We start from the raw sequence: 68376 nt of genomic DNA on the forward strand, positions 1-68376 counted from the left end.
TGGCCTTTGATGCATGAGAAGCATTACCTTAAAAAGACTTATGTGAATGCTCCTAGTTGTGAGCTGTTGCTGTTGTCACAGTCATCTTCAGAAAAACAGTACTGAAGTGAAGATATCTTTTCCATCTTGCAGCTCACCCTCTGTTCAAATGTTAATATTAACAGTGCATGTTGTTTTCAGTTTGAAAGACAAGGTGTTTGAAATGCCTGGTTAACAAAGGACTTAGCTTGAAATTGAAAGTTTCTGTAATTAAGATGTTGCTAACTTACAGCTTTTCTCTCTTCAGAATCTTTCAGGCTTTAGGTTTTGTTGGTCTGTGACTGTGGAAGACCTGAAGGAAGAGCAGAAGCCAAATGGTCAGCTCTGTTCTGCTTAGCCAAAGCAATCCTCACGTTGCTTTGACTCCAGTCCTGCGTGAAGGTAAAAGAGCAGCCTTGTGGAGGTGCATATCGACTGCGTTTGGTTGTTTGAAATGGCTGCATTTATTGCTACAGAATCCAATGGATCTGTTTAATAGACTGCTGTGAAGTGTCTGACAAGTTGGGAATTTCTTTCCAGTCATAATTAATGTTGAATTCAGCTTTCTGACTGACAAATTTGCATTGTGCTAGTTTAGGTGCACACTCTGCTGGCACAAGTATCTTGTGTTGTTGGATTTGTTGAGACTTCGGATTTTTCCCATTTCCTGAATGGTCACAACTTCTCCTTCAGGAGTTGAATACAACCTGCGGAAATTAGTTGCTCCAACAGCTCAGTGTAGGCAAAATCTGCTCTAAAGCTTGAAATGTTCATTTGCTTTTTCACAGTAGTTAGCAAATGTGAGTGAAGTTTTGTTATCTAGAGGGATGCATTTTGCTGTTTCACTTTACATTTCCAGAGTGGAGTCGTCTTGAAACCTGACTGCCTGCTATGCTCCTAAGAAGTTCCTCTAAAAGTCAGAGAAGTTTCCAGGGTACAGTTCAAAACTGCTTTCTTCCAAGTTCCAAATGAATTTGTGGATGAACGAGGAAGTTAGCAACCATAATAGATATGGACAGTGGTCATTGCAATGTGAGATAGGATTCCCAGATTGTATGGGAGCTTCTTGTTTGACATTAAGAAGAACTTTGGACGTTTGGTATCTTGATGCTTTTTTTCCCCCTGACTTACTGTGTCATTCAGAGAGGTCTGGAGAGCCCAGTGAGAGCTAGCTTTGCAGCACCACGTTGCCGGTTGATAACACTTTGTGCCATCTGCTTTCCTTCTCTAGGAAGAGATGCTAATTTTACCAGTCTTCAGTTCCCCGAACTTAACCAAGAGGTTTTTTTTGTTTGTTTTTTAATTCTCCCTGTTACTCTTTCTTTGACACAGCAGCTGGTTTCGATCGATAGTTTTATGCTCTTGTCAGCGGTTCAGGCACAAGAGAAGCTCAAGAGAAGCACACGAGGATTTGAGGCTGCTATCCTCCCTCAGCCCTATTTACTCCTTTTTGAGTGATCAGGTTTGTACCCATGTCTGTTGGTCAGGTCAGTTTGAGTGAGCTTCATCCACATCCCTTAAGAAACAGAAATAAGATGTGGGTGTGCTGGGATGGAGCTCTCACCTCTTAGTGTTCTAGTGCTGAAGACTGGCATAGTTACAGCAATTCTGGAGATGTCTGTGGCAATCTCAGCTGCTGCTCCTTGTGTGCTGCAGCCATTTCCTTGGCGTTCAGGTTTCTGATGAACTTGGACTTGTTGATTGCGTTAGGAGAGGAATTATAAACTGTGAAGGGTTTCTGTTTGACTTAGTCTTTTAAATATTATCATTACAGCTACAGTGGTTTAGTGATTGCTTTCCTGTTCCCTTTTTGTTTGGGAGTTGATGCAACTTTCAGAGTTTTGGGTATGTTTCAAGCAGATCCACCTTCAGCTTTCTAGCTAAGGTCCTAACACTTCGTTCCTTTCCTTTCATTATTTATAATACTTCTGGTAATGCAGAGTAGTGTTAAGCTGTTGAAGTGAGCCTTGCTGATTACTGCCATCCTTTGTCAGATAAGCTCTTGTGTATTTTCTCAGAAACTGCCTGTTGCTTCTTGTGTGTTCTTGAACTTTTCCGGGAAGCAATCACTTCCAAGTGCTGAGAAGTGCTTTTGCAGAGCTGTGTGGTGTGTTGAATTTGGCCATATGATACTGCAGGACTTGTAGGATGCCCTTTTTACCTTCCGTTATCTATTTTTGTATGCTAACAGTATACTTCTAGATAACCTACAATAAAAATATTACTGGCACAGGACTGTCTGATCTTTCTGTGTACAACTTAGCGTGATACTTTTCAGTTCAAATAAATGTATGTCTTTTGGCTATTTAAGCAGTTCCATTGTGATTGTCATAAGCTTTAGTTATCCGTAACTGGTACAAATATTAATAAGGAGTACTTGATGTACAGAAGAGCTTTATCTGTACTTGTCAGTGTAAGCTGAACTCCTTTGAAATATTTGCAGGCAGCAGCAATAGATTTTGAAGTTCATTTTCAAGCCAAGAGAGATTTCAGATGTTATGGTATGTTCATACAGCTTTGTCTGCTAAGTTACCTATGATCAAATCCTGACACGCTCTCATCTCTTGTAACAGCTAATGTTTCCGGTGCTTTGGCAAGAATGTTGGTGATTCGTTTGTCAGTGGTGATCAAGCTTTTCTTCCACCTGGATGCATCTTTTTGTCCTGAGAAATGCGACTGCTCTATCGAAAATGCAATTCATTGCTCTGGTCCTCACATAAAAGACCTGGAATTGTTAAATCTTCCTTGCAATATGACAAAAATTCACATAACAAACACTAACGTAACCTACGTGCAGGATGTTTTTTCTGGCATGGGAGAACTGCAGCATCTCGTCTTGTCTTCAAACAGTATTGCTCTGATTTCCCCGGTGGCCTTCAAAGGCTTGAGAAGGCTGAAAGCCCTCACACTGCTGGATAACAAACTGGTCGAACTTCCCCCAGAAGTGTTCAATGACACTGTACACCTTCAGCAACTGATCATTGAGAATAACAGGCTGAAATCCATCCAAGAGAATCTGTTTGACAGACTAGGCAGTTTGGAGGAGCTTTTCTTGAACAAGAACCAACTGAGAGCACTTCCCAGTGGCGTGCTGAAGAAACTTGCCAAACTCAAAGTACTGAATTTGTCAAGAAATTCTTTGGCAGCGCTGCCTAGAAATATATTTAGTGCATTAACTAAGCTTGAGAAGCTGATGCTGTATTTTAACAGGCTCTCCTCAATAGAGTCTGGTCTATTTGATAGCCTGAGGGAGCTGCTGGAACTCTTTCTGCATTCCAATGGCATTCAGTCTATTGCCCCTGATGTATTTCATCACCTTCGTAAACTTAGAAGCCTAACGCTCTCCAGAAACAAGCTTGAGATTTTGCCCCCTGGGCTCTTCCTGCACTTGCGTGATCTGTCTAAACTGACCTTATATGGGAACCCACTGAAGTCTCTTCCAGAAGTGCTGTTTGGAGAAATGAGGAATCTTGGTAGCCTGTGGCTGTATCACACAAAGCTCTCAACGATACCAGATTTTGTGTTCAGTAACTTGACAAATTTAGAGCTGCTTGTGCTGAGTTTTAATCCAGAGCTTAGTGTTCTTCCCGAGAATGTATTCAGTGGTCTGAAAGAACTGCGGGGCCTTTCTCTGCATACAAATAATATTTCCAGTCTGCCAGAGGGCATCTTCCAGAGCCTTCAGAAGCTGCAGAACGTTTCCCTTTTCAATTCCAGGCTTCACGTTCTTCCAAGAAGCCTCTTCCATAATCTCAAGCACCTTCAGAAAGTTTACCTCAATAGTACTAAGCTGCAGTCTGTTCCCGGAGACCTTTTTACCGCTTTACCTGAGCTGCAAGAAGTCTTCCTTGATGACAACCCTTGGAAATGTGATTGCAAGATTCTTGGCTTCCGAGAATGGCTCCAAAAGAGCATGGAGATAGTAAAGGAAGCACAATCCCTAATGTGTGACAGCCCACTCTCATTAAGGAACGTGTCTCTTCTAGCTCTAACAGATCACCACCTGAAGTGCTTGCCAACCACAGCCATTACATACCAGAAGTTCAAGTCAGCTTATTCCCAGACTTTGACTTCTCTTACAGTGAAGCACTTGAAATCCTCCTGGGAGACGACTGTGACAGCAGTGTCTGACATAGATACCAGTGCACCTACATCAGTTCCTGTTGCAAGAGCAACTCCAGGTTTTACCTATCCACACGTTCAAGATGTTGAAGGCTCTGGCTCTCATTTCTTAGATGTTCCAACCCAAACTTCTTCCAACATCATAGAAACCAACAGCATCAGAGGAACAGTTCTAGCTACTCTTGCCCAGTGGGATGAATTACCTGCTCACAGGAGTACTGAGCCCTATTTTCATACCAAAACTGTTTGTTGTCAGCTATTCTTGTGTGTTCTCAGTTTGGTTTTAGCACTCCAGACTCTCGTCATTGTGCTCAGCCTGTATGTGGTGGTTAAAACCAGACATCTCTTGTACTCCAGAAATGTTCCTGCTCAGCCTGTAGTTCTCATAAAATTTGTAAAACAATAGAGAATGCCACTCAAAGAAACGTTGCTCTCAAAGCATTTTGAGCATTTGGGCAGTTCGTTTGGTTCAGATACGGCTTATGAATCCTCACAGCAAGAACCGTGAACACCTTGCCTACACAGCATAATGAAAACGTGCTTTTATATACTTAGTGTTTGCCAAAAGTGATTGTAGTCACTGTACATCGCAATACAAAGCACAGATGGAGAACTGAGACAAAATCTGTGCCCAACTCCACACAGCTCTGCCCTTCGCTCAGTGTGCTGCCGCGTTCCTGCACTGGATCACGGTCCTGTCCTGGACAGGGGACATAGCTCACTGCTGTGCTCGCTCTGCTTCTGTGGAAGTGGCCCCTCCACATGATTGGTTTGTGGGAGACAGCTCTCTGCTGGCAAGGAAAAAATGCACGGGGAGGTTTACAGAGGGGCACGGCTGTAACTGTTGTTTAAAGGTTGCCTGGAGTGCTCCAAATATTATTATGCCTTACGCTGCCTGCAGTGTTTTGTGTCCTTATTGAGAAAACAAATGGTATTTTTGGGAGGACGTGGTGGAAAATAGCTTTTAAAAAGAGCAGGAGGGAGAGGGAGGAGTGGAAGTGAGGGGGGGTGGAATGGTGTGATGCAAGTGTTTTTGGTTTTGCTTCCTATTCTCAACCCCAGTGCAGGATGTGTGAGGAAGAAGGTAATGTCCATTGCCATGTGAAGCTGATAGTCTTCCTCTATCTTAGAGGAAGGTAAGGTAGATGCTGGTCTGGAAGTACGCTCTCAGTGCATTCTGTTGTTTGTTTTTGAGACTTTGGCACATTCCTAAAGATTCAGCTTCGTACCAAATGCTTTCAACCCTAAATTTTGACGGCCCTGTGAAGAGCATGGGACAGCTTGCCACGTGTTGCAGTGTGGCTTGAAATTGGTGTGCCATGCAGATGCCCAGGGCTCTGCAGTGTGGTGGCTGAGGGTCAGCGGGTGCCACCACCTGTTTGGAAGCTGGCTGGGCAGCTGCTGGCCTTGTCCCCACTTACAGCATGGAACTGAGCTGGTCTTTGTTGGAATCACCAGCGTGCAGCCGTGAGAAAGGCATATTCTGTGTCAGTATGTGGTTCTCATTACCCAGGCTTGCTCCCCGACTCCCAGGCCTTTCCAAGCCTTTGATATGCAAAGGCAACTACTAGGTAATAGCATGGCTTTGTGTCTTGGAACTGAAATACTTATAAATATGAATGAGCTGAGTATTCTAGTTTACAGGTAGACTGGTAGCTCTCAGACAGTGGGTACTCCTTTGGTAGCTCTTGTTTTTTAGTTTTTATCTGGATTGTGTGATTTAGCTTGTTCTTGAAAGCTCTTCCCTTGTGCTCAGAAGCTGGGGCTGGATTAAAGGGCCCCTGGGTGCGAGGCCCTTTGCTCTAGGAGTCCCGTAGCCTGGTTGTTGAAGCAGGGGTATTCTGGGCAGCCTTGAGATGGCACTTAACAGGCCTGAGGTTGTATTGGCATTTGCTGCAAATTTGTAGCTTGTTCTGTGTTGTATGTTGCTCTAGGCAATGAGAATAAACTGCTGCTGGTGTGGAGTTCCTCTTGTAGGCTGTGAAAGAAGGCAGTGTGCTTCTGTAGAGTTAAGTAACCACCATCTTGCCTGTGATGTCTACCAAAATGTAGTGAGTCTGGCAGTAGCTAGAGCTGCCTCTGAAGGAGGAGCAGCGTGACTTGCTGGCATGAAGCAGGCTGGGTGGGACTCACAAACAGAAGCACCGCGTTTTATTGCAGTGTCGTTAAATGAGAAGCATGAATGCTTTACAAGTGGTGGTTCTGGGCTGTTGCTAGCACTCGGAAGGAGGCACTTAACACAAATTTAGTTCTTGTTGGACAGTTGTACTGACCACTCCGTGCCTGCCAGCTGCAGGGCTGGCATGGAAGTGCCACGCACACATCTGTGTAGGGCAGCAGGGCATGAGTGAGCAATGGGTGAGCCAGGACCCTGCGTGGCTGGTCGCTGTCTCCCATGGTGTGGCACGAGGGAAATGGGCTTGCACTTGGACACACACTGATTGCTAAGAAAAGGCAACAAGTTTAATTGGGATACAGCAGTGGTGCTGACTTATGGCCGGCTCTCTGCATGTCCAGACTGCCGTGTGGGCAATGTGCAGAGCAGCAGGTAAGCAGCAGCTATCTATTGAGCCTTCCATTGGCCACCCCAGTCCAAAACCAGGCCAGCTCTACCTTGGCGTGTCTCCCCTGGCTCCTCGGCTGCAATTGCTGTGCTCTGGCACGTGGAGGCTTTGGCACGTTGCTGTGTACAGTGAGGCACTAGGAGGACGATGATCTATCTTTGCATGCTGTCATCGGGCTTTCCCCACTCCTGAGCCAGACGGGGGAAGTGAAGTCAGCAGACAACAAAGGGCTGGAGCAATGCGGCGTGGGGTGTTCCACCGAGCCTTCCTTTCTTCCCTGTGATGGAGATGTCATGTTTTGTTCTGCCTCTGATTCACCGCTTGTTGACCAGTATGGCTCAGCCCTTTCTGGAAATCTCTTCTGGTCTGGAAAATCAGAGGAAATCCTTATTTACATCTCACCTCCGTCCACCGTGGAGAAGGGGCTCTCCAGGTCAGCATCACACAGACGCAGCAGGTGGCAGGCAGCAAAGGGCTCCTGGGGAAAAGCACATGACAAAGTCTTTCCAGCAGCAAGGGCTGCGCAGGAAAAACGTACGGCAAGGTTTTCCCTAGCCCTGCTGCTTCTTCCTTACATCCAATCTAACCTCTCCTGGGAGCAGTGGGGTGGCCCATCATGTCCTGTATGCTGATTTTTCCTCCTCCTGACAGGTCACGGGCTGCACCTTGCAAGCCACCAAACCCATGTGCTGCACTGTGACATCTAGTGTCCTCTGCCCTTTCCACCTCACCTCTGCCACATGAGCTAGGGGCTGTTTGAGGACTTCATTAGCACTTGCAGAGGTGACTCTCTGAGTCCCACTAAATGCACTTGTTTGGAGGCTGATCCCTCGGTGCTTTACCATCATCACAGCACAACTCAGAGTGTGGCTGTGCCTGTCCATCCCAGCCCTCGGGCATCGTCAGGAGCTGCACCTCGCATCCTGCTCCTCCCCATCTCAGGAGGAAAGGAGCAGCTGGGTGGTGGCAAACGTGCTGTGAGGCTTTGCCCACAGGACCTCCAGCAGTGCTCTGGGGTGGGAGCATGTGTGGGAGCTGCCTGAAAAAGCAGGAGCATGGGATCCTCTGGATGACATTATGGGGAGTTGGCCATGTGTCTCCCCCAGGCCACAGACAGCACATCTCACCACGGGCAGCTGATTCAGCAGCTGTGATATCAGCGTGCAGCATTTCCTAGGGATTACAGAATGGAGATGGAGCCAAAGCCACGTGCCCATGGGATCAGTGCTGGGGTTGCAAATATTTATGAACTCTTAAGTGATGAAGAGGCCTGAGACTTCATCCAGAGATGGGCAAAATGTCTATTCTCAACCAGAACCTGAGTTTACATCCCCTTGCTGGGTGTTCCTGGGCAGATGAGTCTCCCCACAGCCTAGTGTGTGGGATGCACTGCCGCGGCCCTGCTTTGCTGCAGGGAAGAGTGATCCCAGCTGCATCTGCCACAAGGTTGGGCCTCCCCTTGAGCAGTTGCTGCTGCAGGATCCTTATGTTTTGTGCCTTTGTTTCTCTCAAAGGATAAGAGCCTGGAGCAGGGAGCCGGGGAGCAGCTCCACAGCCTTCTTTCTGAGATGGGGATCGGGATGGGACTGGTGCAGAGTGAGCCCCCCAGCCCTGCTCCAGCCTGCCCCACTCGGACCAGTTCTTTCTGCTTCGGGTTGTTGCTGCTCACAGTGGATTTGGCTGCAGTCCCTGCATTCCTTCCATCTAGCGCTGCCCTGAGCCTGGGCCAAGCCCTGCTGCTATCGCTGCGAGCAGTGCTGTGCAGCCCGACCAGCCAGGTCGGCCCTGCTGGAGCTTGTGTGCGGAAATGTTGGCCTTGAGGGTTTTGAGTCCTGCTCTGAGGGCAGCCCTGCTGTGTGCTGTCCTGGAGGGATCTGTCTCCCTGGCTAAACCCTCGCTTCAGTGCCCATGAATTCCCTGGAGTCAGGACCTTTGCCCAATCCCTGGGGCAGATGCGGGTGGGCTGTCCTGTACAGGAGCATCCCTGGCCCTCCATGCCTCAAACTGCACTGGTCATGGTGCCTGGTCCTGGGAAGGAGCTCTCAGGATGGAGCTCTTACAAAGGGCAGATGGGGGTTGGAGAGAGGGCTGTGGGTGACTCTCATGTGAGGGGAAGGCTCAGTATTCATCCCCAAGGGCTGAGTGCACTTTCCTTCATCCCTTGACCCCATTCCAGCCTACATATCCCACTGCTCAGCAAAGCTGTACAACTCCAGGCTGGAGCACTGGGGGCAGGCATCCTTCCCAGAGTCCAGTGCACGGCCCTCAGCATCGCTTGGGCTGGAAGGGACCTTTGAGCCTGCCTGGCCCCAGCCCCTGCTGTGGGCTGGTGGTCCCACCCAACCTGGCCTTGGGCACCTCCAGGGATGGGCACCCACAGCTCTCAGGGCAGCAGTACCAGGGCCTCAGTGCCCTCTGCATAAAGAATTTCTTCCTAATAGTTGTTTAGATTGCCCCTCTTAGTTTTAAACCGTTCCCTCTTGTATCACTATCAAAAGTGTAAAAAGTTGTTTCCCTTCCTCCTTGTAAGCTCCCCTCAAGTACTGGAGGGCTGCAGTGAGGTTCCCCCCCCCCCCCCCTCCGCCCAGCCTTCTCTTTCCAGGCTGAACACCCCCAGCTTCCTCCTCCCCTCTGCATAGGGAAGATGCTCCAGCCCTTTGGTCATCTTCGTGGCCCTCCTCTGTGTCCCTCTGGATGGCATCCCTTCTTTCTGCTGTCAACTGCACCACTCAGCTTGGTGCCCACAGCAATGTGGCTGAGGGCACGCTCAGCTCCACTGTCCAAGTCCTCAATAAAGACATTGAAGAGCACCAGTCCTGTGACAGAACCATCGGGGGCAATCTGTTTTCTTTTACTGTGAAACAAAATAATAATTTAGAAACCAGATATTTTTCAAGGATACTGTACAAAAGGCACAGAGGCAGGAGTGAGATGACTAGTGCAACATGTGGTTTTCCTCCAGTATCATCTGCGAGATGTCATCCACCTGATTCAACTCAAAGTCGGTATGGTGGAGATCCAAGTTGGGGATGGTGAGTGAGAGAAGCTGGCTCGTGTTCATGCACGAGTTTTTACTTTTCTCTGTAATGCTGTTTATGTTTCCTTCCTCTGGGTCCCTGCAAGAAATCTGTGCCTCCTGGAGTGTCTCTGAGAGCAGCTCTGTATCCTCGAGTCCATCAGTTTACCTTCCTCCTCTGTGGACCTTTCCTGCCTTGCTTTCTGCTCCTGCAGCTTAGCTTGGCAGTAACCTGTGTATTTTTTGTTCCAGCACTGCCTGTTCCTGCTGGCTTTTCAAGAACTCTGTTTTCAGGCAGCAGTTCCAATGCCCAGTTTCTTCCACCTTGCACCTGAGCAAATCCTGCTCCGCAGAAGTATTCTTCAGTTCCACTGCTCTTGTCCTGCTCCTTTATATCATCCTGCTCCTGTGTGCTGAGGATCTGCAGTTCTCTGCTTCAAGAGTGTCCCTCCTGGCGTGATGCACTGTTAGCAGGGCTGCTGTCTGGATAGGACAAGAGGAAACGGTTTCTAACTAAAAGAGGGGGAGGTTTAGACTAAATAGAAGGAAGAAGCTGTTCATGAAAAGGGTGGTGAGGTGCTGGCACAGGTTGCCCGGAGAGGTGGTGGGTGCCCTGTCCCTGGAGGCACCCAAGGACAATCTGGATGGGGCTCTGAGCACCTGATGGAGCTGTGGGTGTCCCTGATCAGGTTGGACCTGGTGCCTTTTAAGGGTCCCTTCCATCTCAGATGGTGCTATGATTCTGTGATCTCTGCTTCTCTCCACCCTGCTCCTCCTTCCTTTGTGCAGCTAGCTTTGGCCCCACACCCTGAGCCCCTGGGGGGGGAGGTGGATGCTATTCAGAGCAGGGAAGGCAGTTTGCAGGAGTCAAAAATACCCGGGGCTGTCCCTTTACTGTAGAGAAGAGGCAGGGGGAGGCAGCTGGAGGTGTCCACTCCCTCCACCAAGTTCCTGTGGGTTCTGCTTGTCAGGAGCACATCCCTGCATCCCTCTGCAGGCCAGGGAGACCCCAGGACCGCAGATTGGTGGGGGGTTGGGGTGGTAGAGTGGTGTAGCTGCTGGGCTGTGCAGCGGTGCTGTGTGGGTGAGTGCGGTGCACTCAACTGGTTGGCGGATGAGTAATGCTCTCCTCCGGCCAAGTCCACAAGCTGCTAAGTTTAGCAGTGATTTGTATTTTTCCAAACTGTCTCCAGTCCCTTGATGATTCAGAGCAGCTCAGATTTGCTGCACCCACGGCCTCAGCTGTGTGAATGTGCTGGGAGGGGGCCAGCACGGATGCAGCCGGGACTGTCCCAGTTCTGGGCTGTGAGACAGAACATAGTGACACCACATTGTTGGGTCTTGGGGGTACCAGGGGATGAGCACCCCTTCCCTGGCTGCCTCTGCTCCTCTCCCTTGCCTGTAACCAGGGGCTGCACGGTGATACCAGCCCCTGCCCAGGCTGTCCCTGCAGGCATGTCCTGGGGCTGCTTCCTGAGCAGCATGCCCTGCAGCATCCTTCCAGCAGGAAGGGTTTTGGTGGGATGCAGTCACGTTCTGCCCCAGCCCCACGTGTGCCATCTGCATCCCTGCTGGGGCCATGCTGCTTGGAAGGTGCTGAGTGTGACGTTACTCTGTCAGCCTGGGTCCGGAGCTGTGCTTTTCCAGCCGTGCTGGGTTTTGATTTCTGTGTGCCCGGAGGGTGGCTCAGAGTGGGCAGCAGCCCAGCAGTGCTGGCAGGGGCAGCTGGAGCTGGTGGACCGGGCAGTGATAAGCCCAGGCTGGCCCCGCTGTGTACCAGGGCTGCAGGGCAGGTCCCAGCCACTGCCTGACCTCCGGCTGCATCGCTCATGGAAGCAGGGAGTTTATTTTGGGAATGGCATCTCTGGGAAAATCTGCTGCAGCAATGGCATGTGAGGTAAAGCACTTGGGGGCAGCGTTTTCAAAATGCCTCTTTTCCATCCCAGGGTTTCGCCTGGGCGCAGGGGATGCTGTGAGGGCAGAGCTGGGTGCTCCCCCTGGCAGGATGGGGACCCACACCCCCTGGCACATCCCACAGCAGCCAGGCCCCACGCTCATCTCCCTGGGAACACCCACCAGATGTGATGTGGCAGTAGCTGCCGGCAAGGTCTCGCTCCCACACTCTTCTCATGACTCGTGTCTGCCTGCAAACTGCCCTCTCATCTCTGTAACCTCCACAGCCCACTTCCCCCATGTGCCACCAGCCCTGCTGGCATGGCACGCTGCACCCAGCACCCATGCTGTGCCAGGCAGTGTGATCAGAGCCAGCGCTGTGTTCTTCCCATCTCGGGCAGCTCATTAGTGTGTCTGGGACCTGAGCTGCTGTGGAAGCGTGGGTGGGCTGAGACGGGATTAGGGACAGCTGGGAAGTCCCACTGCCCCGTGGTTAGCACGGGGCTGCTGCTGGCTCAGAACAATGCTCCACACGTGTTGGTTTTCCCATGGTGTATCTCCCAAACCTCTGCTTATGGCTGCTGCTGGCCCAGGCTGCCTCGGAGAGGTGAGCATGGAGCAGCCAGGTGGGTGGTGGGGCTGAAGGAAGGGCAGGGCTGGGTGTGGGGCTTTGTGCCCCCCCCCTCCTCACTCTCCGTGGTGCTGGGCTCCATCACCATGTGCCATGGCTTGGAGCTGTGGAGCGGAACAGTGGCTGTCTTCGTGGGCACCAACCCCCACATGTGGGTGGGTGATGCTGGGGCATCTTAAAGCTGCACAGAGCTCAGAAGCACAGCACACCCCTTCCTGCTGTGGCTGGGGAGCCTCTGCACGCTGCTGTGGGGGGGCTGTGCAAGGCTGCAGGTCCTAAAGGGGCTGCAGTGAGTGAGATGGGTGCTGTGATGCACTGAGGCAATGTTGGCAGCAGCAGGGCAGGATGGTGCCCCAATGAGCCAGGGTCTGTGTGCCTGGGGCTGCAGGGCTGAGCTGACGTGCACAGCGTGTTCTCAAGGCCGACTGCTTGTCTTCAAGTGAGAGAGGGTTCACAAGCAAGAAACCAGCCACTCCATCTCCGAGTCAATCCCTCTGTTTGCTGAGGAAGTGCGAGCTGGAAGCTGCTGTGCTGCAGTGATTTCCGTAACCCCGCCGCTGCCCCTGTGCTGATTCATTGATTTGGACGGGTTATATACTGGGAGGGGAAGCGTGAACCGCACTCGGCGCTCCTGCCAGCACAGAGCTGTGCTCGCTCAGTGCTCGCGGCCGCAGGACATGGGTAAGTCTCCCCTCTGCTGTAACCCACTAAGGTGGCCCTGAGGCCCCAGGGGACCCCCGGGGCAGCACTGAGGGGTGGGGGCATTGGGGGGTGTTGCGTGCACTGTGCAGCTATTGGTGAGTTGGAGGTATTTGTCCTGAGAGGGTTCTCCAACAAACTGAGCGTGGATTGCGGGAGCTGATGGAGTTAGGTGGGCGAAGCTTCTTAAATAATAACCCATAATGAATGTGGAAGGGGGGACGGAAATTCAGGGGGCCTGAGGTTAGAATCAATTGGATGCTGAGGGGTTAGATGTTCATCCCCTTGGTCTGCAAGCTTTTGTCCCTAAAAAGAGAAAGGGAGGTAAATTGCTTTCAGCTGTCTTTCCTGAACTGCTCTCCAGTTGGATGCTCCGTGAGCTCACTTACAGGGAGTGACATGAGCTGTGCTTTTGATGTGCAAAGCATTTGGTGGAGTTTATAAGCTGCTTGCTATAAACAAAACTGTTCTGGGATGCAGATTGTTTCCATATGTGAGCCATAAGCCGTTCTGGTTACAGAGGGCTCCTCCCTCCCCACCAGCAACAGGCGCTTCCCTGCACTCCTGTGCACTCCCAGCCGTGCCTGGCTGAGCCCTGCTTTGTGCCTGGGAAGTGTGGGTTTCCTCCTGCCATGTGCCACTGGGAGCTGCCAGCCAGGCACAGGCTGCTGCTGTACCCGTGGGTGGGCTTCCAGGGTGAGAGGGAGGGGAGAGTGTCCTTGGTGCAAGGTGATGGCACAGCAAAGCCCTTTTCTTCCTGTGGCAGTCCTGGGCTCTGTTGGTGCTGGTGACCACTGGTTTTAGGCTCTCCACCTTTTGGGGGTGCTGGCAGACTTAGCAGCACTGGGACCAGCTCACCAAGCTCACTGCAAAACAGGAAACCATGCTCCCAGCTGCTGGAGGAGCAGGGCACGCAGGGGATGCCACTAATAGCTGTGGTGCGGCAGCGAGGCACTGGTTCTGCCCTGCCTGGCCCAGAGCTCCCGGGGAGGAGCGTGTCCGGCCCTGGGGGGGGCAGCCCCCATTCCCGGTGGCGCTGAGCCCCCTCCTTTCTTTTCACTGCAGGCCCCATGGAGCAGGGAGCTTGGTGGCTGCTGCTGCTGCTCGTGGGCTTCCACTCAGCCCGTGGGCAGTGCCCGGAGCAGTGCCAGTGCGTCCGCACCGCCCAGGTGGAGTGCTCCGGTGCCGGCATCACCGCCGTCCCCAGCCCCATCCCCGCCAACGCCATGACCCTGCAGATCATCAACACGCGCATCACCGAGCTGGGCGAGGCGTCCTTCGGCAACGCCTCCCTGCTGATCGGGCTGCGCATCGAGAAGAACGACCTGCGGCGCGTCAGCCCGGACGCCTTCCAGCACCTGCCCGACCTGCGCTACCTCAGCCTGGCCAGCAACAAGCTGCAGGAGCTCCCGGTGCAGGTCTTCCAGCCCCTGGGCAAGCTGGAGTCGCTGCTCCTCTCCAGCAACCAGCTGCTCCGCGTGGAGCCCGACCACTTCGCCCACCTGAGCAACCTGAAGGAGCTGCAGCTGCACGGGAACAACCTGCGGGAGCTGACGGAGGGGCTGTTTGACCAGCTCGCCAGCCTCACCAAGCTCAACCTGGCCCGCAACAACCTGGACCGGCTGCCGCCCCGCGCCTTCGAGCGGCTGCCTCAGCTGCAGGTGCTGCGGCTCTACGAGAACCGGCTGCGGCACATCCCGGCGGGCGCCTTTGATGCGCTGCCCGAGCTGCAGGAGCTGGGCCTGCACCAGAACCAACTGGAGACGCTGTCCCCGGAGCTCTTCGTGCACAATGGGAACCTGCAGAAGCTCTACCTCTCCAACAACCTCCTCACTGCCCTGCCCGCTGGCATCTTCCTGCCGCTACGTGCCCTCTCCAAGATCACCCTGCACGTCAACCGCCTGCGTGACATCTCCCCGGCCGCTTTCGGCCCCATGCCCAACCTGCGGGAGCTGTGGCTGTATGAGAACGAGCTGGCCGCTCTCCCCGCCGCCGTCTTCAGCAACCTCACCCAGCTGCAGCTCCTGGTGCTCAGCAAGAACCAGCTCCGATCGCTGGCTCCAGGGGCTTTCCGGGGGCTGGGTGAGCTGCTGGAGCTGTCGCTGCACTCCAACGCCCTGCGCCGGCTGGATGCCGGGGTGCTGGGGGGAATGCCCAAGCTGCAGAACATCTCCCTGCAGAACAACCGCCTGCAGACGCTGCCCCGTGGCCTCTTCGCTCCCACTCCGAGGCTGCAGCACATCCAGCTGCACGCCAACACCTTGGAGAACCTGCCCGCCGGAATCTTCTCCCCGCTGGCTGCCGTGCGGGAGGTGAAGCTGCACAACAACTCGTGGCGTTGTGACCGTGCCATCCTGCCCCTGCGCGCCTGGCTGGAGGCCAACCCCAGCAAGGTGGGTGAGATCCCCCCGCTGTGCGCCCAGCCGGCCCCGCTGCGGGGAGCACCCATCGCTGGGCTGTGGCAGGACCAGCTCCCCACCGCCCTGCCCAGCACCCCGCTGCCTGCCCGCCCCTCCCAGGAAGCATCGCCATCGGGGCCCTCCGCCACTCTGCTGGCCACCCCTGGGTCCCAGGAGGTGGAGGAAGAGGAGGAGGAAGGCAGGGGGTGGTGGGGGCTGACACGCACGCAGAGTGCAGTGGTGGGGGCCGTCATCGCACTGGTGTGCGTGGCCCTGCTCTGCGCCCTCGTGGCGCTGGTGGTGTATGGCTGTAGGAAGAAGAGCCACGTGGTGCTGATGAGGATGAAAGCTCCTAATGAAGCCTGATCTGCCACGGACCCCAGGGGAGGGACCAGAGCTGGATGGGACAGCATCACTCCATACGCCACGTTCCCCCTGCTGCTCTGCTTCACTGTGTCCCTGCTCTGCAGCAGGGTGTCAACCATGGGTGCTCTGTTGGCTGCCCTGTCCCCAGCCCCTTCTGCCTCCATGCTCAATGTCTTCCTGGGGCCAGCAGCCAGAGTACAGGGTGCCAAGTAGCAGAGCAGGGAGCCGCAGCCTGGCCACAGAGCACTGGGACTCCCCCTCCCTCACCTCGTCCCCTCCAGCCCCACCTGCTGCCTGCAGCCCCATGCCCTCAGCCTCAGCCCATGCTGAGGTGTGAAGCCATCACACGAGGCCAGATCTGAGCACACGCCCTCACCCCAAGCAGAGCCGTGTGTGTCTTCGTAGCTCACCCCTCCAGGGCTGGGCTGCCTCTCTGCTTGGCTCCAAGCTCGGCGTGCTCCCTGGTGGCACACCCCAGTGACTTGGCCGCGTCCACGCTGCCCTCCCTGCCTGCAGGCAGTGCGGCAAGAACGGGGCATCCTCCTCTGCCTCCAGCAGCATCCTTGCCCTCACACGCCTGTGCTTCCCATGCCGGCAGCACGGCGGGGCTGCGTGTGCCCTGAGCATCCAACAACCGCAGCCCTGCCCGGCACAGCCGCACCCTCTCCTCTCCCTGTTCCCAGCCCTGAGTGTGCCCACTCTGTGCCTGCTCCTGCTTCCTGCTCCCAGCCTGGATGCTGCTGGTGGCACAGCACAGGAGGGCAAAGCCCTGCTCTGCAAGGCACGGCTGTGGTCGGTTGGGCTGCGCTGTCCCAGTGGCCATTGTGTCTCCTCCAGGCAGTAAGGCACGGCCACAGCTCCATGTGTGGCATGGGGCCCTATGGGGTACTGTACTATGGGACAGGGGCTGCAGTGGGTGGTGGTGATCATGGTGCTCCAGGATCCCGTGCTGGCACAAACAACAGTGCCGTTGTGTGTATGTGATGGGATGGATGCTCTTCTGAGCTGAGACCTGAGCAACAACTTCAAACAGGACTGTGCCTCGGGGCCATTCGGTACTGCTCTGTGACTTCCCATTAAAGCACTGTGGTCCAAATCCAAGAGCTGTTTGTTTGCTTCTGTGGCAAGAGGCACCTTTGGTACAAGCCAGGAGGGAGAGGAGCTTTGATTCATGCCTCCCTCAACTGATTCCTTGGTGGTGAGAAAAAGCCCATGCAAGCTTCTGGGACAGGGTGATCGTGTTGTGACTGCACAGCCTGGCTGGGCTGGGGTGAGGGAGGGCTCAGCCATTCCATGGCAGCACAGTGGCCCTTGGAGGGCTCACTGGGACCTTGGCAAGCTTCCTGATGGCACTGCTGAGAACCTTGCAGCCCTCTGCGCAGGGCAGGGCTCCCAAGGGTGCCTTCACCAGTGGCTCTGCTCTCTGGACCATACCACGATGGCCCTGAGATGATCCCCTTCACTGGGATGTTGCTCTGCATCGCTGTGCTGTGCCAGTCCCCTCTCCTGGACAAGAAGCTCTCACCGGTCTCATGTCTTGATGAGACCAATAGAGCCCAAGGACACTCCTGTTGGGCTGCTGCATGTGGGTGTGCTGTGCTTGGTTTGGGCCCAGTGCCACCATCCCAGGTCACAGCTGGGGCCGCAGCCCTGCACCCCATGTGCATTCACCTCTGCTCCCCGGGGCTGGGCTGTTTTTTGGAGCACTCCAAGGACATGGGTTGTTGTTGCCGATAAGCAGACAGACAGGGGCAGCTCCGCCCCAGCAGGAACGTGTAGTCAGCTGCCTCCACATCCGCCCCAGGACACATCTTCCCTTCTCAGCGAGTTTCACTCCTGGCAGCAGGCTCAGTGCGTTCCCCGCTGCAGTGGTCCCTGCGATGCTGCTCTCGGTAAGTGGCAGCTGTGGGCTGTGGGGCTGGGGGAAGGGGTGAGGGGCAGGTGGGCAGTGCTGGAACCACGTTGGGTGTTGGGAGGGAAGGCCAGGCCCAACGCTGCCCTGCAGCATTGCAGTAAGGCCAAGAATCCTCCCAGCTGCGGGCACCTGCAGGTGCATGTCACTGTGGTGCAGCGGAGTTCCCGTTGCAGCTCTGCTCAACGTGAGCACAGCATCGTGGGCTGTTCCAGCTCAGCCCTTGCACATGTGCAGGCACGTGCCCTCAGCTCAGGCTCCAGAACTTTATTGCAAAAGGAAGTGGTGTGTGGGCAATTAGGAACACAACTGCTCGGCTGAGCGCAGCGGGCCCCGCTGCCCTGCGGCGGGGGCTGAGCATGCCCTCCTCCTGCAGTGCAGTGTGCTGCTCCCCGCCGTGCTGGGGCTGGGGGCCCTGCTGGCATGGGGGCTGCCCCCACCCTGCCCCCTGCCCTGCCAGTGCTATGGCCGCACCAGCGTCTTCTGCTCAGAGGAGAGGATGAGGGAGATCCCAGCAGGCCTTCCTGGCAACGCCACGCAGCTCTTCTTCGTGGAGACGGCCCTGAGCCGCATCCAGAGCGGTGCGCTGGGCCCCAGCACTGCCCTCACCAAACTGGTGTTCATCAACAGCCGCATCCAGGAGCTAGAGCCCGGTGCCTTCCGCAGGCTGCCTGCCCTGGCTGAGCTGGAGCTGTCAGGCAACCCGCTGCCATCCATCAGCCCGCGGCTGCTGGAGGGGCTGCCCAGACTCACCGTGCTGTCCCTCAGCTCCAACGCCCTCCACTCCCTGCACCCAGAGCTCTTCACTGCTGTGGGCAGCCTGCAGGACCTACGTCTGCGGGGAAATAGGATCGAAGCACTGCCCCGTGACATCTTCCATCCGCTGCAACGCCTCCAGGCCTTGGACCTCTCGCAGAACGTGCTGGCTGAGCTGCCCGAGGGGCTGCTGGCCCCGCTCACTGCTCTGCGCGTCCTGAAGCTGAGCGACAACATGCTGGCACGGCTGCCTCCCCGTGCCTTTGTAACGCTAATCCATCTGGCCGAGCTGCGCCTGGATGGCAACCAGCTGGTGGAGCTGCCGCCTGCTGCCTTCGCTGGGCTGACGGGGTTGAGGCGCCTGCAGCTGCAGCACAACAGCCTGGACAGCCTGGCCCCCACCACCTTCTCTGGCCTCGCCAACCTCACCTCCCTCAGCCTGGAGGGGAACCGCTTGGCCCAGCTTCCCGCTGCCCTCCTGCAGGGCACCCCGTGCCTCCTGCACCTCTCACTGGCCCGCAACCGCCTGCAGACGCTGCCCAAGGGCCTCTTTGCCAACCTGTCAGCGTTGCAGAGCTTGGCACTGGAGCACAACGCGCTGTCCCACCTTCCCACTGCGGCCTTCCATGGGCTGGCAGAGCTGACAGCACTGCAGCTGGGCCGCAACAACCTCTCCGTGCTGCCTGCTGGGCTGCTGGATGAACTGCCCCGCCTGACATCACTGGGGCTGGAGCACAACCGCCTGTCCCACCTGCCCACGGGCTTCTTCAACGGCAATGAGGAGCTGGTGCGCGTGGGGCTGGAGAGCAACCCCTGGGTGTGTGACTGCCGCCTCTCCTACCTGCTGAGCTGGCTGCAGGCGTTTGCCGAGCCCCTAGTCCACCTGCAGGCCACCTGCACCGGCCCTGATGCCCTCGTGGGACGGCCCCTCCTGGAGGTGACCCTCCAGCCACAGGTATGTGCTCGCCACCAGGGCTGGGACGCGGTGCCTGGGGAGCACGCACCAGGGCAGTGCACCTACAGCAACCCTGAGGGCACCCTGCATATATCCTGCAACGCCACGAGCTGCCAGCAGCTCAGCCTTCGCCTCCCTCCTCCTCCTTCTCCTCCTCCCGAGGATGCAGCAGGGCTGGAGTCTGAGTACCAGGGTGACTGGGTGCTGCGCTCCTCCTGCGGCACGCTGCGGGTCAGCATCCTCATCGCGGTGCAGGATGGAGAGAAGGACGTGTCACCCGGTGTCCCTGCTGCGCCCTAGGGCAGGGCAGTGCCCCGGGGTCAGCGGGCTGGTGCTGCGACAGCCTGGGGAACGACGGCACGTCCTGCTCTGATGTCCCCACCGTGGTCACCGGCCCCAGGTGAGGGACTGCTGGTATTTATTCACCCAGCCGCGCGCTCCTCGTGTATTTCAACTACCATTAAAATGTAGATACGAATCACTCGTGTGCAGCCATTTCCCGGTGCGGAGAGTGGGAAAACGCGAGCAAAGCGGCCGCGATCGCGTGGGGACGCGTCGGGGCTCCCCGGTGCCGGTGTCCCGCTGCCTGGGCACGCTGCTGGCTGCCGGATTCGGGCGGGCACCCGGTCCCAGCTGAGCCCTTCGCCCCGACGGCGCTGCGGCCGTTCCGCGCCGTGCGGTGCTGCGGCTCCACCTCGTGGCCGCCGGGCTCCGACAGCGCGGGGAGAGGAAGGGCTCTCATCGCTGTTACCAGCTGAAACAAACGACTTCGAGGCAGCGCTTTTTAGCTACACCAGCCACTTCTTGAGGAAGGAAAACTGTGCTGGTCTGGAGATCTTTGGGCTTCCCTGGATGTGCGTGGCCAAGTGGTGCCGGCAGATAACGCGCGGGAGCACGCCGCATCCTATCCGGGGGTGCCTGGGCTGCTCCCTGCTGTGCTGGGCGTTATCTCCCCCGGCAGCCCCAAAGCCAAGCCCTGTGCATGGGCCGCGGATAAGGAGCTTCCCCCAGGTGATGGGACCCTTTGCCCTGTGCCTCACTCCCCGCACAGCGCAGCGTGCCGGCAGCTGGACTTGTTCAGGAACGTTCAGGTATGTGACACGAAACACTTGAAAATGTGCTGGGAGGGGCGGTCCTGGGGATCTTCTTCCCTGCGTCCCTGATCCTGGGACCACTTCTGATCTCTGGAGGTGTGCTTGTGAAGGCTTGCAAGTGGCTGGTGCTGCCGATGCATGGGTGAGCTGTTGCCCCGCTGAGTATTGGTCTCTTTCTTATATTGTGATATGTGAACAGAAGGGTCCTGGGAACTGAACACGCATTTTGTTATTCTTCATAACAAACTTTTGGAACCCTTTTTCCAGGACGATGAACCAGCATTTTCTTTTCCTTTTTGTCCTCTTCTTTCGTCCCCACAAATGCCAAAGTCAGACCCTGGGCGCAGATCCGTATGAAACACCCAAGGATTACCAGGAGGTCTACAGGGGGTCCAAAAATGATGTCAAAGAGATCCCAAAGACTGCAAAGTCCTTCATTTCAGAGATGATCTTTGTGCAAACCAGCATCACTGCCATAAGGAAAAGCGCCTTCAGGTACATGCCCAACCTGACCAAGATTTTATTTATTGGCAACAATATCAAGACAGTTGAACCTGGGGCCTTCGATGGTTTGGAGAAACTGAGGGACTTGGAGATCTCTGGCGCCTCCTTAGAAGAATTAGCCGTGGGCACTTTCCAGAATCTTCCAAGCTTGCAGAGGCTGGAGCTGAGAGACAGCCACATCAGGCACATCCCCAAAGGCCTGTTTGAGGGGCTGGAGAATCTGGGAGAGCTGTCCCTGCACATCAACGCGATCCCTTCTCTTCCGGAAGATATTTTTGATTCCCTTGCCAATCTAACGTTTTTGGATCTGGCTAGGAACAGGATCACTGCTCTGCCTGGAGATGTCTTCAGCAAACTGCCCCAGCTGCAAGTCCTCCGGCTGTATGAGAACGAGCTGCAGGAGCTGCCAGAGGGGCTGCTGGACGCTCAGCGGGGGCTGCTGGAGCTCAGCCTGCAGAGGAACAGGCTCAGGGTGCTGTCACCCATGCTCCTGAGGAACCTGACCTACCTGGAAAAACTCCTGCTAGACAACAACCTCATCAGGGTTCTCCCACCCCAGAGCTTCTTTGGTTTAAATAGATTGAAGCTGCTGACTCTAGGTTCAAACCACATTACGGAGCTCTCCTGCTGCCTTTTTGACAGCATGCCACACCTCTGGGAGCTGGACCTGAGCAGGAACAGTTTAGTCGCTCTTCCGGATGGCATCTTTGTCAACCTTACGTCTCTAGGCAAACTCATCTTGTCCCACAACCAGCTAGCAGCCCTGCCAAAAGGGGTCTTCACTGGGCTTAGCAAGCTCTCAGACCTCCAGCTGGACACAAACCAGCTCTCCGCTCTGGATGATGAGGTCTTCGCTCCACTCCCAAATCTGAAAACCCTCAATCTCCGAATGAACCAGCTAGAGAGTATCCCCCAAGGACTCTTGGACCCCCTGAAGAGGCTCAGCTCACTGTTTCTCAGTGGGAACCCATGGAGATGTGACTGTAATCTCTGTTACCTGCACAGCTGGATCCAGGGCAACAGTGAGAAAGTCAAGCTGTCCTCTCAAGTGTCCTGTAAGACTCCAGCTCACCTGGCAGGGCAAGCAGTGACATCACTGAAGGAAAACCAGTTAATTTGCCCAGCTACTCTGCCTCCTTTAGCTTCTTTCTCCCCATCTCTACTACTCACCTCCACATCACCACAAGGGATGCCACTCTTGCTGCCAGCTGAAGCCTTACCCACTGCAGCACAGTCAACACTGTCATCAGTGGCCTTCCCCATTAAGGCACTGCCAACCATGCCATTGCCTGTGGCCACCTCCTTTGTGTTGCCAACTACGCCAACAGAGAACTTCATCACTGCTCCTTCACCAACCATGCTGTCTAAAGCCTCCATCATCCTCCCATCATCAACCACAATGCTCAAGATTTCTTCCACTGCTCCATCACTGCACAAGGCCTCCATCACCACCCCATCACCATCTGTGCTGCCTGAGATCTCTATCACCACCCTACCACCAGCAGCACTGTCCAAGATCTCCTTTACCACCCCATCACCATCTGTGATGCCCGAGATCTCTACCACCACTCCATCACCAACAGCGCTGTCCAAGATCTCCTTTACCACCCCATCACCATCTGTGTTGCCTGAAATCTCTATCACCACCCCAACACCAACAGTGCTGTCCAAGATCTCCTTTACCATCTCATCACCAACTGGGCTGCCCAAGACCTCTGTTATTTCCTCATCAACATCCATGCTACCCAAGATCCCCACCATCACCCCATCACCAGCAGTGCTGCCCAAGATCTCCGTCACCAACCCAGAGCGTGCACTATCCACTCTAGGTCCCACCACCTCACTAATTCCAACCACTCTGTGGGCAGCTACCACCCAACAAATGCCTCCTGAGCTTCCAGAGCCCACAGAGAGACTAGCATCCCCTGTTCCCCCACTGAGAGGCCACACAATCCCCCAGCCACCCTCCGTGACTCCAGGTGGGCATCACCTCAGAGACTTCTCCCTGCAGGCCAGTCCATGGCACTGCCGCATTTCCATTGCCCTCGGGCTGGCTGTGCTGATGCTGCAGGTGAGTGTCATGCTGCTGGGGGTGAAGCTCACCCTTCTCCTCTGCCGTGCTGCCCATGGCCATGACCACCCAGTGCTACCAGTGAGGCTGCTGAGTGTCCAAGTGCTGGATGCCGCACGCCCAGGCCAGGCTGCAGAGCCGCATCTCAGCGGTACAGACCCCCAGGGGCGGGCATCGCAGGATCCAGGAGGTTTTGGGGTCCCTCCCAGGCAGAGCCTGGAGATGCTGTGAGCCTGGGGAGCACGGTGTCACGGCCCGACGGAACCTTCTGCCAAGCGACACTAGGTGGCATCCCGACACAGGCAGTGGCTGCCCGTGGCCGTCCGAGACCACCAGGGCCAGAAGGCATCGCCCTGAGGTGCTGCAGACTCTGCTCCAGGGCCAGCTGGGCTCCTCCTTGGGTCTGCCACGGGGTGCCCACTTCGGGGCACGGGCTGGAGACTGGTGAGGATCCTGCCTTCCCAATTGCTGGAAGGTTCCTGCTTGGTGCAAGCATCCCAGCAGCTTCCCTGCATGGCATCGCGGGATGTGCCAGCAGTGGTATGCCTACAGAAAGCTCTGACCTCTTCCTGCACTCTCAGCTTTGTCCTCGCTGATATTAAAGCCTCCCCAGCAGCTCTACTGTGCAGAATCGGAGCAATCCATTTCATCCCAGGGCTGGCTGTCACGTCAGTGAGGATTTTCCATCACCCACTGCAGCATGGGGGGCCCAGACGGTGCTGGCAGTCAGAGGATGGGGCAGCAGCAGGACTGCACGTTGTCCTGCAGGCAGCAGCATGCTGAGAAAATGGAAATGCAATTGTAAACCTTGTGTTCCAGACCCTGCAGCAGCTTCTTGCTCCCACTGTGCCAGAGCAAAGCAGGGGATGGTGCTTCGCATTAGGGCACATACCTGTGGCTGTGCACTAGGGACTTGGATATCCGCTCTGCTGAGCCTGTGCAGTGTTACTGCTGCTCAGCTGCTCCTTGAAGTCCCGACGGCTGTGAAATACGGGAGGGAGTGCAGGGCAGCACATCTGTGTGGGACAGCGCAGCCCCAGAGCCTGGCACTGCGCTAATGAGACGCAGATGAGGGAAGAGAGTGTGTTTCCTGGCAGCCCATATGGTCTCCACTCCGTGCTTGATTTAGAGGGTTTGAAAGCAGGGCCGGCTGCCGGGGATGGCAGGGGGGCTCCTTGGGTTTGGGGATATTTAATGGCCTGGTGCAGCCTAAACAGGGAAGTGCTTGGGGGCGAGATTAGCACAACATAATCACATCTTAAAAGGTCTTCGGAGACACAAGACGAGTCTGCTCTCCTGTTAATTATTGTTATCCATGAAGATGGGGTCAGGCTGGAGGTGTTTGCCCATGGGTCAGACAGCAGCACCCCTACAGCTGCCCTCCTGTGCCCAGTAACATCCCAGCAGGACTGTGCCTTCCCAGACACCCAGCACACCTCTGATGGCCAGGCACCAGGAGCCGCCTGTGGGCTTCGGGCAGGGCGAGCTCAGCACACCCTCCTGGGGCTCTCCCAGAGGGGTGGAAGCCGCCTGTTTGTTTAAGGTGCAAAGGAGCAATGTTAATCTGCGGCCTGTTTGTATTTCTTCCGAGTGCCCGTGTGTGAGTGGAGCAAGGATGGGGTCTCCCCCTTGTGCGGGGGCACGGCCGCGCTGTTTGAAGTGGAGGTGAGAAAACACGGCCGGGCAGATGGAACCTGCTTTGGGAGTGAAAGATTTTTTTCGGCTATTTATGATAATTAGTGGGAAACGCTCCTCAAGCGTTTCAGATGATTCTGTAATGAAGTTGGGCCCAATGTTCCCGCTTTGTTCCCGTGGAACCATTAAAAATCCCCTTCTTTGGCCGCCTTAATGCAACGCTGAAAAGGCACAATGGCATAAAAGTGGCCCTGGGCAGGGTGGAACGCCTCCTTCCCCCATGAGGCAGAGCCCTTTGGAGCCGGGATTTTCTGGGCTGTAAACCCCGGCGTACACCGCTCTGCTCCAGTGTGACAGGAGTGAAGCTGCTGTGCTCCCACACAGAGCCCCAGAAGCAGTGACAGCATCATCTCCGTGGGCTCCCAAGGAGAGGTTAAGGGCCAGAGTGTTGCTCCCCACGCTGCCTGCCCCGGCCCTAATCAAGTCCTCGCCCTGGCCCGTGTCTGAGGCTGCTTTCAATGTGGAGGAATTTGCAGACAAATTTCTGCCAGCAGGACGCTGGGGCTCTGCTGCGTGGCAGGATAAAGATCACTGCTGCCCCATGCATCCCAGTGGACCTGGGGCTGTCATTTTGGGCAGTGTGGGAATGGGGCAGGAGGCTCTCCGAGCGGGAGCTATTCTTTCCCCCAAGATAATGCACAGCGACACAATGAGCCCATCTGTGAATGGCTGCGACCATTACCTCTGCGCTCCTTAGTGCGGGCCCTGAAGTGCCACTTGGACTGTGATGCCTTTGCCAACGCTTGTGTCCCTCCCGGCAATATTTTGGGGCAAATATCTCCAGAAACACAGCACACTTCCTTTGGGCACTGGGGTACAGGCACCTCCTGGCTTAGTTTGCAGGCAATGGTGTCACCACAGGAACCCTCCGTACCCAGCAGTCCCGACACGTCATTCCCTCCTTTATTTTATTCCAGCGTTATTTCCTCCCCCGTGCCGGGCAATGGCTTTCCAGTAAACCCTTCTCCAGCATCTGGGTGCAGGAGCCCAGGTAGAGCCGTGAGCGTGAGCCTGATCCTTCCCACTGCGGGCACACAAAGCGGCAGGGCGCTGACCCCGCGGTGCCACCGCTACCTGCTGCTCACCACAATGGCCCCGCGGCAATGAGAAAGGGCTGGGAGCATAATGAGGCCGTGAGCACTGCTCTCTTCAGAGAGCCGAGTCAACTCCCCAGGAAGAAAGGAAGAAGGAAAAAAAAAAGGGGGAGGAAAAAAAGACCCCCCCTCCAGCCCCCCACCCCCCCCCCCCCTTGGATAATAAAGAAGTAACAAATGAAGAATGAAAGCCTATAGAAGGCGTCTTAACCCAGTGAAGAAAAAAAATGTCAACATCTGTGGAGCTGTCTGCAAAAACAGACCCAAGCCCTAATGAATACCCTCTAGAAAAGGCATTCACTCGAGGAAAGGCAAAAGGCTACATTTTTCTATGGAGGTATAAAGATTTTGATGAATCTGCCCTTTCCCTTTCCAGTGCAGTTGAACCAAGCGCTAATGTTCATCTTCAGCTGTATTAAAGGATCCGGAGGGGGCAGAGGGGGGAAGAGCCCTGATCTGAAAGCTCCCGAGGAGGGTGGATTTAGGGAGCCCGCATGGATGTCGGAGCACTGTGGCAGGGAAGAAAAGCAACAGGCATTAGAGAAAATACTGTTTAACAAGAGTTTCTTTAGTCAGCCCATTTGGGCAGAGATTGGTGCGCCATAAACGTAATCCTCTTAGTGCTGACTTCAACGTGTTTGTACAAAACAGGGAAATATAATATGAATGTAATAGTCACGTTTACTAAAATGCTTAATAAAAAGACAGACGTTCTTTATTTAGATTTTCAGCTCTGGTGCAGGGTGGGAGCACAGCAGATGCGTTCTCAGAAAGCTGCTTGGAAGGGAAAAGCCGTGCAGAGTGTGGCTGTGCAGAGGCTGTGCTGTGCCGCACTGCATCATGTCATGCCATGCTGTGCCATGCAGTGGGATGGGTGCCCACCCCACCAGCTCCAGGCAAGGAGAGCTGTGGTAGTTCTGAGCCCACAGATGCTCAGGAGCTGCAGTTGGTGAACACGTTACACTACGGCGATGTCTTCTCATAAGGCTGCTTGCTGGGAATGCAGTGCGAAGCGCCTGTCAGACGTCTCCTGGTGGTGCAGTTCTCCATTTGGAAAGCTGTTCCACTGAAGGCAAACAGTTGGAGGTAACAGGTTTGCTTCTGTTCAACAATCATGCAAATGACAGATCGAAGGGCAGTGTTTGGGTCTGGCTGAGATCTCTAGGCATGTTGATGCCACGCAGCTGTGTCAGCTGATATAACTGTGCTAGGTTATTTTCCACATGCCATGCTGATATTGCATGTTGTGAGACACCAGCACCACGGGAAGAAGCCCCAGCAGCACAACCAATTCAGCTCTCCGGATCTATGGTTAAACATTTCTATTCCACAACAAAGTCACCCTCCCCACCTTTCTTCCGACCTGGGACAGGCAGCAGTGATACAACACTGTGTCACGTGCTGGGCCGCAAAAGGCCAACAACAAACTTATCATCCTATGAGTGACTGCAGAGCCTCCAAGCCCCGTGTTCCCTCCCTGCACAGGTTCCTGAACCTCATGCACCAAGAGCGTGTTTCTGCACAGCAGTGCCGTTCCCACACTGGGAACAAGGCACTTTACAACCCCATAAACCCCATATCCTTCTGTGCAGGCTGCTCTGACGTGACGCTAATGCCTACAAGATGTGCAGCACTGCGGGACGGCCCCGGTGCCCCACGCCACAGCAAAGGGCTCGTGTTTTACATTGCTCTGCACTTCAGCCTTGGCTAATTAATCCCAGGGATGAGCCTCCTGCTATCAGGCTGCTCCCTGTCCCCCTTACGTGCCAGAGCTGGAGACACCACATTGAGTGCCACAGGGGTGGGCTGAACTGGCAGTGCGTCGCAATGTGTCCCTGCAGGTCCTGCAGGTCCCATGCATCCCAGTGCTCACTGGGTGCGTGGCACCCGGGACACAGCACTGTGTCACAGTGCATTGTGATCACGCAGCGCAGCTAACGTGATTTCCATCCCATATTCGACCTCTGGCAACTTCAAAGCTCTGGCGAGCAGGGGATTAAGCAGAGGGGCTGGGGCTGGGGGGCCAGGGGGGCCGCTCACCTTTGAGCTCCCTGCGTCCCCTCCCCACTGCGCCTGGGACAATCACCTCCCTTTGTGCTCCCAGGGAAAGCCGGGGTGCAAACACAGGGACCTTGTCAATATTGGTTTTTGAGAAGGTTTTTCTATTCTCCCATGTCTGAGGTTTTTGTAGCAAATCCCCCTCAGGCTGCCCAGCCTTCCCCTGGGAAATCGGGATCCCGGGGGTCCCCGCTAACACCATCCATTGAGTGAAATTTCACACCCACCTGTTTGCACACAAGATTTAATTTGGTTGATTCTTCATGCCCTTTTCCTGCTTAATCATCAGCCCATTGACCTCCATATGAAAAGGGGCTGAGGGCAGAGGAGAGAGGGACTTCTTCAGGGGAACAAAAGCTCCCAGGGCCCAACCAGACCGACCCTGAGCTAACGAGTCTGCATCCATGCAGGAGCAGAATGTGGGGAGCACCGTGGGAGGGCAGGCCTTGGGCAGCCTGGTGGGTTGGGGGAACCATCCCGTCCCCGCTGTTTGCTGGCTGGATGCACAGAACCCCCCACAGGCACAGTTTTAAACTCTCTGCACTTGCAGCTGCAATTTGCCTGCTGGAAAATTACAAAAATAAAACAAACTAAAATAAAAAGAAAGGAAAAGGAGATTTTTTTTGTCCTGCTGGTCCTACTCAAGGTGAAACCTGAGCTGTGTGGGAGCCTGTGAGCGTGCAGGGCCGTGCACACACGTGTGCAGCCAGCAGCCCGGTCGTGCTGTGCCGCAGCAGCGCCGGTGCATGCGCATGTGCGCTTCCCCCTGGTGGGATTGTTTTGGTCTGCAGAGTGCGGTCGTGTTTATTTAATATCTGACGTCCCTTCTGTCTTCAGCGCTGACATTAATTGCCAGACAATGAGCAATGGAGCCCAGATGTTCCCCGGTGGTGGCCTCCCTCCCCTCGCCAGAGCTATGCGGGTGATAAAAACCCGAGGGGAGCCGTGCTGGGAAGGCTGCTGCTGAGTGGCTGTGAGTGGCAGTGAGCCGGGGGCTGTGCCACACTGGGAGTGGCCCGGACCCCCCACTTGGAACTGCCCAGGTGGCTGCAGCCCCCTAAGTCACAGCAGCATCTGGGCATCACAGAGTGGGACTGTGGCAAGCACTGGTGCTGTTGCAGGCTTGCCACCAAGCATGTGGGTTTGGGGTCTGGGTAATAAGCCTCAGTGCAGCAGAGGAGTCTGTCAGCTGCCCCCACTGCCCTCCTGCCCTGGCTGTGCCCAGGCACTGCCCTGCTGGCATGCTCCCCAGGGCAAGCCTTGCTTGCCAGAGAGAGATTAGCACAGCTGTCTGTCATTTCATAAATATCCCTGCTCACGAAACACGAGGCCATTTCACAGCAGACATGGCCTTATCGCAGAGCCGCAGTGCTGCTGGGGCCCCTGGCATGCAGCCATGGCTGAAGACCATGCCATGGCCGTGCGTGCATCAGGGCTCCAGCTGCACACAGGGTGTCCCTTGGGCATGGCTGGGGCTGAGCAGGTGAAAAACTTCGGGTCTGAGGGTTGGGGTCACCGAACTGGGCAGGGCAAGGGGTATCCCTTCCATGTGCCTGCTGTCAGCATTGCATGGTATGGCATGGTATGACATGGCACAGCACAGCACGGCACAGCACAGCACAGCATGGCACAGCAGGCAGGAAGGCGGTGCTGCAGTGTATAGGAAGCTGCCCAATTTCCTGCTCTGCCATTAGCTTAATATGTACCCACCGCTAATCACTAAGCATTATTATTTAAGTGGGAATAAGTTATTAGAAAAAATGGCACTTGAGATGGGATGGAACTATTTTTAGAACATGTGTCTGTCACTGTGGCATCACTTCCTAAGGGGATGTGCGTGACCAGGAAAGCACCCAGTAAACCAGCACATAACCCCTCACAAGGTTCCCATATTGCCTCTTTAAGCAGGAAGAGAACACGATACAAACACGATGTGAATTAGAATCTGAACAGTTTTCCTGGCAGGTTGTCAAGCAAGTCTCTAGCACTGCTTCTTGCTGTGGACACCCACAGTAGTCCTGTGCCCACTGCCCCTGACACATCGCCTCTTGACAGCCCTGCTCTCAGGTACTCCCCAAATGGGATTTCACAATGGATGCCCTCTGGGGGGAGAGAGGACACCCCCATTCCACACCTCCTTGCAGCACAGCACATCCCCACCCGCACTTCCCTCCTCCTGGGCTCTGTGCGGAGCCCAGCTGCACTCTGGCCGGGGAACATCCGCTGTGGAAACCTGGGAGGAGCTGACAATCCCCAAAGATTGGCTGCACACACGGCCAAGCAAGCACTGCTGGCTGCTGGCCTAATTCATTGCAAATGTGTTTCAATGTGGTTCCAATCTGGAGCCCCAGCCCTGGGCCCAGCGGGGCCGGGAAGTGGCCAAATGGGGCAGAACTGGGTGAGCTCCACCGCTGCTCCTCCAGATCCCTGCACCATGAGCCCCTCATCTGTAGGGATGCAGTTGGGCTTTAAGTCCAACTGTAAAATCACCCCAGACTCAAGCATCCCTTTCTCCTGTTAGTACATTTGGAGAGGGATTACCTCAAAGATTCAGAATAACCAATGAGGACTGTGTTATTCAGCCAACTTGCACCTCTCCCATGTTCGTAGTTGGATTAAAAACGCCGTGAAGTCAGCTCACAGCACTGACAAGGAGCAGCACAAAGCGAACACCATTCTTGGGTTTCAGGCACCTGCAATAACAGCTGTGATGCCACTGCTGCTGGCGGAAAGGGAAATGAGCAGCAGTGGGGCTGCGAGCAGCACGCTGCTATTCAAGAACAGAAAATCCCTCTCTGCTGCTCAGTTCAGGCAGTTCCAGCCGTGCTAGCACTGGTGCACCAGGCGCCCATGGAGCCCAGAGCATCCCATGCAGTGGCTTTGGCACAGAGGATGCCGTGCCATGTTGTGGCATGCTGCTGTGTGCAGCCCAGCGCTGGGAGCAGTGAGGTGCTGAGCTCGGCCTTTTAAGATCAGAAAGGTTTTTGAACTGACGTTAGCACTGGTACACAGAGGAAAGCGTACAGAAGGGTAATTAAAGTGGAGGAGCGAGGCCGGGTTTGCCTTTAATGGCTTGCAGCTGCAAATATTTTTCTGTCTTCTCCAGCCTGCTTGTAAGCTGTCTGGCTGTATTTCTCATCCCAGCCAATTAGATTCCCATGTGTGCTGCAGGAGTGAAAATATAGAAAGTGAATAATCCTCCGGTGCTGCTCCTTGCTCGGAGCCCTTTGAACCTCTCCACTCTCAGTTCAGCCCTCAGCCCCGCTCCCTCTGCAGCACCACAGTTCACCCCCAGCACACCGCCAGCACCGCTGCCGTTCACCTTCAAGCCCTTCTGATCAAAGCCCCTTTTTATTCCCCCCCTTTTGCTGAGTTTTACAGCCATTTTCCCTTTTTGACGTTGGTGTTCTGCCAAAAGTTCCACTCGAAAATCAAAAGGGGCAGTCCATTAATACAAGGCAGCTGTATCGAGTTCGCCATTGTGCTGTCTCTTCCAAGGTACCTCGGATTTTTAATAAACTGCAAGGCGTGGGGAGTGCGTTGGCTCTGAGCGGAGGGAGGCAGAGGGGAAGAGGGAGAGCCCAACACCGCCGTGCACGCAGGAGGCACCCGGCAGCCTCCCGGCTCCTGTCCAGCTCCAGGATCAGGTATCAACCAGGAGTCGCCGCGCTTTGATCCCTGTGTGCCGATGGGGCTCCTTGCCAGGGCCCACTCCAGGTAAACAAGATCCCCCCCCGTGCCTGCGTCCTGGGGATGTGTGTGGAGTACAGGCACTGCGGAGAGCCTGGCAGGGCTGGGGCACAGACTGAGTGCACTGCGGTGGGACTGCAGTGGGATATCAGTGGGGCCAACAGTGGGGCCAGCAGCGGCACTGCAGGAAGATCAACAGTGGGATTGGCAGCAAGATCAGCAATGAGGTCAGCAGTGGGGCTGGGGGTAGGGTGAGCAGTGTGACCAGCAATAGGGTCAGCAGTGGGGCCAGCAGTGGCGGTGGGCAGGGATGTGCCACTGGGAGTCAAGGTGAGGATGGACTGGGAGCAGATGGGACCTGCTCCATTTGTGAAAGAGCGTTTCTGCTATTTATGCTAAGCAGTGGGAATGCTTCTTGAGCGTTTTGGATGGTTCTGTAATGAGGCCGGCCTAAATATGCCAGCATTGTTTGTGCCGGACAATTAAAAACTCCCACTTGCCACATTAGCTGTGTCTCTGGTCGGGAAGGGCCCTGGAAGCGGCGCGGGATGAGGGGTGACCACAAAGCCCGCCCTTTGTGCTGTGCTCCTTTGAACCTCCTCAAAGACCCCATTTCAAGGGGTGGCTTTTGTTTTCTTTTCAGCGGGACCGAACCCAGAGCTGCCTGTTGTTTAGCGACACAGAAATGTGACCTTAATTGACTCTGCTGCTGGGAGCACTGCGTAAATCACTCCTGGCACTGAGGGAGCTGCCCGGCGTGCCCCAGCCCCATGGCAGCATGATCTCCCTGGCCACTGCCTGCAGGGCAGGCACGGTGACATGGCACGGTGACACAGTGCAGTGATATGGTGCGGTGACACAGTGCTGTTACTGGTGCAGTGGTAGAGTATGGTGGCACAGTTCTGTGCATGCCCAGGTCTGCAGAGGCAGCAGGAGAGGCTGCCACGTCCTCCGCAGAGCCACAGGGCTTTGGGAAGGGGCTCTGCAGCCTGGGGCTTAGGGCTATGCCACAGTGCTGTGGGATATTTTGTCCCTCACACACAGGGGCTCCCAGTCCCATTCCATAGAGGGTTTTTCATTACCACAGGGAAGCAGGAAAAAAATGTTTTTCTGTGTTCTTTAAAACTGTTCTGCAGCCAGAGCCTTCTGCCCAGCTGTGCCAGTATGGCTCCTTACCTGCTGTCCCTGGGAGTCATTGAGCTAACGCTCATCTCTAGATAAATTAAATGTGATGAAATTGTAACAAATGCCTGCCACGCACTTAGCCAGATGACTTGTTTGTAGGATACCAGGGGGCTGATCCATTAACAGATACGATCTGTGGGCTCCTGGGGAGAGGTTAAGGGCTGGAGCATTACCCCCCGCCAGCCGCCTCTGTCTCCCTACACCGCTTGCCCTGGCCCTAATCAAGTTCTCGTATCAGCCCGTGCCCTACAGCCCCCCCGGCTGCTCTCAATGAGAGGAAATTTGCAGACAAATTTCTGCCAGCAGGACACTGGGGCTCTGCTGTATGGCAGGATAAAGATCCCTGCAGCCAGGTGTGCGGGGGGCAGTGGGGCCAGTCTGGCCCCCAGGACAGCACTGATCTCATCAGGAGTCATGTGCTCCTAAACCAGAGCGTTTTGGAACAAGGTGAAAGTTTAAGGTAAAATACGGCGCTGCAGGCAATGCTCCAATGGGGAATGTGGTGACCATGGGAGGGCATTCTGCTTTCCTGCCTCTCCTTGGGGAGCTAATCACCCAGGCTGTGAGAGATGCGCAGCAATCGACTCGTGTTTTGCTTCTCCCTGCTAGATTAAAGAGCTCTGAAGTACCTGCCCTGTTATTTCTGCCGTGGTACTCATGCAGCCAGGCCCTTCTGGCTGTAATCAAGCCGCCTCTTGATCTTCTTGATAAGCGGAACACACTGCTGTGTGCTCAGCCTCCCTGCAAGGGAATGCTGCGGGCAGCCGGCAGGGATGGGCGAGGAGCAGAGAACCACCGGTCCGCCTGCAGCCTGCCACTGCTGACCCACAGGCGGCCACTATGGGCAGGGATGTGGGAGGCCTCAAGGGGCTGGCTGCTAAACCACCTCCTGGCAAGATGTTGGGGAGCAGCAGGTGGTGGTGACCCAGCTCTGTGGGCTCCTCCAGGGCAACGAGGAGTCCTCATCCACTGCACAAGGCTTCCTGCAAGGAGGGGCTGCTGGGCAGGGAGCGGCATGCTGTGACCTGGCCTCGCTCCGGCCGTGCCGCTGGCTGAGCAAACACAATGTGTGCAGCCTGCCGGGGCCGCGGCACCTCCAGATAAACCTCATTGTGCTCCTGAAAAGGCGACAATCCAGTGCTGGCAGCTCTGTGCAGCATGGGATGCACCCGGTGTCCAGAGGCCATGGGGACCCAGTCCTGCTTGGGCTGTCCCTGCATCCCCTGCCCACACAGCTGGGCCCAGCAGGGAGCCAGCCCATGCCAGCACTGCCTGTGAGTGCTAACAGCTGCTTGGAGCCCGCTCAGAAACACCAGCCTGAGCTGTGTGGCTGCCAGCCCTGCTGCTCCCAGCACAATGATAGCTCTGGGGGAGCTGGGAGCAGGCAGCCCCGGAGGAAGGGATGTGCAGAGCTCCACAGCAAGGAGCGAGCTTGACTGTGGGAGAAAGGAAGATGGTGCAGAGCAGCAGTGGGCTCCAGCTGACAAGGGCCTCCCTTCTGGCACCCGTGTGTGTCAGTGCTGCCAAGGAACCAGGGCTGCAGCGGGGCTGCAGAGCAGAGCCAGGCACGGCACATAGCTGCAGGATTCGGCATGCGTCCTCGCATCCTGCTGCCTCTCTTGGTACAAACACTGTCCAGATTTCCAACGTCAGCAAGAGAGAGACCAGCCAAATTGTTTTACAGTTTCAAGAACTCATAATGTTTTCCAGAGAGTAGGACTGCAGCCCATCTTCTGGGGCAGGAAAAGCTTCTGCAGCCCCAAGTCGTTGCCGACAGGCCTCCGACCTCACCGGCTCACAGCAGCCAAAAGCACCAAACAAATGCTGGGTGTCTTCAGAAAGGGTATGAGTGCGCCACATCCAATCCACATGTATGCCCCATTCAGAACAAGGCAGGATTTACCCTCAAACTGGTGGCTCTGTCCCCAGGTCCTGCTGGATAGGACTCTGCAGAGTTCCTGCTCTGGGGCTGGCCTAGGGCTGACTTTGTGTGAGGTTCCGGCAGCAGCATCAGTCAGATGGTGTTCGTTGGGGGTGGAAGACCTGCAGGGTGGCCCTGTTCCAGTAATGGGGCACTGTGTCCCTGTCACACAGCCAGGCTGTCCCAGCCCCATCTGTGTGTGGGACAATTCAGAGAAGCAGCTCCATCCTCCTGAAGCCCCATCCTGGCTCCCTGCTGCAGGGACCGTGAGGACAGACACCCTTTCATCCAGCTGCACAGCTTCCCCCATACCCCAGCTCAGCCGGGAACACGGCCCCCAGCACCAGCTGATGGTGTGGCTGGCCACAAATGTTTAATGAAACGGAGAGGAGTCATTTGTCTGGGCTGACCCCATCAGGAAGTCTGCGCTCCACAAAACAAACCACGCTTTTGTTTGACTTGTTTTAAGTAAAACACATGTCACCTCTGTAAATCACAGGTCCCCTTCCCCACCCTACCCTCGGGCACCCGCCTAGGGAGGGCAGGTGCCAGGATAAGCCCAAGCTGCAGGCTTCCTGAGTGACAGCAAGGAGCTGGGCAGGATCAGGCCCCAGCCTCTCTATGGGGCTGGGCAGTCCCAAAGACAGCTCCTCCACAGGGCTGCGCACCCCAGCTGGGATCCACGGGGCTGCTGCTGCATCCCAGCCCTGAGTGGGGTTCCCAGCCCCTTAACCCCCACCATGCTGCCAGGCCAGGCCGCTGCTCCACCATCCCCGGGGCTGCAGGCCTGGACTCCAGCCCAAGGCCCAGAGCCGGCGGTCCCTGGCACGAGCGAGGCCGAGGCCCGGGGCCATCCGGCAGCACGAGGAGGCGGGTGGCCGGCGTGGGGCCTCGGCGGCTGCCGGCAGCAGGGGCCGGAGCGGGTTCGTGTGCCGCGGGTGCTCTCCCTCCCCTCCCTGCCGCCTGGCAGCCCGCCACCACGCCGGGGGTTCGCTCCTTTCTCACGACCTCTCAGGTTCCTGAGCTCATCTGGGAGCTATTCATTTCCTGCCAGAAAACAGCCTTGCCTGCTAAAAAAACCACCTTGGCCGCAGCGCGGCCCAGGGCTTGGTACGAGGGCTCTCTCGGCTTAAATCATAAAGCTCTGGCTGTCTGACTGGAATCAAAGGCAGGGCGGGTGTGAGGGGGGGACCGGGGCCCGTGCCATATGGTAGCACTTAAGAGCCAAGGAGGAAGCGAGGAGGGGTTGCACACCGCTCGCGAGGAGTGTGGGAAAAGTTAATTGACTTTAATGACAGGTTTCCCGGGCGGGCAGCAGCGCCCGGCAGCACACACGGCTGCGGCAGGCAGGGAGGTGAGCGGGGCACGGCGGGGCAGGTGTGCAGCACCAGCAGCCCACGTGCCATCATCAGCATGGGACTGAGTCAGGCAAAGCTGTACCCAAAGGGCAGCTCCTGCACGTAAAGGCCCGCAGACCCCGAGCCCACGTTCGTCATCCAAAGTTGTCACGGTTTAAGTGAATTAGCATCAAGAGCGCAGCTCCTGGGAACGGCCCTGATCCCTTCAAATCACACAAACTCAAGCAGATCTCTCATGTCAACAGGCTGTGGGGCTGAGCAAACACAAAGCTCCAGAGAAGGCAGAGCCTAGCGTACAGCAGATACACTATATGTGCAATCTGAACTCCATTAGCAGATGACTGTCTTTTCTTTCACTCCCAGATCTATAACGCTGTCCATTAGCCTACCGTAGAGCCTCCTCTTAACGTGCTTCCCCAGCAGGAGGGCCCTGCCCGGCTGGAGGAGCCACAGCTCCTGCAGGTGATGCACGCAGCTCTCACCAGCACTAGGCAATGTAGTTCCCAAGCAGGCAGGCCCTGCAAGCAGCCCCAGTCCTGCCGTGTCACCAGCAGCAGTGCAGAGGTGAGCCAGGACAGGCAGCCACATACACACACAGCTGGCCCACAGAGCTTGGCTGCTGAATGCCGCAGTGAAGGCAGCAGTAAGAGCAAAGGCAATGGGAGAGACAGGGGAATCTACATACAAAAAGGAGAGAAGAATGCTCATCATCGCCCGGATGCTTGGGAGATCATCCTCCGCAGCTGCTTTCAGAAGACAGCCATCACCAAGCACATCCTCATCTGTAAGCCCTGTAGAGATAAATTGCAGACATCTCCTCTCCCCCGCCAAAATTGATCCCAAGAAGTGCTCTCAGGAATCTGCAGAGGGGAGGTCTCAGACCCTGCCTGCTCTCACACTCCACAGCTTGCATTTCCCCAGCACCTGGATGCAGCCAAGCACCTGGCTGAGCCAGGCAGAACCTGACACGCTTCTGTGGGGGATTTGGAAAGAATCCCTGACAGATCCTGGCACGGTTTAAAGCTGTCCGCTCTGAGTTAGGACTTGCTAGGAAGGGCGATGCGAGCTGTAACCCGAGACCACCACTTGCCCCTATCTAGGGCTCACATCTTGCCTGGAAATGGGGCATGACCAAGTCAGGAGGGTCAGCTGCAGCTCACAGTTACAGAGGCAAGCAGCCCACACAGCCCCACCTCACTCCCCCTGACATGTGTTTTCCATATTAAAGCAGAGGAAATGCCCAACTCTATCAAAACCACATGCAGAGCATTAATCATCCGGCACAGCCTGACTCGTGCTCCCTGCCTCCAGCTCCAGGTGGAGGTGGTACCCAGCACCGCCTGCTGCAGCCTGTCAGCCCCAAGACACAGCACCGCGTCCAGCCTGTCCCACACTTGTAACACGAGACGCTGGCAGGCACTCTCCTGTAAATCACCGGGCTGCAGGCATCGGTGATTTACACCAGGGACAGGCCCCTGGGGTCTGCGCAGGAGGCTCCGTGCTCAATCTGTCTCACCGCATGTGTGCGGCTGAGAGGTGCCTCCCCCAGTGAGTACATACAGCAGCTTTGCAAACGCAACACTTTTAGCAGGTCAGATCAGCTGGGCTGCTCACAAAAAAGCAGGAATAACATCTGCCCAGTAGCAGGGAAAGGGCCAGGCAATTTCCCAACGCACAAAGGGGACGGGGTCTGCCACACAGCTCCAACCCCGCAGCAGCACTGTCCTCGGGCTCCCTCCAAACACACAGCCAGCACTCCAGGTATCTCCAAAGGCCTTCCAAAACAGAAGAGACTCTTTTATTTTAAGAGCATTCAAAAAAAAAAAAAAGAAAAAAAAAGAAAAAATTCCCGATCTTTGGTGTCACATAAGGAAAGGGAAGGAAGGGAGAAAAAAGATCTCGTGTAAAACACGAAACACTGTCAGAGGGAGTGCTATGGTACAAAGGCACAATCCAATATGAACGTATAACCTATGTACAGCCGTGCCAGCAGCACGGGGCGCGATGCTCAGTCCAGTCCGGTGCCTGCCAACCTCACCAGGGCCTCCAGACTGAGTCAGCGGTGCCAGGTGAGGGGCCGGGGGGTGAGGCGGCGGTGGCAGCCGTTGGGGGACCGCCATAGAGGGGCAGCACGGCCCCACCGGGAGCAAAGGCAGCGCTGGGGATGAGGAAGGCGAACTGCCCATCAGAGGCAGGCAGCAGCTGGAAGCCACCATACACCTTGGCTGCATCAGCACCTGGCTTGCAGGGTACAGCTGGCAGTGGCCCTGCACCTCCGCCCGGCGGCACCAGGGGTGGCCCGAAGGCTGCGGGTGGTGGTGGCAGCGGTGGGGGCGGCACGGGGTAATTGATGGCGTTGATCTGGGTCATGCAGCTGGCCAGGTGGCCCAGGAGCCGGGTGCGCACCTCAGTGTTGACACCTTCGCAGGTGGAGAGGAACCGTGTCACTTCGTTCATGCACTCACTGAAGCCGGCGCGGTATTTGCCCAGCACTGTAGGGTCCGTGCTCAGCGCAGCTGTGGGGTGAGAGTCACAGGGCGGTCAGTGGGGACACAAAGCTGCCCACTGGTGCACCTCCTACAGCCCTCCAAGCGAGCACGATGCTCCTGGGTGCTGCGGGTCTGGGCAGAGAGCACTCAGGCAGTCAGCAAAGACCGCCAGGACAGAACACGCACTCCGGCCCACCACCCCAAGAGCCCGCTGACAGAGGGCTCCAACCCGGCACCACGGGACAACAGAGCAGAGTAGGGCAGGGAGCCCCAGCACAGCCCCACCACCGCCCCCCCTCCGCCGCTCACCGGTCATCTGCGCCCGCTGCAGGCTCCGCAGGTGCTTGACGGTCATCTCCAGGATGTCGGCCTTCTCCAGCTTGGAGTGCCGCGAGCTCTGCGGGCACAGGCGGGGCTCAGACCGGCACGGTCCCGCCGGACGGCCCCGCACCCCCCGCCCCGTGCCCCCCCCGCCGCTTACATCCTTCTTCAGCGCGTCCAGGATCAGAGTCTTCAGCTGCCCCAGGCTCTCGTTGATGCGCGCCCGCCGCCGCTTCTCCATGATGGGTTTGGAGGACTGCAAGAGAAGCGGCGATCAGCGCACGGCGCAGCGCGGCACAACCCGACCCATCCCGGCCCGCCCTGCCCTTACCTTCCTGTGCTCCGCCGCCGTCTTGGGCTTATCGGGCGTCGCGTTGATGCTGGCGGGGGTGGCGGCCACCGGCGACGCGCTGCTCTTCTCCATCAGGTCGGCAGGCATGGTGCGGCAGCGCCCGCCGGCACGGCACGGCACGGCTCGGCAGCGGGAGGGCGGCCCCGCGGGGGCGGGCGCGGGCCCCGTGCGGGCGACGGGCGGGAGGTGGCGCGGCGCGGCTGCCGCGCGCCTTTGGCCGCCCCTACTTATAGCGCGCGCCGCACGCGCGCGGCTCGTGTGAAACGTCCCCCGCCGCCGTTCCCACACTCGCGCCCAGCCAATGGGCGCCGCCCGCACGCGGCCCCGCTCGTGGACGGCGCCCGCCCATTGGCCGCGCGCCGCGCGGCGGACGGCGGCCAATGGCGGGAGGGAGGGCGGCGGGCGGGCGGCCGCGGTTAACCCCTCGGGCGCCGCCCGCGGGAGGGGAAGGGAGGGGCGGGCCGGGCCCCGCCGGGAGCGCCGCGCTAATTACCGAGTTAATTGGCGCCCGTGGCGGGCGCGGCCCCGCCCGCTCCCCTCGGGGGGCCGCCGGCAGCGGGAAGGGGGAGGCGCGCGGTGGGGGGCGCGGCCTGCGGGGTGATGTGGTGGCCCGGGACGGGCAGTGGGGACGGCCTTGTGCCGGTGCCCGGGCTCCGAGGCGGCGCGGTCCGTCCCGCAGCCGCCCGTGGTTCCTGGGCGCTGGTGCCTGCCGTGCCCCCCCGCAGCCCGGAGCCGTGAGGTTCGCGTTGGCGGCGGCACACGGGATGCGGTCGCACCGCCGTGTGCACACGCGGCGTGGCTGCAGGTGCGTGCCCCGCTCCTCGCACCCGGGCAACCGCAAAACCGCAGCGCGGTGCCCACTGCTCTGCCTCGCCCCACACGGTCCGTGGGGTGACTTTAAAAAAAAGGAGAAAAAAAAAACGTATTTTGCCCGAGGACTTGAATCTTTCTTTTCCCTCTGCTTGACTGACTTTCTCACACTCCTATTCCCATAGCCTGCCAGCTAAGCCTGAGTCATCCTGCCAAGAACTAGACCTGGCCTATTCAGAAGCGTGCTCACTCGCTCTTTCTGTCTGTCTCTCTTTCTTTTCTTTCGTTCTTTTTTTTTTTTTTCTTTTTTTTTTTTTGAGCACACACTGCAATGTTTTTCCACCTCCTCCAGTACCTGATCTGCACCTGTGCAGGGCCAATCCCACACGTATCACCTGATCTCGCCTTTTCAGAGACCGTGAGAAAAATAAAGTTCAGGAAAGAAGAGACATGTTTGCAGATCTCACCGGTGCAAAGCCCTCGTCTCCGCAGAGGCTTGCCTGCACAGCCACCGGACTTAAAAAAAGGAAAATAAATAAAAGAGAGTGTCATGTTTAAAAACTGCAGAAAAGCACAAATCCGGGCTTTCTTTCAGCTCCTCGGTCGAGTCACAAGTCTTTTGATTTAAATACAAAGAGCAGCCTTCCGTGGGTAAGATTTAACTTCAGATGAGCAATATTTAATGTAAGCTTCCATGAGCCAGAGCTGCGGGCAAACTCAAGTGAGGAAAAGATGGGAACCACTGAAAAGTTATTTCTCTGTACGAGACAGCTGCTCAGTGTGAAAGCTGCAGTCCATTTTTGAAGAGCCTAAGGTGTTCTCTGGTGGGATATTTTTTTTCATATTTGTGGAAAAAAGAAAACAATGCGAAGGTGAACGCAATTCCCAAGCTAGTGCCCTCCCTCCTCTGGGGATTTGCAAAGGAAATGGGAAGCTGGGCAGCCCGGTCCCTCCTGGGCTGGGAGTGAGAACAGCCTGCAATTACCTCCATGTTTATGGCAGTCCAGGAGCTGCTAACCACCTCTAATTGCTGGCAGCAGGTCGGTTTCTCATGGGGACGGAGCAGGGCAGGTGGGGAGCACAGGCTGTAATTACGGGCTTCCAAATCTTGTCCTGTCCGGCAGCTGGGGAGCACCTTGGCCACAGGCAACAGCTCCCAGTCTGCAAGTGGGGCCTGTGGGGCTGTGTCCCTGCCTGCCACGGGCCCAGGGGAGGCTTTATCTTGTAGGGAGCCCAGCTGGGGCCTTGGAAAGGGTCATATCCTGTAGGGCATCCTGTCGGGTGTTTCTGCTCTGCGTTCCTGTCTCTGCCTGCTGCAAAACGTCGTGCACGTGCAGGGGCTGTGATCCCGCAGCGGAAGCGTGCCTGCGTGTGAATTCCCCGGGGATCAGGAGAGGAAGGGGAGGATTTACATGGGAGGATGTTTCTGGAAATGAAGTGGCCAAGGCCAGGCTCCAGCTGGAAGGAGGTGGTGAAGAGGCTTGAAACTGCTGGGAGATCTGGAACAGATCCTCTTGGCTTCTCCAGCCTTACATGAAAGCTATCAAGGGGGGGAAAGATGTCCCCAGATATGGGGCTGCCCATGCAAGGGGGTGTTCCCTGTGCTCTGTCAGTTATATTCCTTGCAGTAGTCTTGGGTTACAATCTTTGAATTGTCCAAAACAGCTTTGGGAAGAACCTTTGGCCAGCTTTTTGGGAGCTGGCTCACAAAACATCTTGGAGGGAAAATGCGTTGACAAGAAAATTGAGGCTGATCATGGGCCCAAGGGCAGGGAGGTGGAATAAAGCGGGGTGATGCTGCCAGTGTGGCGCACGGGAGGAGGTGGCAGAGCTGTCTGCACCTGTCCTTTAGGTGTAACTCATACCAGAACAAAGTGTGTGTCTAGAGATCCAGTAGCTTTAATATCCAAAGCTCGCAAGAAGTATAGAAAGAAAATTGCTTGCAAGAGCTGGGGTATTACAGGAAGAGCCCTGACACAAGTTGTAACCCAGGAATACCAAGCCTTTCACCTTTGGGTCATGGACTGAAATTCTAGCCCAGTCACAACTGGAAGTTGTCACCACCCTGAAGGCTGGAAAACAAGTGCTGCAGCTCGAGGACAGCTGTCACTGGTGCAGATTTCTCCTCCGGGCAGCCCTGCACACATGCTGTGGTCCCAGCCCAGGAGCAGTGTGTGGGACTCCACGGCAGCAGTCCATGGGGAGAAGAGCTCTCTGGTAGCTTGGGGCATGTTTCAGGGATTTTTTCACCTTCAGATCTCTGGGACAAGGTCACTTTCCAGCTGACTTCCTGATGGAGCCTCCCAGACAAAGGAAAGCTTTCAGGGGTGTTGCTGCAGATCCTCAAGGTGAAAAGGGCAGAGCCACTTTCATCAGTGGCATTGCTGCAGGAGCAGCTCTCTGGGCAGACGGTAGCCCTGATTCACGGCAGATCCTGCCCTCCCAGACTCTGGGGGCCATTCCCCAGGTTTCTTCCTGAGAAATTCCTCTGTCTCTATGAGCAAGGAGTAAACAATTCCCATCTCCCCATCCCAGCACAGGCTGCTGCATGGCTCTGCCTCTGGGAGGGCTCTGGGACAAGAGCCAGGGTACCTGGATCTCTTTCCAAGCTGATTCCTCTTGGCAAGCTACTATCCTGCTGAACCAGGGAAATGCTGCCCTGGGAGCTGGGGGTGGCATTTTGGCAGCTGTGAAATGCCACCCATGTGGATGGGAATTCCCTTCCTGCCCCGATAACCATCACGATATCCGCAATGCTGGTCACACCGGAGCAGCTGCACGTGTTAATGGGCACCAGATGGTGCAGCCCCAGCTTTTCCCCTTGTCCCCAGCCTATTTGCAGGGCTCGAGTCTCTTATCTATCACTGCCATTGCCAACCAGAGTCTGTGAGCCACCTTATATCTTTCACTCCGTGATGCTCTTTCCTTGGGACATGACCTGAATTCACTGGAGCGTGACTTTGCAGCCTGCTGGCCGTGCCAGGGCAGCCCTGCTACAGCACAAGTCAGTGCCTTTTGCAAGACATAGCAGCCCCAGCTGGCAGCACATCTACATTAACCCGTGTCCCTCTGAGAACCAGAAATAAATGCGTGGAGGAGCATCTCTCGGTTGTTGTCCTCCCTGTGTGGGTGGAAGGTGTTGGCAGAAAGAGCTGATGTATTTATTTATAGGGATCCCGCTGTGCTGCTGCCTGAGGCTGCTGTCACGGTGCCTGTGGGGCAGCTCTGCAGGGGAGGCCATGCATGTCAAACACCCCTTCCTGGAGACTGTTCACTGTTTTTCTGAGCTGTGAAGCTGTCCCAGAGGACCATCTCCCAGGAGGCCTTCCAGCACAGCACGCAGTGCGGTTTGCAGCCAGCTGCAAGCAGCTGGATTCACAGTGCTGGGCTGGGAGGAGACGGGTGCGAGTGTGGTGAGGATCTGCCCCCAGCATGCTAGCATGGCTCCACGCGTGGCACTCATCCCCTGCCCTGGGCTCGCCTTGAGCGACACAGCCTTCCCCTGGGCACTGAAATCCTCCTGCCCGCAGCTCCGTGCTCCTCTGCAGCCATTAATCCTGCTTTCCAGCACACTTCCCTCTCCTTGCCATCAATCAGCCCAAGAAAGGAGGCTGAACTCATGCTGCTCGCAGCTCCTGCTGCACCCACCCGCTGGTCCTTCTCTCTTATTTACGATGCTGTGAGTCAGCACAGGGTGAGTTAGTGTGTGAGCTGTGCGTGAGCATAAAGCCTCAGCAGCAGTTTTGTTTGAGCTTGGAACTGTCATGGAGAGAATGAGCCTATCTCTCTAATATCTGCATGTGCACATAATGGGAGTGCCACACTCCCACAATCAATATGAACTATTCAAGGTGACAGCAGGGCTGAAGCCAGCCCTTCAGCCATGCCAACATCAGGATGGCCACATGGTGTGTAGGTTAGTGGCCCACCTCTGTGCGTGTGTGTGCATCCCAAAACGTGTGACACTATGCTGCAGAACTGCTTTTCTCAAGGCAGCCACTGCCAACAGAAAAAGGTGAGGATTCTTTACATGCTGGTGCAGAACTGATGTGTTACTAATTACTGTAATAGAAATATTATCCCTTGAAGGATGTTGTTATTTTATAAACAAGGGATAATTGACAGCTTAATTACCTACATCAAGAGTTAATTGCTGAGCATAATGAATAAATACATTTGCAAGTACAATGTTTACTTTGCGCTGCTTCCAGCAGTGAGAGACAGTTTTTGATAAGTAATACGGAGCATCATATGGAGTGACATCCAGTCCAAACCCTGAGACATCCTGAAATCAGGCTCCAAGATCACTGTCCTGCTGGGCAGCGAAGGATGCTGAGTTCAACAGTCACCTTCAGAAGGCTCTTGTGCTGCTTTAGTGTGGGAGCACAGGGAGAAGGCAGAAACCCCCTACAAAAGCAGCACGGAGAGTCAAGCGGTGAGCCCAGCCACAGGGCAGCACTCTGCTGGACAATGCACTGGGAGCATGTAGGGATGCACCCGGGGGACATTCCGGCCACCCGCTGCCACTGCAGCCCGGCACGATGCAGGCACCTGCACTGCTGCTGAGCTGTTGCCCACACGCAGCCTCATATCTTTATTGGAGGTTGTTAAAGGCAAACCTCCCAACAGCAATCACGCCACTACAAAGCGTTTCTAAGAAAAGGTACGTGGGAATAAGGGAGATGCAGAGATCCCAGCCAATTTCAGTACAATACGAGCCTGAAGTATCCTTATAAAGTTAACAAGTCGAATTTAAATGTATACAAGGCTCCGGAGCATACAGGAAACAGGATCGGCCAAACCATCAAAGGCACATCATTGTCTTGCAGAAGGGCCACTGAAAGGCACACGCCATAAAGAAGGTGTATTCAAGGGGCTGATAAGGTGATAAAGGCGGTGGAGAGGTGCCAGCAGAGTGGGCACGGATGCTCACAGCGGGGATGTGGGTGTCCCAGCACATTGTTACGGGGCGCGATTGTCCCGCTCCCCGCGCTATTGCCCTGCCATAAAACGCAAAGCAGCAGCAACAAGTGGGATTGCAAAGCAGCAATAGTGAGGGGGATCACAAAGTATCACTGGGTGCAAAGCAGTGGCAGGAAGAGAGTCTAGGAAATGCTCAACCACAGCCATTGGAAAAATCAAGGTCATTTCATGGCTTGTTTGTGAGCAGGAAGCAAAACCACACCGATCTATTGACTCCAAAGAGGCTGCAGATCTGGAAGACGTGTTGCAGGACCTGGCGTGCAGGAATTCAGGGAACAGAAGGGCTGTCAGAAATGATTTTTAAATGAAATGCAGTGTCCTAGTGAAACACATGCCTCACGCATAAAACAAAAGTACAAAACGCGGCGTTTTGACACTGGTTGGAGTCTAAAGTGAATAGAAGCCACGTGCATGCACGTGGGATCAGATTTTGGCCTGATTTTAAACTTTGTGGAGCCTGCTGAGAGCCTTGAGCAGCACTGTGCTTCCCCAGAGGGAAACCCCTTGGGCTGGGGGCAGGGTACGTTGCGTTGAGCGTGGCCATGGTGTGAGCCTACACAGGGGCAGCTCTGGGCAAGGCAAGAGGTGAAGTGATGCCCAGGGTTTCCCACAGAGGTATCAGTGCCGAGGTATAGCCCTTATTAATTGGGGAGAGAGTAAAATCATGCTTGCAAAATGTTGTCAAATGCTTCAAATTAATGATTAATTCTAGATGGAGTGATAGTGTTTGATGTGGTCTTTGCTGGTTTAAACAGGAGGAGGGTGATTCATTCTAAAGGAATTTATAAAAACACAAGTATTTGCTCATGGACAATAAATACTGGGGCAGATAAAGAGGGGGGATGAAGTGTTCGGCTCCACGATAGCAGCTCCGCTTGAGAAAACTTTTGACCTTCTCACATCTTAAATCACAGCAGCTCCTCCAGTGTTGCCCTTGACGCCAGCGGGAGAGGTGTCCCTGCGGCAGAGCTGGGGTAGCATCCAGCTGCGGCTCACCCGGAGTGTTCGGCGGGGTGGGCTCTGCATGCCAGCCCAGCAATTCAAAGCACAGCATCAGTGGTGGCGGCACGGTGACACGTGCCCCGTGCCACCCCACAGGCACCCAGGGCAGGGAGAGCACGCTGCCATTCCCGTGGGAACGCACCGCAGCCCGGATAACCCCTGCACCGCTCTGGGGCTCTGCCAGGGACATGAAAGCATTCAGAGCTGCTGATAGCCGTGGCACAGCGCCGGGCTCTTTGGGGCGAGATGAGTTGCCCACACTGCCGAGGCAGGCACGGCGCACGGCATCACCTGCTGCTTCCCACAGGGACACGCTCGGCCATGCTGTGCTCCGATGGCTTCTTGACAAAATTCCCCTTTATTTTCCCCATGCAGCAGGGGCTGTGGGCACTGCTGTGGCTGTCAGTGGTGTGTTGGTTGCCTGCCCCATACACAGTGCCCTGTGCAGAACTCCTACAGTGCTCTGTGCCGGTAACATTGGGCGTGAGCGCAGTGCCTGGTCCCAATTAACCTGGGGGCAGCAGGTACTATTCAGTTGCACGGGAGTGCTGGGGAGAGGAGCTGCTTTCCTAACACAGGGCTGGAGCTGGGGTGAGGAGCTTCTAAAAAAAGCAGATGGTTTCTCTCCCTCCTTCCTCCTCCTTCCCCTCCTTTCTTCTCCTTTTTTCCCTCGCTGTGGAACAGACAGCCCAGCAGCACATTTTTCACCATCAAAGCTTTGCTGAAGGGAATTCTCCACTGCTGCTTCATTTCTTCCTGATGTTCACAGATCGTAAAACAAACGGCCTCTGGAGGACAGGGACAGCAGTCTCCCAGGGACAGAGCACCGAGTCCACACCTTTGGCACAGGGCAGCAGAGGCAGCGTGTGTGCTCGGGTGCTCAGTGCCAACCATGGCACAGGGGTGTGGGATGGGCAGAGGGTCACACAGCTGCACCCAGAGCCATGCATGGTGGGGACGGGCTGTGGGACTGCAAGGGAAGGGATGGTAAGGGATGGGCATTGCACGTGCCATGTCCCCGTGGGCCCCTTTCAACACGATTCGCTCAGTGCCACGAGCTCACACCTCGCTGCAAGCGTATGACTCCTAGGCACAGCAGGGAGGGACAACCAGACTTGTGTGTGGTTTGTGTTATGTTTGACACCTCATATATCAGCCCATGCTTTGAGGAAGCTCCTTGCCTAAGGACATGCCACCCAAGTGCTCTTGTGCCAGGGATGCTGAAGGGACGCTGCCCCAGGCTGGGTGCAGGTGGCACAGAAGGGACAGTGAAACGATGTCATCCTGTGGTGCTGGGATCAGTGCTTAGAATCCATCCTTGTGTGCTGGGGGCTGCAGGAGCCACAACATAAGGCCCTACACACACAGCTGCTTTCCAGGAAATGTTGGCAGGGTCACCGTGCCCAGGTGGGCGCCCATCCCAGCCCCCAGCTAACAGGGCTCGTTTCAGGAGCGTGGCACAGCCCAGTGGGGCTGGAGCAGCTCCACCAAAGAGTTTATGGCTTTCACGCCCTGTCACACTGATGGATGGTCATGGTCCCTCTGTGCTCAGCGCCTGCAAGGGTCAGTTATAGCCATCACTTCAAGGAGTCACACCGGCCCCCGGCAGCGCTGGGGTAGAGCTTGGTTTCGGGTTCAGTTTTGGAAAGGGAAGGCCAAAGCATTGGGTTATGTGCCAGGGGACAGGGCGAGGGACCTGGGGAGTGTCCGAGCCATGGCCCAGGGCTGTGCTCACCCCTCAGGGCCGGGCTGGGATTTGTGGGATTATGCCAGAGGGATTACAATGGAGCAGACTTTCCCACAGACGCTCCAATCGCCGCTCTGAGAAAGCGTGTGAGCCAGCCGGCCCGCCCGGCTCGCGGGGCTGGGGGAGTGCAGGAACAGCACACACGGTTTTTAATAATTAAGTAACTTTAATTGTCCTGGGAAAGAGGCACTTGCCTTAGGGCACGCTGCACAAACTCGTAATTAATGTTACCAGGAGAGATTACGGGAAGGAGAACTGAGGAATGATTCACATTTGCTTTTTAAGCCTCCCCGCGTTCAGGCTGTAATATCCCCTGGAATAAAGCCCCATTTCTCTGGGGGGGCAGCTGGGCACCACGGGCACGTGGCCGGCACCCGAGAGCAATGCTGTTGGGGGGGTGCCCAGCACTGGGGCTCCAGCCCCGTCCCACTGGAAACTCCGGCACAATGCATATCCCGGAGTAAATCCCAAATCCTGGATTCCCTTTGGGATGGGGGCGTGGATGGAGCGAGGTTGGGGGCACAAACCCTCCCTATTGCCAGTGCTGTTTCACCCACCCTAAACCAACACGGCGCTGGGCTGCAGCGGCTCTTTTCTTTCTTTTTTTCCTTTCTTTTATATTTTTTTTCAAAGCAAATCGCTGCGCTCACACAGGACGCAAGGTATTTTGCTCTATAGAAATCCTTTTTTCAGGCAACTATGTCAAGAATGTTTTCATACTTTGGGCTGGATGGGAAAGAAAAAAAAAGGGCTTAATCCCCCGAGATGGTTATTTCTCTGAAAACAGACATGCAAATGCTGGACTTGTCAAACCTTAAAATGTTTTCTTTATTCAGGGAATTACTGCCTGCCTGCTGAGCCCGGGTAATGCTGACAGGCTAAGCCCGGGGCCTTGGCAGCCGAGCATGCAGAGTGTGGGAAAGGGCGGCTGAGGCACGCGCCAGATAAGATCATACAATAAATGATACAGCCCTGCCGAGCGCACGGCCACTTTCATATGCAAACAGCTCCCGGTGCATGCACACGCGCGGCCGCGCCTCACCTGGTGGCTCCGGGCGGGCGGCGATGGGGCCGACCTGCAGAGCCTGCTGTGGGGTCGGGATGTGGGGGGGGAGTGATGGGGCTCACGGTCCCACTCAGGTTCTGTGAGAATGGGCAGTGGTCACTTAAGCACATTTCTGGCTCTTTCGGCCTCCGACCTGACAACATGCCCCAAATGGTTCGAAAGGGGACAAAAGCGACCCCAAACACACTGCTGTAATTGCACTGTTAGAAGGCTGCTCCTGGCCTCCTCTTGGTGCACATGCCTGGGGCTGGGCAATCCAGCACCAAGTTCTGCCCTTTGGCATAGATGCCCTCCCATGCAGGAGCTGCCACGGCCCTGCCACTTGTCCCATGCGAGGCACTGTGTCTGTCACCAATGCCGTGACCTGCAGCAGGCAGTGTCCCGTGTCTCCAGGGGGAAAATCTCAGCACAGCACTCTCACCACCCAGGTGTGGGTGCGTGGGGCTGTGCACACAGCAGAGCCACCTCTGTGGTTGCAGCGTGCTGTGCTCCCACAGCTCAGGGTGCCCGGTGGTAGCCGGGGTAGTGCTAGGTGGGGGCATCCAGACTTCACTCCCAGATTAGCATGGTGCATTCACACAGATAATCTGTTAAGGAAAAAAAAAACCGAGCCAACAAGCTATCTATTCTTGTCTGTGCTATTTTCCCATGTCAGGAGCAGTCTGGGCTGAAAAATGTAGGTTTCCCCTTTCATCTTGCCTTGCAGAGCCCCCCAAACAAGATGCCTTTCTTTGCCAGCGCTCACTCAGGAGATCACGCCTCCTGCAACAGGAAAAGCATTTCCCTTCCCCACGGGGACATTTTATTTTCAGCTTGCCTCAGTGAGGCCAAACCAATGAAGCTGACTCCTGTGAGCAGCAGTGTCCCCATGCCCTGGTGTGCAGCAGAGGACATGATGCTTCTTTGGTGGTGGCAATGTCCATGCTACTGGGTCTGGGCATCTCAGGGCTGTCTGCTCTTTCCATACAATTGCATTGGTCTAATAAAAGCAAGAAATATGTTTTTATGGGCTTTGTGGTCTGGCTTTCATTAATCCCGTTCAGTGCGGACTCGCTGGCTTGTTCTGCTCCAGTGAGTGGCAGCACTCCTGTTCCCTGGCTGCACGGCTCTGCCGCAATGCCTCTGTTGATCTATGGAAGTGGTTTCCAAAAAATAATATTTGGGATGGCCACGTACCGGCTGAGTGCGGGAAGAGGGTGGATCGGCAGCACTTGCACCGCATGGATCTGGCTATCTGGTTTCCTGTCAAAGCAAATATCTTAAGGGTTTTAGGCTGTGCTGCTTCCTGCACTGTTCCAGAAGGACTGAAGTTGTGGTCCCATGCACAGTGGTTTCCCCACCTGGGGACAGGGGCAGGAGGAAGGGTGTGGGTGGTCCTCATGCTGCTGAGCCCCACTGAGCCCACAGCAGCCAACAGTGTGCCTAAGGCCGTCAGAGAGCTGCTGGAAGAGCTGAAGGGCACACGGGGATGTGGCTTTTGCTCCACACATTTCAGAGGCAGGGCTGCTGGGAAGAACCGCAGGGAAATGGGGAGCAGACGGAGCAGGCAGCTAATTGCAAGGAGCAGGGGGGGGGGAAAAAAAACCTAGGTGAGATAAAAGAGAGCGTTTGCATTGTCTGCATTCCCCCAGACATCCCCGGCTTGCCTCCGGCTGTTTGGCAGAAAGCTCTTTGCAGCCTTAGAGGAGGTCATGGCTGGGCTGAAAGCAGGCACAGCCAGCAGGCAGCGAGGAAGGCACGGAACCAGCTCCTCTATCTGGGGGACGAATGGAAAACATGTCACCATTACTCGTGGTGCACCCACAGCCCCCAGCTGCGGCTGCGGGTGCTCGCTGGGAATGAGCCCAGCATCCTCCCTAGGGTTGGGAAACGGATGCTGTCAGGAGGGAGGCATCGCTCCCGGCCGCTGGAAGGGTTAAGCGCTCGCACGAAGCCGCCCGGAGCTCCAAGGGCCGGGCTGGTGCCAAAGTCGGAACCTGCTAATCAGCAGCTCCCAGCGGCAGCCCTCCGTCTGCCTTGACTCCTGGCCAAGCGCGGCCGAGCCTGCCGGCACAGGAATGTGTGAGAGCCATGTGTCACTCCTCCAGACTGTGGGAAAGTGCTGCTCCAGTGAACTCACAGCAGCTGCCCTGCCCCGGCCCGGCCGTGCGGAGGGAGGAACAGCAGCCGGGCTCGCCGCCCTCCCCGATGTGTTTTCTCCCAGCGCTTCCGCACAGCCCCGCTGCCAGCCCCGGCCCCGCGGGTGGCACGGGACATCCGCACCCACGGTGCCTGCAGCCCCGCTGGGCTCACGGGGACCACGGCCCTGTGGGAGGGGTGGGGGCCGCAGCCCTGTTTGGCTTGAGAAAACACACTTTCTGTCTCACTTTTTATTTTTCATTTTTGGGCGTGGGGTGCTGACAGCAGGATCCCACAAGCCAAGAGCTGTCCCAGCACCGGCCGCGGCCACCCTACCACCACCTGGCACTTGTACAAGAGCCTTCATCTTCAAAGCCTCAGGCAGACAATGGCCCCTTTCAGTGCCTGGAGCCGGCCCTGGTCAGCCCAGCTCGGGCTGAGCTGTGTGCTCAGCTGGGCTGCGACGTCGTGGGCAGGAGAAGGGGAATTGGTGGGCAGGGGAAGGGCGATGGGTCGGCAGCATTCCTACTGCTCAGCATCCATGGGTACCAGTGCCGAAGGGGAGGTTCTCCACAACCCCCAGTTCTAAACCCTCACATGGGCAAGACTGAAGGGTACGGAGGGTGGGAGCAACGCTTCCCTCTGCCCTGAGGCTTAATGGCCGGCAGGGGACCGGCAGAGCAGGGTTTGTGCTTGGCGGGAGGGCAGAAATGCAAAGCGCTGAAGCAGCACATTCGCCTTGTGCCCCCGCGTCTGCCGCCAGCCCTCGCCGGCTCCTCCTCGCCTCGCTGGCCCCAGTGGATCAGGCTCTGCAGACAAGCATCTATTTCTGCCCTCATTTTCATCTTGTTCCTTTAAGCCTGCCATGGGCTCTCGTTAAAGCTGCTTGCTGGGGACTCATTAACTTGGCAGGCTCAGTGAACTCAGATCAATTAAAATAAAGCTTCTTAGGTTCCCTGCCCTTCACTGCAGCGCTTCCAGCTCTCCATGAGCACGGCTGTGCACAGAAGGGCGCGGACAGCCCCGAGGTCCCCCATCCCCGAGGTGTGTGGCCATCCCACCGCAGCTCGATGCTGCTCAGCCATAGCTGCTGCCTGGTGCTTTGGCATCGGAGAGGCGGTCCTGCAGCTCATGCTGCATTTCCTTTAGTGGAGGAATCAAGCTTGGGAGCTCAGGGTCAGCAGTTCCTGCTTGCCAGAAATGAACAAGAGAAGAGGACAGCCCGTGCTGCCCTCCTCTGATTTGGGTTTTGTTGCACTTTCCAAACTTATCAGTCAAATTTTCAATGAGGATCAGCCAAATCCTTCCAAGGTTTTGAGGCTCAGTTTCAAATGAGAGTTGGCCCTAAGGACACTTTGCAGAGGTTGGGTTGCACTGGAAGAACTCCTCATCTTGATGGGTGTGTGTGCAGGTGTACATGTACCTAATGCTAATGACTGTGTTTACACGCTGGGTGTATCAGTTGGTCATCATCTGTGGGATGCAAATGTGGGGAAGGTGAACTAGCTCTGCAGTCCCACAGGAAAGGCAATGAGAGCCAAGAGTTTGTGTTTTCATGGAGAAGCCTGCAAGGAGCTGCAGGCTCGGAAATTAGGGGTGAGGAAATGGAAGCCTGGCCTCTCCCTCAATCTGAGCTGTGGCAGAAGCCAACTGGGAGGCAGACAGCCTGGCTGGCAATGCACAAAAAATGCCGATGGGACTTGGAGCTGGGCCGGACTTGGGCAGCTCCTGTCCACCCACCTTGGATGGCTCTGGATAGCATTTCTGCTCGCTGCCGATCCCTGCTTAGCGGGCACATTGCTGGGATGGCAGAGCTGCCCTGAGCCCTCAGACACCGGGCTTGAATTCATGGCACCTGCTGCCTCCAGAGGAGCTCAGCCAAGCGGTGCCTGGTTTGGTCCCAGCGTTACGGTCAGTCCCTGCACCATCACGCACAGCATGGGGCTGTGGCTCAGGGAAGTGTAGAGCAGTGGGGCCACAGCTTGGAGCCTTCTCCCAGAACTGGCCAGGGGACAGGAGGGGCAAAGGAAGGCTTTAACGAATTAGTCCTGGGCACTCTGGAGCATTTCCAGTTTGCAAATTACCACTGCTTTATTAGGCTTTAATTCATTCAGCTCCAGGGCATTGCTTGCAAAAGACTTTACAAAGAAGAGTGGGGTGCAGTGTCTGGGGCTGTGTGCGCTCGGCAGTGTGTATCCCCATGGCTGCCTGTCCCAGAGGCCACTGGGCCTGCCCCACTTCCACCCCTGTTCCCTGTCTGGAAGCAACTAGACGGGAGTAAAATGTTTCCCAAGGAGTGGGTGCCAAAGCAGTGACCTGAGCAGAGCCTCCAGTGCTGTCCTTTTAGCTTTTTTTACCTCTTTCACCCATGCCAGGGCAGCAGTCAGACTGTGCACACAGGTGGAATTTGTCCCTCGGTCACACTTTCCCTGTGCCCAGATGGAGCAAAGTCTTTGCTGTCTCTGTGTCAGCTGAGCTGGGGGCAGCCTGGGGCTGAAATCGAAGCCAGGACAGCCACAGGGCCACGTGCACCTTCCCCTCCATGGACATTTTAATCCAGGTGGCATTTCTCACAACAGGGCCAAGGCCGAGCAGTGGGGCTGGCTGGCTGTGCACCACACTGATGTTGGGGCATCCCAGGCTGTGCCCCACAGGGCCGTGCATTATGTCGTAGGAGCCACGGAGGAGCGAGCGGGAGCTCGTCCCAGTGCGTAATGGAAAGCACTCGTCTCTTGTAATGCTGTCTGGCCATAAAATGTCAGAGGGATGTAAAAGTTATAAATACATCGGGGAGCGCATGAGCACAGCGTTAACCCTGCACCAGGAGCACTGCTTAACCCCAGCGGGCCGACCCCAGGGCAGCTGAACGGAGCAAATGTCACAGGAGACGCAGGCTGCAACCCTGTCCACAGAGAGGTCTGCCTCGAATGGAGCAGGGCTCGCTTGCTGTCATGGTGGGGTGTCAGACACTTCGTCCGGGTGCACACAGCCCTACATCTACACGTCTGTGACAGTTGAAGCAGATCCCAGAGCCCTAGAGAACATTCCTGAGAAATCTCTTGCTTTTGCGGTGCCAAGACTGCAGGGCACAGCCTCAGTGTTCCCAAGGTACGGCCTGGGGGTGAAACACAAACCCACGCGTTCCCACAGGAGAGCCCCATGGAAGGGCAGGACAGGGAGGAGAAGAGGACTGGGGAACAGGTGCAGGACCCACGTCCACAAATACCCCAGTGGAAAGAGTGAGAGGAGCAGGGAGCAATGATGCAATAAATCTTTTAAAAGAAACAATAAGACCAGGACAGCTGGCACAGAAAGAGCACGTTCCCTTGGCTACCGGAGGCTTCAGGAATGAAAAAATTGGAGAGGGTGAGGGACAACGCGTTGGCAGGGCAAGGGGAGAACACAGAGGAACCGGCTGGAACGCAAACACCGCTGTAATGAGAAACACACGGCTTCAATGGGACGATGCTTTCCGCGTGCACTGTGTTTTACAGCTACCATAAATAATGAAATCAGTATTTGTAAACTATCCTTTAAGGAATCCATTCTTTTCCAGAGATTTCAAAAGCATGTCATTTTCCATATCGTGACGTTTGCCAGCCCGTCTATTTTTAGCGATTCTTACTCTACTGATGTGGTCAAGACGGTCCTTAAACAGAAGAGAGCGGCTGCGTGCCTCGAAGGTATAAACAGCCAGACATGTGCTGGGAAATGCTCCGGAGGTGAGCATGCTGGGCTGCCGACATCAAAGCTGTGGGGTGGTGGAGCAGCAGGGACGGGTCCGTGCGCAGACTGGATCAGCAGGCATGGGAAAACAGCTTGAAAGTGCCTGTTCTCGGAGATCTGAAGAGCCTTTAGTCTCATGGCCCAGGGAACGAGATAGATCCTGCAGAGAACTCCCAGCACTTCCATGGAAACCTTGATTTGATAAACATGAAAATGGAAAAAAAAATAGTGAGGTTGTGTGTGAGGCTCAAGGCGACGAGTGGAGATCCATCCCTTGAGTTGGGGAAACATCACTGTGCTCAAAACACTTCTGGTGAATGTTCTGTGTGCCCCATGGCTGAGCTGGGCTGAGCTGGTCATCCGTTTTGGCCATCAAATCCCCTAGAAATCTGCAGTGTGCTCCTGGTGTGCCTCTGGCAGCCAGCAGCACCTCCACACCTGTCCCACAGTGGTGTTGCTGAGGCTCACATGGCTTCTTGTCATCTTTCACTTACAAATTTTACTGCATTTAGTATTTCAAGGACTGTGTTCTGTACTAAGTAATACATTTCCTTCTTGCATGTATGCTTTTTTTCCTATTTAAAGGCCACTGACTCATTGGCTGTAAGTACATGCGTACGCTTATGAAGTTACTGATAAAACCACTGGGTCATGCCTTGCTGTTGCTGAAATCTCGTGTTCAGGCCATGAATCCCCTACATATTTCACCTCTTCTCATGCCTTGTGCTCTCCCTTTCCAGGATCAGATTCCACTGAAGGACGGTCCTCCTGAATTGCAGGTGTTGGAACTGCCTACAGGCCTCCTCCTGCCATGCTACGCCCCTTTCTCCCACCCTTGACATACTATGCCCTCCCCATGGCCTCACTCCTCTGTGCCATATCCTTCTCCAGGTGCTGATTTTTGCAAGTCCTTGCTGCTTTGCCCCCCACCTCACTCCCTGCTCTGCTCCTGAGGGCTTGAGCCAAGGCTCTGACCTGAGGCACCTCCTAAGTCCCTTCTGAGCCACAACTTCCCTGCAGGGCTCCTGGGTTCACCTGCCCACATTCAGGTGACACATTCTGGCTTCACTGGGGCTGCTGTGCTCCAGCCCTTGGACAAGCAAGCCCCACACCTGGTGGGTGCCTGACCCCGCACCTCAGTCCCTGTGCTGCCTCTTTCAGGCCATGAGAGCCCGCTGGAAGCTGGCCCTGTTGCAAAGCACATGCAGGCGGCAGGAGGGAAGCTCACAGCAATCCATAATCTTTGCAGAGCTCCTGCGAGCAGCTGTCTGGCAAATGTCAAGCACTGTCTAGGGCTATTTTGGGCGCTTTATTTTTGTACAGGATGCTTTGAGCTGGGGGAAGGGCACAGAGAGCGTTTTCTCATTGCCAGCACCTTAAAGAATACAGCCCTCAGGAGGAAGGCTCAAGGACTCTCCTTGGTTACGTGGCCATAAACCACGGAGTGTCTCTGGAGCCAGTGGCACACCGGAGATGTCCCACAGAGTGGGAACATGGAGGTGGCTCATGCCACAGACATGACCTTGGCAAGCACTATCACTGCAGTGGGGTGCCCACCGCCCCAGAAGGGCTTTGGGTGAGCTCTCAGCTCTGCTTTGAGGCATCAGTTCCTCCTGCTGCTGTCGCAGCAACCCAAGGTGAGTAAGTAACACAGCCTTTGGGCATCCCGCCAAGGAGTTGCACAACCACAGTCCCAACTCTGGGTGTTTCCCTTTGCTCTCTCGTGACCCGATCCTCCCAGCCCAAAGGGCCCTTCAACTCCATCAGTTTCAACACAGCGAGGACCCAGAGCCAAGGTCTTACACAAGGAGGAGCAGAGCACCCAGAGATCTGCGTGTGAAAGGTGATATGGAACACTACGGGAACATCCAACACTGAAGCATTCCTGCTGAAAGAAGTGGGTGTTCTTCCAAGAGCTGAGGCAGGAAGTCATTGCTTGCCTTTGTGAGCTTCTCTTCTGCTGAGCCTGGAAGAGAGAGTGGTTCTCATCTGTAATAGCTGAGGGGTTCACTCCTGACCCCAACATGGCTCTATGGGAGGCAAAAACAGTGTGGAAGTAGGAGAAACAACTCCTCAACACCTAAGGTCTGGCTGGATGGGGCTCTGAGCACCTGCTAGAGCTGTAGGTGTCCCTGTTCACGGCAGGGGGGTTGGACCAGATGGCCCTTGAGGACCCCTTCCAGTTCAAACAATTCTAGGATTCTCACATGTCTTGCTATAAAATGTTATTTCAAAGATGCAATTCTTACAACATGGCCGCACAATGCCAACAGATGAGCAGCTTTCACCAGCGTTTAGCAGCAACCAGGGCAGGGCTTTGCTGCAGCAGGAGCTGTGCCCAGGTGCAGTTCGGAGCAGGGAGCACGCAGAGATGACTCAGTCTGACATGTATTTGTCAAGAACTAACATGTTGGGCCAACCTCATCCCCCCAGCAGTGGCACAGGGCAGTGCTAGGCAGCCTCAGGGCTCTGCCTATGCCTGGCAGCAGCGCTGTGGGATGGGTGACAACACTGCGGGTGACAGCACTCAATGGCTCTCTGTGGGCTGCTCCCCAGCGCTCTGATGAGCAGCCAGTGCCGGGGAACAGAGAACGCATTTATCACACTGGCATGCCACGAGGCTGCAGACAGAACAGGGATTGTGGCAGCAGGAGGGACGGGGTGAAAAGCCGTCAGGAGGGGCTGGGGACAGACTGGGGGAGAGTGGGGACAAGACAGTGTGTGGCCGGGTATCCTCAGACGAGCTGGATACGGAGGGAGTGACGTCCCCAACCCTGGCCAAGCCCAGGTGATGGGTGGCATGTGACACAGGGACAGATCTCACTCACAGTCACTGCAAAGCAGAAATGGAAAACTCTTTCCCAGACTGCAGGACGAGCGTGCAAACAACCCCCAAATCCTGTTTTTTCCGTGCTCCGAGAAGAATGTAAACCTCCTGAAACAAAACCCAAACTTTTTTAGCAAAGTGAAAAAAAAACACACACAAAAAAAAAAACCCACTGAAAGCAGCCCAAACCGCTCATTTGTGGCCAAACCCAGCAAGCCTCAAACCCGGCAGCAGCGCGGCCCCGGGATGTACGGAGCCTGACACGGCCCTTCCCACGGGGATGGGGCTGCTGGCGTGCGGCCGCGGTCCCCCGGGAGCTCCGGCAGCGCGTGCGGCTGTGAGCGGCCGCTGGCCGCCAGCCACGCTGCCCTCCGCGTATGGAGGGCGGAGTATCGGGGGCTGCGATAGTTTATGGAAATAAAAGGCGTCTCCAGCAAGGCCGCAGCCAGAGCGGGCTCGGCCGCTTCTTTCCCACACTGATTAGGATCTGGGCGGGCTCCCGCGCTCCAGATCTCCGATGAAAGCAGCGCGACCGGCAGCGCTTCCCTTCCCGGCCCCCGCTCGGGGCCAGAGGCAGCAGGAGGTCACCGCGCTGCGCACACGCCGAGCACCGCGCCGAGCACACGGCGTCACGCACAGCACCGTGCGGCACGCCGGTTCACCAGGTTCCCCCACGCTCCCAAGCCAACAGCCGCGGCCCTTCCCATCAGAGGAGCGGCACACGCCGGGCAGGGCTGCTCCGTCCCCGCAGAGGTCCGTCCCTGCCCCGCGCTGCCCTCCCAGCCCGGGACGCCGGGCGCGTTTCCGCCCATTGTTTGGTGGCGGCGGGGCTGCAGTTTCCTCCTGGTCCCCTGTGCTTCCAGGGCAGGTGGCTGCGGGAACAAAGCCTCCCCGTGGGGTGCAGCACTCTGCCGGGCACTGGGAAGCGCTTCGGCAATGGGGAATAAAAAGTGGGTGGCGATACAGGCTGGAAAACGGGAGTGGGGTCCGGCTGCTGGTGGAGTTAATGGGAAGGGTCAGCCCCTCGGTGCTGCAGGGTTCAGGGGCGTGAGGGGTTTCAGCCCTCCCCTGCATGGCATGCACGGCACAGCCTGCACGGTGCCACGATCGATGAGCACTGGCAGCGCATCAAAAGCAAATTCGGTCATTTACAGTAAAATCAAAGAGGGCAGAACAATGAGCGCGCAGCGAGGTTAAAGCACCTTGTTACAGGAACAAATCCTTCATCTGGCAGCAAAAGAATGGGATTTATGGCCCTGCGGGTTCAGAGCCAGATTAGCTGCGGTGATAATTGTCTGAAGGCACCTGATGTGAGTGGCTTTCCCTTCGAGGTGTTGGGTAGGACCCTCTATGTGCCAGGGCCCACCCCTGCCCTGCTCACCCCAGGACATGCCACCGTGGGTGGAAGCGCTGCCCCCAGCACGGCCTGAGCTGCGTGGCTGTGCGTGTTTGGGAAGCTGTTGTGAGGCACATCATTGCCATGGAGACTCATTCTACAGACAAATAAATATTTGGTGCTTTTTTCTCTTGCCATAAAAGTCCATCCCCTCTCCTCCTGAATCCCTGTGGCATGTTTATATTGCAGGGTCTCTGCTCTTTAAGCCTCACTTATTCCACTCATGCAGCATGTCTGCTCTCCCCATGTCTTTCTTCTCAGCCCCCTCTTCCTCACACTCCCCAGCAGCCCGCTGTCACATTTCTGTGTTGGTGCATTTTAGGAAACCCAGTTCTGCTTCAAGAGTTTGCTGTCAGCCATAAGAAGACAGCCACTGGCAATGTGAAGGCACCAATTCCAGCTTCTGTGTGGCTGTTCTCATTGTTTTGGTGGAGGGTCGGCACGCTTCAGCTCTTCTCCTCCCTTCTTTTCCCCTTCCCACATGTGTCAGGCAGGGAGGGTTAAAGGCATCCTGCCCACTGCGTGCTCCTCCACTGCTTCCAGCTGCAGCTGGGGAGTGCTACTGGGTCTACATCGTCCCTACCCCTTGAATTGATAGATAAACATTTGTCTCACTCCACTTTTCCCACTGTACTTGCCCTTGTCCCCACAGAGTGGCAGGAAGCCATGTGTCACTCAGGACCTGCAGCACCTCCTGCAGAGTGGCAGTGTGGACGAGAAGGGCTCTGCTCCCCCTGCAGCTGCACAGAAGTCCCTTTCTGTGAACAGCACCATGCTCCAAGGGACAAAGTCCCCTCTGAGCCTCAGATCTGTAGGTTTGTGAAGTAGCAGGGGAAGGGGAGGCAGGACACAAATGAGCCTCCTTCGTTAATAAACCCTCACAGCTGTGGAAAGTTTGAGGCAGCAAGAGCACCCAGACAGAAAATTAAAAAACTAATAAAGTCCTCAGTGTGGGGGCACTGGCATCAGGTCAGCTTTCCTTCTCGAGACACCTAATAAAGTGGCATTCCAGGACACTAACTCATAAGGGAAATCTGCAGGGGTCAAGGGGAACAGTGGAAAACTAACCATGGTAACTCCAGCACGCCAAGAAGGCAGCAGAACAGCAGCGAGGAGCTGGGCTGCTTCTCCTTCAATTCCCGTCAGTTGTGGGGGAGAGGTTTGGGGCAGTAGCAGAGCCCCATTGGGCTGAACTGTCCTGCTCCCCGCCCCCCCCCCCCACACACACACATGGCTTCAGGCACCTGTCCTGCAGGAGGTGGGAGTTCTGGGGCACTCAGGGCTGCAGAGGCTGCAGAGACGCTCTGCAAGGCACTGCCAGGTTGAGGTCAGGGCCCCGGCCAAGGGAGGGAACGTAAATCATTTTATGTGGCTTGCTTAATTGAGGTCTTTCCAGGGGGTGCCTTTTTAATGGGATGATGGCACCAATTACCACGTTCGGAGGCACAGGCAGCTCTTAAGGCAGAATTTACCCTCCTGGTTAATTCACTGTGCTGCGTGCTGCCAGATCTGCCACCGAGCACTGCCACCTGCGTGGCGTGCCCAAAAAGCACCCCAGTGTGCCTGCGGGTGAAGGGTGCTGTGCAAACCAGGCTGGGATGCAGTGTGCAGCCAGCCAGATGGAATACTGCACCAGGAAACCGTGGGTTTTCCCTGCTTGCTAGAGCCCAGCCTGGAGGGCAATTTCACAGCCAAGCTATAAACCTGAAAAACGGGGGTTTCCAATGGAAACATTGATATAACCCTCGGCTGGCAGAGCCGCAGCTCCGCACGCTCACACCAACTTTGTCACTCCCAGCTCCCTGCTGGCTGCAGATGGGCGTGTGGCTGCAGAGCATCCCAGGCTATGGGGCCCGGCCCCATCCCACTGCGCCGCGTGGTGGGGGCACCCCTCTGCCCACAGCCACCGAAAAACCCAAAGAGAAAGGCAGAGCCGTTCAGTTGGTTGTAAAAATTAATGAGTTCAGATACAGACTTGCTTTATTCCGGTCCAGCTGCGTAACCACGGCAATTGTGTCCGGCACAGCAGACAGTTACATCAGCTCCACACCCCTGTACAATAAGACTCTGTTTGATCTCAGAAACAAGATCAGACTCCTGGGCTTTGCACATCCTGCTTCCTACATATGTAAAATCATTTTATTACCAGCCAGGAGAGTTCATCTAAGCTGCTCTCGCTGTGCAGCCGATGCAGAGGGAACATAGCCCTGTCTGCACTTCTGTTACCAGATGGAGGGCTGCGGGGCTGCTGCTCCTCCAGTGTGGGTTTCTCTTTGTTTGAGCGCTGCTCAGAGCTGGAGTCGGCTGCCAGCACTGCAACCCAGGCTGTGCAGGGAGCTCTGCAAAGCTCACCCATGTCCCAGTGCGTCCCCAAAACAGAACTCAGCCCAGGTCCCCATGCTACCCTGCGTGTGGGCTGTGCGGCCAGGGCTCCCCGGCTCACTGCGCACAGGTCAGCAGGCAGCTGGGTGGGAGTGTATATCTGCTGCTCTGTTGTGCTTGGATGGAGACCAGCAGAGCAGGCAGAGGGAGGGGAAATCCCCTTCTCACTGTGGCCCGCCAGCCAGCCGGTCTGACAGAGCAGCTTCTCCTGTGCACCCAACTCTCGGCCCTGCTTCACCCCTGGCTGCTTTCTCCTAGCTCAATCTCCCAGTTTGGTTAGATCCCTAGTTCGGAGGCCCAGGTCCAGTGCGGGCATGGGCATCCCTGCCTGGCACAGCCCTGTGGCTCCTCACCTCTCACACATCCCTCCTGGCACCCCTGGCTTGCACCCTATTGCAGCATAACAGAGGCTTCAGACAGGAACAGGGATCTGTGTGGTTGCCAGTTCATTTCATACTCTCCACCAGCACTGCCAGGAGAGTTATCAAAACCATGAAGATAGAAATGGTATCCTCCTGAGTTGTGCCCGTGGCTCTTTCAGCAGCTTTCCCAGGCTGTTTCCTGCTTCAGGTCTCTCCATACCTTCTTTTTTTAAGCAGTTTGACTCAGCTTATGTGTATGTGCGTATGTTTACACAAGCAAAGCATGACAATCCAAGTGACCCTCCAGAAGTCCCACCCTTCTGAGGGGATTTTCCCACTGCCACTTTGTGCTCAGGGTGCTGTATCCCGTTGGTCTGCCATTGGGGCCATAAGGCTGCTGGTCCCATTCTGTCCATCAGCTCTGCAGATGGGAGCTCAAGCAGCCCGGTTCTGATAGGGATAGGATGGGATGCTGGGACTATGTCTCCTCTGTCCCCTCCCGGCCTATCTGACAGCCCAACTCATGTAAACAAAACCTGAAAGGGCCAGGGCAGCTCCAAAATAAACTGTAAACGATCCCATCTGTGTGTCTTAGCCAGCATTTCCTCCGGGAGAGGGGCGTGGAGGAGAGAAAACAAGGCAAAGGAGACTTTTTGTGTGTGTGTGTGTGTGTGTGTGTGTGTGTGTGTGTGTGTCAGAAGGAAATGCCATCACATTCAAACGTTGCTACTGCTCCAAAGCCCATTCCAGAGTCCAGGCTTCTCCTCGGATGGGTTTCTTACTGGAGGTGATGCAGGAGCCCTAGGAGAGGTTGTGGTTTGCAGGAATAATGAAGAGCAAAGCTGGACTGCACGTGTGTGAGCTCAGCACTCATGAGGAGATCAGAAAATCGAAAGCAGATCATATGTGAAAAAGTCATATTCTCTGGATATCAGTGTGCTTTGCAAAGCAATAAAAAGTTATCCCTGCTCTCACTTTTCCGTTCTAGGGCTGCTGATAGCCATGTCCCACCTCCCTGTGCTTCCCTGATCTGCCTCCTGCCCCCCAGCTCCAGGCTGGCCTGGGAGCTTGATGTCGACCTCGGTGCATGACAAAAGCGCTGGAAATCACAAAGAGCCTTATCTCACCAGGTCTCCCGCTATGTTCCCCGGTCTCAAAGGCTGGGGGCTGTTAGAATTTTGCATCTCCAAAGAGCAGGAGCAGCTTCAGGCTCAGCCCAGGGCACCCTGGAGACCACCGATGCCACCCTAGAGGCAGCTCTGTGCTTGGAGCGGGAGCCACGTGTGGCACAGAGCTGGGCAGACAGCAGGGCTGAACTTGGGAACCTCTCCGTACGTGTTACACATCCAGGAAGAAATAGTGCAACCAAAGTACCTGGTGTAAAAACAACAGCATGGAAGGCTTTGGCTCCAGTAGAGTGATGCTGTGGCTGACCACCCTGGGATGGATGTTCTGATGGCAGAGGGAGCGTGAAAAGGAAGCCCTGAGCACACCTGCACCTCACCCTGGCCCCCTGCACTCCTCTCACCTCCATCTGCTTTATGAGCCTTCCTGTGAGCGCCACCAAGCAGAGGGGGGATGCTGCCCTGTGCCTCTGCCTCTGCTCATTAGCTAGCGAGAAATAAATCCCTTTCATCTCCACACTCATTTTCTAAGGATAATAATCCCTTTTTGTGTGCACCTCCTTTAAATGTTCCAAAAGCGAGTTGTAATTGCTGATAGTAATTAAGTTAATACATATTTACAGCCGTGTAGAGTTATAGAGGGTCTCCCGTAGTTTTATTTGGGGCATTTTCTTTAACCTGCTATAAAATCATTAACAACTTGTTCAGCATTAATTGCCTCCCAGGCGATCCTGTCCCAGTGTGCGGGGCAGGCAGATGGCCCCCCAGCCTGGCACACACAGTCTGGCTATAATACAAGGTAGAGCTTGGATCTCTGGTACTGGGAAAAGGCTTAGGATCTGCTCTGGGGAACACCAGAAATAGCCCTAAAGGACACACTGGGTGGTGGCTGGGTGCTCGATCTTCGTGCCATTCGTTGGGCTGAGCCATCAGTTCGCAGCTAACACCAGCGACCATCACCTGTCTGCTCTGCCTCATTGCTCCAGATTCATCAATTTCACCTCTACAGCCAAATTTGCACACTGGTGCATGTGCTGCTGGGATGCGGGAGGACTCAGACCCCACCCCCTGCCCAATTCGCCACCGCTTGCATTTGTGCTTTTGTGCTTGCCAAGAGCCCCAAAGCGCTCAGCAAACAGTGTGTGTGGTGAGAGATCACCGCATGTAATCTCCGGGCGAATCTCCCCATTATACAGTAGGCTAATTAACTCCAGGACAGGGTCACGATGAGCTATCGGCTCCAGGAATGCCGTCCCCGAAGGGAAGTAAATATCTCCGGGAGAGCGGGAAGCCCCTTTCTATGGCAGTGAATCCTGATAAAGAGCTTCACTCCATTCTCCTGCCGCTGGCTCCAGCTTAGCCCTTCTAAAGCTGATTCTGCCCCGCGCTAATCTGGAGGATCCATTCAGCCCAAAGCTCAACGTCTGAATCTATTTGCCCAGTGTGCAGCTGTGTCAATTTGCAAAGACAAAGGAAAGCCCCTCTGTCAACAGGTTGGGGAGCTCAGGTAGCACGAGCGAATTGAGGGCAAGAAGTCAAAGTGGTTTCTCAAACCATCAGACCATGCGTAAATCCCAGGCGGCGTGAGGGGCCGTGGCAGCACGAGGGATAAAGGGAACAGAGGAGCGGGTGAGCGGCCAGCTCTAAGCCCACCAATTAGCGCTATTAAAGAAAGATAATTAGATCTGCTCCATGGAAACCCCAGAGGATGGAGAATGCAATTTCCATTTGGGCTTATTTTAATAAAAGTTGGAAATGCCAGGGGATGCCCAAAGAGCAGTGCTGGGGCACAGGGAGGCACTGAGGCCCCTGCGACACCCACCGTTGCTGCTCAGTTTGCAAGCCCAAGGGACGAGATGGAAGATGTCAGAGGGAATGCTTTCAAATGAAGAATTTCAGCCTCTGCTGCTCTGGCAGCTGTTATGTGCACAACTCACTGCATGGGCAGCGGTGAGCAGGGCTGGGGCATGAAGGATGGAGAGGACAGGAGGGCAGGAGGCACTCGCTGTCCTCAGAGAGCATGAGGGTCATGTGTATGTCCTGAGGAGGAGATGGGACAAGCAGAGCCCCGAGAGCCAGTGGCAGCAGCAGGATCAAGCCAGTGTCTGAGCACAGCATCCGTATAACTGCAGGGGACTGCAGCCTCAGTGAGGGAAGAGCTGGAGGAGTCATCTCGCAGCCAGTGTGTGAGGTCCTGATCTCACCGCTAATCATCTCCGCTAATTTCCTGCCATTCAGAGATGTACAAACTAAGCAGCCTTTCAGCAGGCCCATTTCGTCACTAAAAGCTTCTGCATAAGCAAAACTTCCACTGGAAATGAGGGAAGCCGTGCTTCTTCTTTGAGTATTTCAGACAAAACACAGATAGGAATCAGGCTCAGACAGATTTTGCTGGAAGTATAAATTGGCCTCTAGGAAGACTGCATGTGGGAAGGAGGAATGTGAAAGAGAAACAACAGAAGGGCTGCACACAGCCTCTCGGGGCCGACGGTGCCGGCCAAGGGCTGCCTCACCCCCAGCAGCTGCTGGGGAGAAGAATTCAACTTTAACAAGCCATGTTTGGAGGAAGTTTAGGTACCGTCCATTAGAGATAACTGTTCTCAGATGTGCAATAGTAAACATCACTTACATAGCTTTAATTTGTGTGCTTAATCACAAGACACGTTGAATATACTGTGGGTGATACTCCAGCAAGTGGGGAAGTCTCATGTTTGTAGGAGTTCTCGACACAAGGTCCAAACCAACATTCTGCCCACCCACTTCTTCCTCCCACCACGAACTGTCAGGGCACGTGCAAGCAGATGTGTGACCAGATGCCTCCCGCTTCTCTTCCAGCTAAGAACATTTATTTTGATACATGTCTGGGAATATAACACCTGTACCATTAATAAACACAGTCATCTTTTTCAAATACATTTTATACCTACTGTACGTTTTTATTTTGAGATAATAAATCACATGCATAAACCCTATTAATCATTTAAACAGCTCCTTAAAACACCACAGAAAAGATTTTCCAACTCAAACACCTTTTAAGACGCAATGACATCATGTCTGTCGGGACATTGTTGTGCAGCAAAGATTGTGAGACATTTTTCCCCCCATAAAGTTACTGCAATAAAGTTTGTCACTGCAGTCATTAAGTTCGTGTTTTCTCCTCTCACTTTCTTCCTTACTCTGGAGCTACCTATCATCTGTGAGAAAGAGAAAGCATGCCTCAGTGAAACATCTGGGGAGTTAATGGAGCGTGCTACAGTGCAAAATACCTACTGATTTCAATGGGAGTCATCTCCACTCCTTGTTAACACCTGGGGTACTTTCCTGGGCACCCATGGTGCTGCACGCCCTGTTCCCAACCTTCAGTGGTCAGTGAACCCAAAACCTCATCACAGCCAGAGCCGTGGGACTCAGTCTTGCTGTGTTTGCTCCCTGCTCCCACTCAGAAGTGAAAACATTTCAGTCCATAGAGGACAACTCTTCAGTGCAGGGACATGCATGCTGCTGGGAGGGATCAGAGCAGAGGTGAATGTGCCAGGTCCTCCAGTATCTCATGAGAGACTATAAGAAAGAAGGGGTCAGACTCTTCAGCGGGGTCTGTTGCGACAGAACAAGATGAAATGGTATCAAACTAAAAGAGGGAGATTTAGACTAGACGTAAGGAAGAAGCTGTTCACAGTAAGGATGGTGATGCACTGGCACAGGTTGTCCAGAGAGATGGTGGGTGCCCTGTCCCTGCAGACACCCAAGGACAGGCTGAATGGGACTCTGAGCACCTGATGGAGCTGTGGGTGTCCCTGTTCAGTGCAGGGGTTTGGACCAGACAGCCTTTAAGGGCTCCTTCCAACTCAAACGGTTCTATGATTCTGTGATTCTTCATGACCACCCCTACAGACTCACGCACACAAAAGCCCATGTCAAGCTCTGGTATGGTCCAGCTGCAGCCCCTGCAACATTTTTCCTGCTCAAAAGGCACCCTGGCCAACGTTAAGCCAATTACCATGGAGGCAAACACACCTGCCTGCTGCTAATTAGGAACTGTCAAACCAGACCCCGTGGAGCACACAGGGTTTCTGCAGGGCTGGGCAGTGGGGAGCAGTGATGGGTGACACACCTTCCCACTTCCCTCCCGCTCCCAACCAGGCAGTGCAGAGCCAGCACCAGCTGAGCAATTAAGCTATTAAGTAACTCAGTTAATAAATTCAGATTTTGCCCTAATACATTTCTAATGACCTTGTCTAATAAATTCAGAGCAATCTGGGAAGAATGCTTGCTGCCATATTTTAAAGGCAAAAGTGATTTACATTTGCTGAGAGGGCAAAGACAGCCGCATGTGATTTATTACTATCAGTCATCGTATCTTTCATCTCTTTAATTATTTTCTCTACAGGCGGCTTCAAAAGTGCTCTTGAAGGCTGAACGCTGGGCGTTTTTCAAGTTCAGATACCATTTAGGTTGGAACTCTTGTTTTTTCCTTCCTCTCTGTGGCTTCAAATATTAATCACGAAGGCTGCAGTTTGGTTTGCTTAGGTTGGACTTCATGCAACGGATGATTTTGCATGCTTGATATGGTACCAGAGCCAAATGGCTGAAACCTCCAAGACTTTTGTTCATCAGTCATGCAACATTTTCCAGCTGGAAAGCCAGCACCAACCAGCAGCTTCCATAGGGCTGACTGCAACTGGAACAAGATTTACCTCTTGCTGTCAGACCATAGGCAGGAGTTTGGGGAGCAATTTGAAGGCTGCTTTGGTTTTATTGGGCAAAAAGACAAACCTTCATATCCACAGAGAGGAGCTGAAAGGGAAGCTGAACAACAAACTGCTGAAAAGCCTGAGTTCAGGATGGAGGAAGCACAATTACATGAGGAAATTAAGCTGGTTTCCCGCAGGAGTGGAAAGGCAGGAGTAGCCAAGCCCAGGGTCATGGGGGGGTTCTAGAGGAGGCGAGTGGGACTCAGGCTCATGTCGCAGTTATGAGGGGAGCTTGTTTAGTCTGTCACTGACTGGAGAAGCCAGCTTAAGGCAGAAGGACAGTGCTTGTGCTTCTATCCTTTGTTGCAGACCCCAGAACTTCCTAAGATTCGAGAAAGCCAGGTTTGATCTTTGCCCAGCTTCCAGTTCCTTGCCAGGGCTCAGGCTCTAGGAATTTTCCTGCCAAGATTGTCTTCCAGCTATTTCCAGGTAGCCCTCATAAATGGCCTGGCTGCAATTCAGACAGGAAAAACCATTTCTACAAGATTTCCTGTCTGGCTTTACAAGCCCAAGAGCTCTGGAATAACACCAAGGAATCATCCAAACTGTTGATAAGCACCTGCCTGGCTTGGGGACGGGCTGGACATCAGGGATGTGGGACAAATGTGGCACATTCTTTGCAGAGAACCCAAAACTGCCTGTACAGAGACAGTCTTGGCTCCTGATGGGAGATGTTTTATTTTGGAAAGCTCCTGCTCAGCAGCATCACACGGCATGCATGCAGGCAGGCAGCATGCAAACAGTGCCGGCCTTTGGGGTCTCACATGATTCAAGTGCTCAGCACTAAACAACATCCATACAAGATGCAAGGTCCTTCCAAGGGGTTCCTTCTCCCCCAAATCCCCCCTGTGTCCCACTCAGCTCAAGCATGCATCTTCTCAAATAATTCAACTTGTCTCTGCAATTCTCTACAGTCAAG

At 55.4% G+C, this 68376-nt stretch overlaps 5 protein-coding genes across 7 annotated transcripts; 4 read left to right on the plus strand and 1 right to left on the minus strand.

The window, feature by feature from the left end:
• The first annotated feature begins 293 nt into the window (after positions 1-293).
• On the plus strand, positions 294-4787 carry LOC136056020 (platelet glycoprotein V-like). Of its 3 annotated transcripts, none has more exons than XR_010622906.1 (2): positions 294-442; positions 1351-1547. XR_010622906.1 is itself a non-coding variant. In XM_065747966.1 (2 exons), exon 2 carries the CDS (start codon positions 2618-2620, stop codon positions 4544-4546), a length of 1929 nt encoding a protein of 642 aa, XP_065604038.1. In that variant the 5' UTR covers positions 294-442; positions 2592-2617; the 3' UTR covers positions 4547-4787. The 3 variants fall into 3 exon arrangements, 2 of the variants coding, with proteins under 2 accessions (XP_065604038.1, XP_065604037.1); XM_065747966.1 differs by lacking the exon at positions 1351-1547 and adding an exon at positions 2592-4787; XM_065747965.1 differs by lacking the exon at positions 1351-1547 and adding an exon at positions 2592-4787 and having other exon boundaries at positions 294-420.
• Positions 4788-12880: 8093 nt separating this feature from the next.
• LOC136056319 (leucine-rich repeat-containing protein 15-like) lies at positions 12881-16799 on the plus strand. Its single transcript, XM_065748446.1, has 2 exons — positions 12881-12925; positions 14009-16799. The coding sequence occupies exons 1-2, from the start codon at positions 12922-12924 to the stop codon at positions 15706-15708; spliced, it is 1704 nt and encodes a 567-aa protein (XP_065604518.1). The 5' UTR covers positions 12881-12921; the 3' UTR covers positions 15709-16799.
• Positions 16800-17469: 670 nt separating this feature from the next.
• LOC136056320 (carboxypeptidase N subunit 2-like) lies at positions 17470-19809 on the plus strand. The gene is made up of 2 exons (XM_065748447.1): positions 17470-17600; positions 17997-19809. The coding sequence occupies exons 1-2, from the start codon at positions 17589-17591 to the stop codon at positions 19629-19631; spliced, it is 1647 nt and encodes a 548-aa protein (XP_065604519.1). The 5' UTR covers positions 17470-17588; the 3' UTR covers positions 19632-19809.
• Positions 19810-19846: 37 nt separating this feature from the next.
• Positions 19847-25924, plus strand: LOC136056318 (leucine-rich repeat-containing protein let-4-like). Its single transcript, XM_065748443.1, has 2 exons — positions 19847-20422; positions 20693-25924. Exons 1-2 carry the CDS (start codon positions 20184-20186, stop codon positions 23229-23231), a joined length of 2778 nt encoding a protein of 925 aa, XP_065604515.1. The 5' UTR covers positions 19847-20183; the 3' UTR covers positions 23232-25924.
• Positions 25925-37765: 11841 nt separating this feature from the next.
• On the minus strand, positions 37766-39377 carry HES1 (hes family bHLH transcription factor 1). Its single transcript, XM_065748112.1, has 4 exons — positions 39143-39377; positions 38972-39067; positions 38800-38887; positions 37766-38517 (listed from the first exon to the last, which is right to left on the minus strand). The coding sequence occupies exons 1-4, from the start codon at positions 39248-39250 to the stop codon at positions 38036-38038; spliced, it is 774 nt and encodes a 257-aa protein (XP_065604184.1). The 5' UTR covers positions 39251-39377; the 3' UTR covers positions 37766-38035.
• Between the last annotated feature and the right edge of the window lie 28999 nt (positions 39378-68376).

This window comes from Cyrtonyx montezumae, unplaced genomic scaffold (assembly GCF_038088225.1).
Source record: "Cyrtonyx montezumae isolate F1298 unplaced genomic scaffold, pur_monq_1.0 scaffold_5, whole genome shotgun sequence".
Lineage (NCBI taxonomy): Eukaryota > Metazoa > Chordata > Aves > Galliformes > Odontophoridae > Cyrtonyx > Cyrtonyx montezumae.

Coding starts and splice junctions, on each gene's coding strand:
- LOC136056020 (XM_065747965.1), top strand. CDS start 354: ATGGTCAGCTCTGTTCTGCTTAGCCAAAGCAATCCTCACGTTGCTTTG. Junction 421..2,591: donor GACTCCAGTCCTGCGTGAAG/GTAAAAGAGCAG, acceptor CTCTTGTAACAG/CTAATGTTTCCGGTGCTTTG.
- LOC136056318 (XM_065748443.1), top strand. CDS start 20,184: ATGTGCGTGGCCAAGTGGTGCCGGCAGATAACGCGCGGGAGCACGCCG. Junction 20,423..20,692: donor ACTTGTTCAGGAACGTTCAG/GTATGTGACACG, acceptor CCCTTTTTCCAG/GACGATGAACCAGCATTTTC.
- HES1 (XM_065748112.1), bottom strand. CDS start 39,250: ATGCCTGCCGACCTGATGGAGAAGAGCAGCGCGTCGCCGGTGGCCGCC. Junction 39,068..39,142: donor CGGCGGCGGAGCACAGGAAG/GTAAGGGCAGGG, acceptor CTTCTCTTGCAG/TCCTCCAAACCCATCATGGA. Junction 38,518..38,799: donor GCAGCGGGCGCAGATGACCG/GTGAGCGGCGGA, acceptor CTCACCCCACAG/CTGCGCTGAGCACGGACCCT.